This window comes from Lycium barbarum, chromosome 4 (genome assembly GCF_019175385.1).
Source record: "Lycium barbarum isolate Lr01 chromosome 4, ASM1917538v2, whole genome shotgun sequence".
NCBI lineage: Eukaryota > Viridiplantae > Streptophyta > Magnoliopsida > Solanales > Solanaceae > Lycium > Lycium barbarum.
The window spans coordinates 29,071,117-29,143,205 of record NC_083340.1 but is presented as its reverse complement, the minus strand read 5'-3'; the positions used below and the strand labels follow the sequence as shown (position 1 = coordinate 29,143,205).

The 72,089-nt window shown below is 35.0% G+C and overlaps 2 protein-coding genes and 1 non-coding gene across 8 annotated transcripts; all 3 read right to left on the bottom strand.

Annotated features, from left to right (window-relative positions):
* Positions 1-12,716: 12,716 nt before the first annotated feature.
* Positions 12,717-12,789, bottom strand: TRNAF-GAA (transfer RNA phenylalanine (anticodon GAA)). Its single transcript has one exon. It is a non-coding gene; the product is annotated as a tRNA-Phe (tRNA).
* Positions 12,790-17,078: 4,289 nt separating this feature from the next.
* On the bottom strand, positions 17,079-19,935 carry LOC132635741 (3-ketoacyl-CoA synthase 11-like). Its single transcript, XM_060352244.1, has 2 exons — positions 19,718-19,935; positions 17,079-19,047 (listed from the first exon to the last, which is right to left on the bottom strand). The coding sequence occupies exon 2, from the start codon at positions 18,799-18,801 to the stop codon at positions 17,272-17,274; it is 1,530 nt and encodes a 509-aa protein (XP_060208227.1). The 5' UTR covers positions 18,802-19,047; positions 19,718-19,935; the 3' UTR covers positions 17,079-17,271.
* Positions 19,936-41,331: 21,396 nt separating this feature from the next.
* On the bottom strand, positions 41,332-67,110 carry LOC132635740 (carbon catabolite repressor protein 4 homolog 6). 6 transcript variants are annotated; one of them, XM_060352240.1, is made up of 18 exons: positions 67,065-67,107; positions 65,693-65,890; positions 65,017-65,608; positions 60,837-61,003; positions 56,172-56,237; positions 54,036-54,088; positions 52,573-52,654; positions 52,370-52,413; positions 49,301-49,382; positions 46,848-46,940; positions 46,644-46,676; positions 46,427-46,521; positions 45,382-45,620; positions 44,485-45,284; positions 43,672-43,757; positions 43,300-43,384; positions 42,005-42,131; positions 41,332-41,807 (listed from the first exon to the last, which is right to left on the bottom strand). In XM_060352240.1, exons 2-17 carry the CDS (start codon positions 65,777-65,779, stop codon positions 42,042-42,044), a joined length of 2,694 nt encoding a protein of 897 aa, XP_060208223.1. In that variant the 5' UTR covers positions 65,780-65,890; positions 67,065-67,107; the 3' UTR covers positions 41,332-41,807; positions 42,005-42,041. The 6 variants fall into 6 exon arrangements, 5 of the variants coding, with proteins under 5 accessions (XP_060208223.1, XP_060208221.1, XP_060208224.1 ...); XM_060352238.1 differs by having other exon boundaries at positions 43,672-43,763; positions 67,065-67,106; XR_009580728.1 differs by lacking the exons at positions 41,332-41,807; positions 42,005-42,131 and adding an exon at positions 43,852-43,923 and having other exon boundaries at positions 43,349-43,384; positions 43,672-43,763; positions 67,065-67,109.
* Between the last annotated feature and the right edge of the window lie 4,979 nt (positions 67,111-72,089).

Sequence of the window (72,089 nt, the reverse complement as noted above, 5' to 3'; positions counted from 1 at the left end):
ACTTGTCATCAATCCTATTACCTATCACTATCAATTTGTAACAAACAAGTATAAGACAAAATAAAAGATTCAAAGAGAATTCTATGTTATACAAATTTTATACATGTACTCTATGCTATTTACTTGTTTCCAAAGTTTGTCAACTTGGGCTTCTGACCGGTTAACAAGCCCACATCAGCTAAGGCCTAATACTTAATTTTAGTCAAGAAAGAATTGGGTCCGAAGACTTTGCTTTCATTGAGAGCTCATGAGTGCTCGAATTCTATTCATTGTCTTATTCCTCTTCTTCTTTGTGATGTGTCCTTGAACAATTGAGAGATGAAAGAGCTTTGTTTGGAGTCCGCGACTTAAGTAGCACAAAAAAAAAGTTGAATCAAACTAGTACAAAAAAAAAAACACATTCATAGGTTTCACGCACGAATTTCGTGCGTGAAAGGACCAAACTGCAAAAATGCACTTTGGGCCTTTCACGCACGAAATTCGTGCGTAAGGGAGGGGACCATAAAATCGACCCCTCCTTCCCCACCACAGATCCCGACCGTTCACCCCCACCACACCCCCGCCATCAACGACCATTTCAGGTGGTCCCCAACCCCGAAAACGTTATTTTGTTGCTGTTTTTCAATCCAAAACTCAATATTCTTGGTATATTGAAGTGTAGGAAAAAGTTTCTAAGGTTAGATTTTGGAATATAGCGATGCGGAACTCATTTTGAAAACTCAAAAACACCTTCATTCTAGGTATTTTACTACGAATTTTTTATTACATTGCTAAATATATTATTACCTTAGGACGGATCTGTGGTGGATTGCGCATTTCTTTTGCGCGTTGTTGGGCAGTGGGCGCGGGGACTGCCCAGTGGGTGCGGACTGCCCCCTTTAATTTTTTTATTTTTTTAATTTGTTTATCTATTATTAATTAGTTAATTATTTATTCCTTGTTTATTTAGTATTTGTTAATTGCTTGATTAGCGACTTAAGTATTTATTAATTGTTAGACTAGCTATTTCAATTGTTAGACTGGCTAATTATTTATTTAGTTTTTGCTAAGGCAATTGTTTATTTTTTAATAATTTCTTAATTGTTTCATTAGTTAATTAATTGTTTATTTGTTAAATATATGATAATAATTTATTAATTTTTTGATTAGTTACCTAATTGTTTATTTATTAAATATATGATAATAACTTGTTAATTATTTGATTAGTTAGTTAATTGTTTATTTATTAATTATTTATACTAATTGTATGCTAACTAATTGTTAATTATTTGACTTTTTAATTTTTAATCTTTATATTTTAGGATTGAAAACCCTTTGTTTAGGATTCATAACCCGTAGCTTAGGATTGAAAACCCTTAATATAATTTTCGATAAAAGATTACATAACTAATATTACTTGTTAATGATTTATTTAAAATACGTAAAATAGATGGGTCACCACAATCCTAAATAAAATTTTCCATAAAAGATTACATAACTAATATTACTTGTTAATGATTGATTTAAAATACGTAAAACAGATGGGTCACCACAATCCTTAATAAAATTTTTGATAAAAGATTACATAACTAATACTACTTGTTAATGATTGATTTAAAATGCGTAAAACAGATGGATCACCACCCTCTTGATCCGGGGTCCTTCGACAGAGAGTTACTGTATCTTCAACTCGAGCATAGGTCGCAACATATATGGACATCCGACCTGCAGCCTGAGTCTCAGGTCCGTACCCGGTTAGGGGACTCATCATGGGAGATCTTAACTACTCGCCCCCCACATTCTCGTGTCCTGGATATACTACGTCGGGGCGGTATCTACCGGTGCGTCGAAGTTGGTCGGGTACAGCACGATAGGTCTCTAGTGACGGCATTGATTGAGAGGTGGCGACCGGAGACGCACACATTTCATTTCCGCACCGGTGAGGCTACCATTACCTTTCAGGATGTAGAGGGCATTTATGGGCTACAGGTTGATGGACACCCATTGTATATTGAGGAGCCTCCTGTGCTGCCGCCTTACTGGGATGAGTTGACTAGGCTCACCGGTTTCGCGGCTCTGGATGGTCACATTTCCGGCCAGAGTCGGCTTTTGTTGTCGGCCCTTTACGCTCACTTGCGCCTCACAGACATGCAGCATCCGATTGGAGAGGACACGCCTCAGGCTGATGTTGACCGACGCGTGCGTCTATACCTACTCATCATATTTGGGGCCATCCTGTTCCCGAACACTTCGGGTTCGCATTTGAGCTTGAGGTATCTTCGGTATATCGACGATCTCGCCGAGGTAGGATGTTATAGTTGGGGCGCTGCTATGTTGGGCTACATGTATCGAGGATTATGCCGATGTTCTATGGGCACGAGGGTAGAGGTCCCTGCATTTTGCTCGCTCCTTCAGGTAATATATTTAAGTGTGTGTAATTAAACACAAAATATATTTTTTTAAAACGACGATTGATAAAATGTTTTTTAAATGACTATATCAGATATGGGTGTGGACTAGGTTGAGACCTTTTCAGCCCATACCAGCTCACCCTCCCGCTGACTATCTTACTGTGCTGATGCCATACGCACGGATATGGTCGCGAGGCGTTCGCCGACGTGCGGAGACGCATCACAGCCTTCTCCCGTTTAGGGATCAGCTAGACCGCATGACGTCGCAGACAGTATGTTCATATTTTGGATCCACACGCTAGACCACATAGCTACTATTTTAATCTTTTATTGTTAACTAGTTAAATTCTTTTTATAGGATTTTCTATGGACGCCGTATGATCATATTTTGGATGAGCTGTCGGTGTTTTGTAGGGTTGGTCAGCATATGTGGATGTCGCGGTGTCCATTGATACATATGGATATCGTTGAGTATCACGCGCCCGACCGCGTGTTACGATAGTTTGGGTATGTATAGAATATACCCGCGGCTACGCTTTGGGAGTGTGCGGGCGTCGATGATGCATGGCGACTTTATATGCAGCAGCAGGTCCAGAGTTGGGATGTGAGGATGACGAACCTAGCGGTGGTCGGACATGACACTCCGATCCATGTGTACATGGAGTGGTACATGCGGATCACTCGCATCATTATTGGCAACCCCTCTAGGCGTCGTCCAGATGGCCTAGGATATGTAGCTCTCGCAGGAGCGTACGAGGCGCTGGTACGGACCGTTCAGACGATGTGCTATGAGAGCACTACCCGTACGGAGGCCCCCGAGACGGCGGAGTATGCAGCACGGATGATTGAGCTTGCCGAGACTGGTATGAGAAAGGCACATGACTTTGCGCGTCTCCATGAGCGTGTGCTCGCTGCCCCACCTGGGGCAGCAAGTGGTTGTGGTCGCCGAGGAGTTGGTGGCCGTCGTAGAGGTGGTACGGCTGGCAGAGGTGACGAGGCTCCGTCGACTTCAGAGATCCCGCCGAGTTTTTACCAGCCGGCGACTACAGATATCCCATCGACTTCTCATTCCAGGCCGTCGACTTCACAGACGTCTCTGTATACGCCGGACCCTTTTTCAGATTATGTGACCTGGCCTTCATTTCCACATCCAGTAGTTCGTGATCCACAGGGTGAGCGGCCGGTTTGTGATCTACAGGGTGGCCTACATCTGCCCTTCAACGACTCCATGTTTGAGGACTTCGTGTTTGATACGGCACCATCTACATCTCCTACACTGGAGGCCGCTCAGGAGCCCTCTCACCAGGCATCTCAGGAGGCCGTCCACACATAGGTTTGACTTTTACAAAAAAGTAAAATAACTTATTAATTATTTGTTTATTTCAGGTTAAATCTAATCTAAATTGTTTATATATTATTTCAGGTTCATTCCACTGCGCCTGTGGACCCATCTCTTGCACCGGGCCCCACTCAAGAGACCGTTGAGGAGCCAGCTCAGGAGCCCTCTCACCAGACATCTCAGGAGGCCGTCGACACATAGGTTTGATTTTTACACTAAAATAAAATAATTTATTAATTATTTATTTATTTCAGGTTCATTTTAGAATAAATCTAAATTAAATTGTTTATACGTTATTTCAGGTTCATTCCTCTGTGCCTGTGGACCCATCTCCTGATGAGATTGACGAGGAGCCATGTTATGAACCGACCCCACCGCCCACCGTCATTTCCCATAGAAAGCATGTTATGAACCGGGGTCCGGGTCGAAAGAAGGGAAGCAAGGGAAGCAAGGATGATCATGCCATAGAGCATGTACAGATTAAGAGGAGGAAGGGGGATGGAGATGATAGTGGTGGTGGTGGGGTTAGCCTTAGGCTTAGCCGAACTCTAAAGGCTCCCACTTGTGGGACCTGAGATTGTGAATGCTGTAAATAAAATGTACATTTTATGTTATTATTTTCTTAATGATAATTAGTTATCTTAATAATAACTCGTGCGACGGATTGAAAAAAACGTGATTTAGTAGGTTAAAAAAAAGTAACCTATTAAATTTATGCGTGAAAGTGAAAGTGAAAAAACTTAAAGTGTTAGGAAAATTAACCTTTCACGTAGGGAAGGAGGGGTCGGCTTTATGGTCCCCTGCTTCACGCACGAATTTCGTGCGTGAAACCTATTAATGTGTTTTTTTTTTTGTACTAGTTTGGTTCAATTTTTTTTGTGCTACTTAAGTCGCGGATTCGCTTTGTTTGAGACGGATGATTCATATGTTCCAACCCCCCACTCCCCCTCAAGTTGAAGGGTGGTGAAACAATCCTCAAATTGCTGAGAAAAGATCCAGGAACCGGCCCAGAAAGGGGCTTTGTGAAGACATCAGCTAATTGAGCAATTCAAGGTAGATAGTTTAAAGAAATGAGTCCGGTAAGATACTGTTGTCGCAAAAAGTGGCAATCTAAGTCCACGTGTTTGGTATATTAGTGAAAGACGGGATTTTTGGTGGCGGCTTGGCTATCGGAGTGAAGCGGTACCGGAATCGAAGAAGGAACCCCTAAATCATCGAAGAGACGAACTAACCATGTGATTTCAGCCACCACTCATTGCATGGAGCGATATTCTGCTTTTGCATCGGAGAACCTCCGAGAGCAATGTAAAATCCACTGATGGAGCGGCGAGTGTCAGGGCATCATCCCCAATCTGACTCGCAAAATGCTAGTAGATCTAAAGAAGATGAAGAAGAAAGGAAAATGCCCAATACCGGATCAAGTATAAGATATCTGAGACATCGAAATGCAGCATCAAAATGTGGTTGTTGAGAGGACTGCATGAATTGGCTGAGGTGTTGCACGGCAAAGCTTAAATACGGGCTAGTATGGGTGAGAAAATTCAATTTCCCCAACAACATTCTGTAGATGGTGGGATTTGATAATGGTGTTCCTTCATCCATGCGAAGTTTGATGCTCGGATCCAAAGGAGAGGAGACTGACTTTAGATCAATGCAACCAAATTCATTGAGCAGATCTAAGGTGAATTTTCTTTGCCCCAAAATTAAACCCTGTGGTTCCCTTATGATTTTCATTCCTAAAAAGTAATGTGCTGAACCTAAATCCTTAATTTGAAATTCAGAGTTGAGAAATTGTTTGAGGGATTCGAGTTTTGACGGATCATAACCAGTAAGTAAAACATCATCCACATAAACTACTAGGATAGAGACCCTTTGACGAGACCAATGTGCATAGGTATTTTCTGCTCGTACTCTGTCAAATTATAGTAGAGTTTAAGATATCGTTCCACAGAGATTGGAACTACCTAGGCTACAGATTTGTATTATTTTTATTACTATTTGAGGGGATCAAACTGATGAAAAGAGAGTTGTTCAAAAGTATTGAAAATTATAATAATAAAATAAGAAATATCTTTGGATTTTTCTAATAAAAGATAAGAGGTTGGGATATTTTGAATCGGCAAGATAAAATTATTAGAATAAAATCAAAAGCTTATTACTTATTTCTCCGTTTAAAGAATGATTGTTTATTTCTAATACAATCACTCCACGTAACGACAATATGTTAATAGCACCACTCTCGCTTATACTATTAATTTATTGACAATTAATTAGTGACATTAAACAATAATTAATTAATAACACCTCTTTCGATTAGTGTAGTTAACCAATTAAAGTAATGGCTTCAAACAAGAATTATCTTAGTTGAGTGCACCAAGTGAACAAAAGCCTTTTGATTAGCTTTTGCTAAATCAATAAACTTATTTGAGTCAATCCCTCCGTGAGAATTAGGACTGAAAGAAATAAGACAAAGATCCCTTAAATCAATAAACTTATTTGAGTCAATCCCTCCGTGAGAATTAGGACCGAAAGAACTAAGATAAAAATCATTTAAATCAATAACTTATTCGAGTTAATCCCTCCGCGAAAATTAGCACTAAAAGAAATAAGATAAAGATCATTTAAATCAATAAACTTGTTTAAGTCGTTCTCTTCTCCCGAATAAGAAATAAAATAACAAGATAAAGATTTTTGTAAAGAGATATAATTATATCCAATAATAGATATAATTAATATCAAATACCTTGGTGTATAAAGATGATAAAGAGAAAATCTCAACATAAGAAGATAATAAAATAAAGATATTTATTATAATAGTTTCATCAAGCTTCATCTAGTATCTCAACCAAGGAAACGTACACCATTATGGAGTAGAAAACTAAATACAAATAAAGACTAAGAGAATATTTATTTTTCTACAAGAAAGAGCCAAGAGAGACACCAAGACTAGTTCTTGTGTCCTCTTCACTCTTGGATGCAAATAAGATGAAAGATGGGTTCCCTTTTCTTCTACAAAACATATGCCTATTTATAGAAAAATTCCTAGAAGTCTTGGAGAGACATTGCAAGAGAAATTCAATATAATAATATTTTCTTGATGAGAAATTGGCATGGCAAATTATCATGCGATCTTGAGAAATTGGCATGGCAAATTATCATGCAATCTTGAGAAATTGGCATGGCAATTTATCATGAAATTTTGGTGAGAATTTGTCATAACTTTGTTTCTCTTGACTTTGTGTAGTCTTTGGTAAAGTTGTCACGAATGCATCCTCCTTTCTTTGCTTTTAGTTCTTGCTTCTTCTCTTTTTTCATGTATTCTTTTCCTGCAAGATTTGTTAGAAAAGTGCGAAAATATGATATAAATTATTCATGTTTTATTTTTAAAATATTATATTTTTATATTGAAATTACATGAATAATTTATACCCATCACCCTTCCCTTATCCCTTTTAAAAAAGAGTGAATAGTCATTGAGAGAGTGTGAGTAACCTTGAAGCTTGGAGCTGCAGTGAGTCGAGCATACCACTGTCTAGAAGCTTGATGTAGACCATATAAAGATTCCTTGAGTTTGCAAACATGTAGAGGTGATGGAGCAGTCATTCTAATAGGAAATTTCATGTATACCTCTTCCTGCAAATCACGATGCGGGAAGGCATTATTCACATCTAATTGTGAAATATCCCAATTTCTTTTAACTGCTACTGCTAGTAGGCACCTAATTGTGGTCATCTTGACAACATGAGAGTATGTTTCTGTAAAATCAATGCCCTCTCTTTGTATATCTCCTCTCACAACCAACCTTGCTTTGAACCTCTCAACAGTACCATCTTGTTTGTACTTGATTTTATAAACCCATTTGCAAGTCAAGGCTTTCTTGCCTTTAGGTAAAGGAACCACATCCCAAGTCTTGTTGTGTTCAAGAGCTTCAAACTCCTTGGCCATTGCTTCCTGCCAACCAGGATGTAAAACGGCTTGGGAATAACTTGAAGATTCAGAAATGTAAAAAACATAATTTAGTAGTGATTGATTTGAATGAGACAATGCAAAAATAGGTATAGTAATAGGAGAGACAGATGAAGAAAAACAATGCTGAGTGAGATCAGTAAGAATGATTAAGTTGCAAATATAATCATTCAGATATTTAGGTGGTTGATGTACCCCCTAGAGGACTATCTGGTACGATGAGGAATAGTTTCAATAGGTGCAACTCCAGGTTACTGAAAATGATCAGGAGAAGAAGGTGCAGAAGAGGGTTGGAAAGAAGGAGAAATAGAGTGTGAAGGTGAAGAAATTGGAGTAGGATTGAGAATAGGAAGATTTGAGTTAGAAACAGAAGGTGAGGACGGTGGTGTAGAGTTAGAATCATGAGGGTTTGAGGTGGAAACAGAAGAGTGAGTAACAGGATTGCTAGATTATGGAAATTTTCTGTGTATTCCATTTGTGCACTGTTCAATGGAGTTTCTATAATTACAACGTCATCGGGATATTTCATGACTATTTTATCACGGTAATCTAATTCAAAGACTTGTAATTCACCAGTTTTACAAAAAACATGAAGTGGTCCATATTTCATCGTCACTATTTTATCACGGTAATCTAATTCAAAGACTTGTAATTCACCATTTTTACAAAAACATAAGGTGGTCCATATTTAATCGTGTAGTAAGTATGCGTAAATACCTTTTCATAATTTTCAGGTGGCACATATATTATCAACCCCTTTTTTACTTTTTGTTTTAGCATACCACTTTTTATATCCATCTTCTGACTCAACGGAATGGTCAGTTTTGTTGCGAATATTAGAGAGTTTGTTTCTTTCGACATATGCTGATATGCATCTTCATTAATTGTGAGTCACAATTATTGTGACCAAACATCGTATTTTTTACTCGTCAAGGATAATTCCTGCATTACGAACAGTCGAACGCCTTTAGATTATTCGTCCTTAAAAACAACTTCAAAATTTGTTCACAGCAACAGATATCACATCTCATTTGGTTGAGAAGCTATATCAATATCATTATTCAGTGCAGAGTCCGGAGCCTAAAGGGCACAAAAATACACGGTATAAATCAAAAGGGAGGCTGCCTTCCACTATATATCAAAAGGGTATAAACGTCGAGGGGCCAACGTTATACCCCAATTTTTTTTTTCAATTGTCAGACCAAAAAAATAAATAAATTAATAGTATAACGTGGACTGATCCACGTTATACAAATAATTTTGTATAACGTGGATCAGTCCACGTTTTACAATATATGTTGTAAAATGTGGACTGATCCACGTTATACAAAATTATTTGTATAACGTGGATCAGTCCACGTTATACAATATATATTGTAAAGAGTCCGGAACCAAAATGCCCCCAAAATTTTTTGAATATACGCGGTTTTTTGCGCTCGGACGTCCGATTTTACGCGATTTTTTTTTTTTTTGCAACATATTCGAAAGAAAGTTACGCATTAAAAAATAACACACTTAAGGAACTTAGTGTTTTTTTCCATAAAAAGATCGCAACACTTAGTGTGTTTTTTCATACTTTGACCAACGAGCACTAAAAAAAAAAAAGCGAGCACTAAAAAAAAAAAATTGGCAAACTTTTTTTTTGCAACACTTAGTTTGTTTTTTCATACTTTGACCAACGATTAGTCGTGTGTCAAGATTCCGAAACGTCAATATTTTATATAGAACCTGATATTTTTTTCTGCGTACAATAATGTAGGCTCAATACATCAAAGATACGTATATGATCAGATCGTCATTTTAGGGGTTGAAAAGGTGGCCGAAGTAAGTTTTGTTTGAAAAAACTTAGTGTTTGACTGTAAAGTTATTTTAGTCAACTTTATATGTCGAGAAAATTAGTTAGCTTTATTTTCAAAAATTGAAACCGCAGAAGTGAAATTGACATTCACAGCTACATTACCCGGGATTTTTACGTTGAAATCTATTGCGTATCATCATCTTATAAGTAAATAAAACTGAAAATTTCACGCCAATTTGGGAAAAAATTGAAATTGAATGGGATAAAAGGTGTTTTTTAAAAACAAAATCGGCTCGGCCAAACCGCCTTGCGGCAGTTTGTCCGCATAGATCTCGAAAAAATACGCAAGTTCAAAAAAAAATGCGTAAAACGGACGTCCGAGCGCAAAGTTATGACCATCTAAAGTTTGACCACTTTACAACTAATTTTTCTTCCTATATTTTTTAGAATTATATTGATATTCAAAATAAAATTATGTCGTGATTAAAAAATAACACGCTTAAATCAAAACCTTAAAAAATAGAACACTTAAACCTTAAACAAAACTTACTTCGGGTACCTTTTCAACCCCTAAAACGACGATCCGAACGTTTACGTATCCTTGATTTATTGAGCCTACATTATAGTACGCAGAAAAAAATATCAGGTTCTATATAAAATATTGATGTTTCGGAGTTTTGACACACGACTAATCGTTGGTCAAAGTATGGAAAAAACACTAAGTGCTGCAAAGAAAAGATTTATTAAAATAAGATGTTGCGATCTTTTTATGAAAAAAAAACTCTAAGTTCCTTAAGTGTGTTATTTTTAATGCGTAACTTTCTTTCGAATATGTTGCAAAAAAAAAAAAATCGGACGTTCGAGCGCAAAAAACCGCTTATATTCAAAACAATTTGGGGGCATTTTGGTTCCGGACTCTTTACAATATATATTGTATAACATGGACTGATCCACCTTATACAAATAATTTTGTATAACGTGGATCAGTCCACGTTATACTATTAATTTTTTATTTTATTTTTGTCTGACAATTGGAAAAAAAAATTGGGGTATAACGTTGGCCCCTCCACGTTATACCCCTTTTGGTATATAGTGGAAGGCAACCTCTTTTTGGTTTATACCGTATATTTTTGTACCCTTTAGACTCCGGACTCATTTAGTGCAGGTAACTGCTTTGCTTGTGGGGGTGGTGGGGGAGGGGGGAGGCGCAGTTGCAACTCGCAACTCATGTAATGTTGGTTTGATTAACTGCACATTATCTAAATTAATTAGAAAAGTTGCAATTTGATAACAAAACAAATTAACAACTAAATATCTGTAATAGACCCAAAAAAAAAAAACACACACACACACCCCCTCAATGATCCTTGTTGGAATGTATTGATCGATCCACAGTAAGCAAGATTTAAAAAGTAGGAATTGAACTTGCTAGGCAAGGGGATCGGTAAATTTATCTCGATATTGCTGGCCTCTGTAAGCATCTGATCATCAATATAAATTATCTTCTCATTCAAACATGGAAATTTAAATTAACTCTGTGTCCCAAAAGAAATTTATCTACATACGAGCTCTTCTCTTCCCATTCAAACATGAGATATTATTGTACCAAAAAAAGGAGATATATTATACGTAAATTTAGTGGGCAAATTAAATTAATGGATGTCCCTTAAAAATAAAACCAGTGTATGATATAAGAAAATTTAGAAGAATAACACATAATATTTGTAAAATTAAAAGTAAAAATTAAATTCCAATATTCTTATTATTAAATAACTACGAACGTACACTGAAGATTAACAACAAAATATAAAAGTTATGTGCTTTAAGCCTTTAACCAACAAAACAGATGATGTTCTTAAGTAGGAAAGAGTGAGAAAAGATTTTAATATATTGATGGAAGAGATAATGTTTTAGCTAAAAAAGTGGGATTGTCAAAATTTTGAAAGTAAATAAAGAAAATATTTATTATTCTAATCATGGTTAGAATCTTGCTTTAGTTAATGAAATCTTAGCCATTAATTTTAACCTATGCCATGTGTCCCTAATCTAAGCTAGAACTTGGGGAAAATGGAGAGAAGAGAAATGGAGAGAAGCCGAATCCAATATTTTGATACCTTGAATTTATTATTTATCTGGTGTATATTTAAATTACTTTTTATCCTAGTTATTCACTTAAACTTGGTACTTTGATAGTTTTCATTGCTTCGACATTTACGTGATAATTGATAAAGATCGAGCATGGATTAAAAAATTTAGGTTCGTGAGGTTGCCGAAAAACAGACAAATCAATTTTCAAGTAAAATATTTTTCAATCTTTAATTGTCATATAATTATATACAATTGTTTATTTATTTCAATTTGGGGCGTTCATGTTAGTGGTGTGGCCAGAATTTCACTAAGGTGCTCAAACTTTGAAGAGGTATTTATATAAATAAAAAATCAGGGTGCACCAAAAAGGTCGGTCAAACTAGTAATGTTTAGTTAAATCATAAAAACATTTATTATATATTAACAATAGTACAAATCAAAACTAAGGTAAAAGTTGACAAAAGAAATTCTTCTAGTAAAAACATAATTGAATGTATTATTCAAATCTTACAGGGAGGTTTCATCCCTTAAAATACTCTTATAATAGCTCATTAGAACCAATGTTGGATACCTGTATTTTATTAGCCACTACGATATTACCCAGGAGAATCATTTTAATAAAAAGAACAAAGGTAGAGAAAATAGTATTGCCAATGGTAAAAAAGAAAAATTGGTAAAATAATTTTTGGTAGAACGTCCGCAATTCCCAGAACTCCATTAGTTTTATACAATTAACTTTTTTTTGGTCAAAATAATAAATCAGTTTTTAGACTATATTTTTTTTCCCTCTGAATATGTAAATACAAAAGTTGGGTGAAACCCAATTATGTGTATCCAAATAAACAAATTTAACCTAAATAATGCAGTTTATCCCTACATTTTTTTTTTATAAGTTTGACCTAAATATATGATTCAAAAAATTAGTAAATTTAAAAATATAAAAAGATACATTAAAAGGGAGCACGTAGCAGAGAGTGCATCACTCCTCTTTGAGGAAAGATCGTGCATATGGTGAAAATTATCAAATTGCCAAGTATAGGGATTAATTAAAATTGAAGATTATTATTTAGTAAATGTGCACTGAATATAAAACAAACAAGTGTCTCAAGTTGAATAGAATCCAAAAATATTATTATGCGGTGAACGTGGATCGAACACGTGACCTTCAGATCTTCAGTCTGACGCTCTCCCAACTGAGCTATCCCCGCTTGTTGTTTGTAAAGAATTATAAACTAAAATATATCTCTAGATGGGGAACTGAAAAGTTAATTTGGGAACTTAACCATATCAATTTTCGGAAATTTAAAAACCATTTCCATTCAAGCTTTAAGGACTGCCATTATTAAAATCCAAAAATACTCCCTTTTCCTATAATACAACGTCTCTATGAAATTTAAAGTTACTATGATAGCTCCAAATACATTATTCGCTTTCTGTGGATGCATTTTTGGACATTTAAAAATCTTACCAATATGTAGGTTGATCAAGAGTTGGCTAGAGGAGTGAATGTGACTGTATAATATGCAAGTATGATCCTTCCCCAAGTCAAGTCTATGCAATCTTTCTTCATAGATTTTAAAATGGACCCTCTTTGTTGCATTTTGTTTTCACATGGTAAAAGTGAAATTTAAGAAGAAATTACATACTTCTAATTGTTCAAAAATATCATTTATAGGTTGCTAACTTATTTTCAATATTCTGATATTTTCGTATTTATTTGATTTGAAAAATGGGTGCTTGCAGGTTAATATTACTTGTGCAATCCAGGGAACAAGAACGTCGGTTGATAAGCTAAAGTAAGAAATAGTTTTCTAACTATTTTATTTTACAAAAACATACATTTATGTCATCCTCGTGTTTATGATAAAGCCACGTAAATGAAAGAAAAAAATAATTAACATAGATAAAGAAAGAAAGCCTTTGAGGCATGAAAAATCGACGGTCTAAGTGCACAAAGTATGAACACGTGCAAGTGCAACCATATAGAACTTTCTTTACCACCATGTTCGTCCATTTTTTGGTTGAATCATTACTCCATTTCCATGTGTTATAATGGTCATTTTCTCTTTCAAGATATCCACTATGGTAGGTGGAGTCTGGAGAGGGCTGGAGCCTGGAAGCTTTCTTGAACATAAAAGGAAAAGTCCAATCATGATCTATTGTGAGGGTGACAAAAGTAGAAAGGCATTTCACCAATTCTTACAAGGACTTGCACTTCCATATTGTCACTGTCAATTAATCTTTCTATAGATGCGTGTTTAGTGCAATCGTATGTACAATCATACATAATTTTGGTCTACAAAGGTGACGTGATATATGCCTCGACCAAGATGTCTATTTATTCATAGGTCAAACTCATCGACAAATATCTGTGATCGTCCATATCTTTCACTTGAGTATCTAAAGTGACTCTTGTTCCATTTAGACACTTCAGGTAAGGTTTGACTGTGTCATTTAGATACTTTTTGCTGATCTGGCAACTTGGGTGAATTGCACACCAAATAGCGCGCGCGTGAAGAGCTCCAAAAAAAAAAACAAATTTTTTTTTCTTCTTCTTCATTCTTTTTCTCTACCATCACCAAGCTTACTCCTTTAATGAAGGTCGAATTTTCTGACTCAAATCTGTTACCATCGCTATTGCTGCCATTTCCACCACCACAACTGCTACACCTAATAATTAATCTACCAAAATTCCATTTCAACATTTGGATTCTTAAAAAAAAAAAAAACAAATGGATAATTGATTTTGTTCTTAATATTCACCAAAATAGGAGAAAACTCTTCTAATTTCAGCAACTTTTGGAAAACGTATCAATGGAAAACACAATATCAGATAATAATTCCCAAAAGAAAAGGGGTCGGATTTGTACGGAGAAAAAGATGGGTCATTGGAGCAATGAAAAAATGATGTTTATGGTGGGCAGAGGGGTGGGTACGGCGAGGAAGACGATCAGATCTTTTGGGGGGGGGGGGGGGGGAGGGGGGGCGCAAAAACAACGATGGAAATGGGGGTCCACGGAGGAGAAGACGACTATGGGGCGTGGGGGTGGGCGGGGGGCTGTTGGGTGGGATAAGGTATTTTTTTGTTTTTTGAAATATTATTTTTTTCTCAAAATTTATTTTAATATTATTATTTGATCAAACGCCACATGTCCTAACTTAATTTGTCATTTTGCCACGTCATCAGCGAGTGTGTTACACACATTCCACATATTTGGCTGATTGTGCAAAAAGTGTCTAAATGACACCGTCGAACCTTACCTGAAGTGTCTAAATGGAACAAAGACCACTTTAGGTACTCAAGTGAAAGAAGTGGATGACCACAAGTGTCTGTCGATGGGTTTGGCCTTATTCATAATATACTTTTCATCCATTTAAGTTTTGGTAGACAAAATTATTCAATATCTATGCTGGTAGAAGGTTGTAAATAACCCGTAAATTTAATCGAGATCCGTACAAGCTGAGCTGAACATTATAATTACAAAATATATATATATATATATATCCCCTTTTCTCGTCTCTTATGTTTCAGACGTTTAAATTATTTGAAGAACATCTCAATAATGCTTTCTATGATAGTCTCTAAAGCTTTTTTTTCCCTCTTCATTCTCAGTGCCTAATAAGATTTATTTGTTTTATAGGCAAGTCGATAATATAGATTCAAAAGAGAAAAAGATATAAAAATTTAGAAGTAAAAAAAGATAAAAATTGATGGGGGGAAATGATTTTCACCCTTTCTTTACATGTCAAAAATAAATATAAAAAATCGGATTGCCTATACAAATTATACAAAATCAAGTATATCTAGATGACTAAAAACTGTTAGTAATAAAAAAATTAGAGAAAAGTGTAAAATTAAATGCTAACAATAATATGGATTAAAACTTGAAATATAATATATTTGAATTAGAAAATTAAAACTAATCTTTAACAATATTTCAATATTGAAAAAAAATATTATTTTGTATAGTATTTAATACGACATTTCACGTCCTAGCTAAGCGCGAATATATTCACCTCTATAATTATGGTTTAGAAACTGTACCAGTAAATAATACTTACTACTCTCTCGGTTTCAATTCATGTATCACACTTTTTTTTTAGTTTGCACCAAAAAGAATGTCTCATTTCTATATTTAAAAATAATTTAATTTTATGAGATGATTTATTAAGACTTGTTTTTAATTTTAAAAGTCTTCATTTCTTTCTTACATTTCGTGCCTAGTCAAACGATGCCACATAAATTGAGACATAAGAATGAGATAAAAAGGGCTTAATTCTTCTCCTGCATAGTGCATTTATTGAACCAAAGCTCTCGAGATCCATCTATACTAAGGGATGGTTTGGTAGCAGTTTAGAGTTATCAAGGTAGTAGTAATATATGGAATACTTATGAAATCTTTTCATATATTATCGTATGTAGGGATTAGTTATGCAGAGATTAGTTATTTATGTATCACTTATTCCACCTTCTATCATGCATAAAATAATACATAGATTCCTTCATAACTGATAGTATTAGTTATGAGAGTTTTTAAATTGCAAACCAAACACCGTATTATTTTTATATATGAAAAACTTACCTCCTAACCAGCTACCAAATGTGGTATACTCCTCCCGTTTCAATTTATTTGTTTTGTTTTGACTTGACACGAAGTTTAAGAAAGTAAAGAAGATTTTTCCATCTTGTGATTTTAAATTAAAGATATGTAGAATATATTAAAATACCCTTTAATCTTGTGATCTTAAACATGCAATGTAGAAAGTTGAAACTAAAGAGTTGTCAAAAAGAAAAGATACATTTTTTATTAAACGGACATAAAAGAAAAATAAGACAATCAAATTGAAACGGGAAGAATATTACTTATGCAGAATTTAATAGGTGGGGGCCGAGGAGAGTTGACATTTGGCTTGTCGGCAACTACTTATGTTCAGAATAATACTTTTTGACATATTTCATTGTTGCTTTTAGGAAGTGAATAGAGCCTAAAACTCTCTTTCCCATCTTCACTTCCAACTTTCATACGGAAAGCACTTCCCCTTTTCTTCCCCTGCACACCTACTTGTTTGGAAACATGGGAAACGCAAACTTTTCAATTGGTTTATATAAAAAAGGAAGTGAGAAAGAAAATTCTTTTCTTGGTATTTGACGACAATATCATATTGCATGTCCTCAAACAATTAGAATCCTTTTCTCTATTTTTCCTATTGGAGATTCTTTTTTGTGGGGTAGGATGAGTTTAATGTTTAATGGAAAAAAACCATTATGAAAGCAATCATACGAAAGCAGCTATTCTCCAACATAAACACGTTGATGAAATAATTCAACAAAATAATGAACATTACAAATGAATCCCATTAACATGGGCCCAGTTCTTCAATCCAGGATAACAATGATGAATAAGAAATTTTCATGAATATCAATTAACAGATATTGAACAAACACCACTGTCCCTAAAGTAATGAGAAGTATGCTTACTTAGATACTCGTAAAATATTGAAAACAATTACTCCAGTATTCATAAATATTTTAGAAACTCAAAAACAAATTGGATAAGCTAAGGACTATCTTTGGAGGCAACAAAACGACTACTCTAAACGTGCCTCCTATAACCATAGTACTACTAATGAATTCAACTTTACACATTTAAGAAACACTTAACTAAATGTAAGTTCCATTGAGTTGTTAACTAGATTCTAGCAACCTTTGGAACATCAACAGGGAACTGGTGAATTTCGTCCATCCAGGGATTCTTTTCCTTGGCTGGATTTATACTTCTCAAAGCCTTCCAAACTGCACTGTTACACTTAAATCCTGAACCAAATGCTATCTGCCACGTTCGGTCTCCCTTCCTGATCCTTCCTTTGGCTTCCGAGTAGGCCAATTCGTACCAAAGGGAGCTGCTTGAAGTGTTCCCGAATCGGTTAAGTGTCATTCTTGAAGGCTCCATGTGCCAATCTGAAAGCTGTAGGTTTTTCTCTAGTTCATCCAGTACAGCTCTTCCACCAGCATGAATGCAGAAATGCTCGAATGCCAACTTAAAATCAGGTATGTAAGGCCTAATCTTCGTCTTCAATAGCTTCCTCCCCACCAAAGTGGCAAAGAAAAGAAACTGCTCGGACATAGGAAGCACGAGCGGACCCAACGTAGTGATATTGGTTTTCAAAGCATCGCCAGCTACTGCCATCAGCTCCTTTGACAGCGAAACTCCAACTTTTCCATCAGAATCTTCCATTTGGTAAACACATGTAAAACACTTATCGTCAGCACCCTTGTGGGTTCTGACGGTATGGACAAGCTGGTACTTTGATCTTCTTCGATCGGATCTTTTGTTTGAAAGCAACACAGCAGCACCTCCCATACGGAACAAGCAATTCGGAAGGAGCATGGATTTCTCATTACCAAAATACCAGTTCAAAGTGATGTTTTCCATGCTAAGCACCAAGGCATAAGTGTTGGGATGGACTTGAAGAAGATCTTTCGCAAGATCGATAGAGATCAAACCAGCACTACAACCCATTCCACCGAGATTGTAGCTAACAATGTTCCCGCGAAGTTTGTAATGGTTGACAACCATTGCAGACAACGAAGGGGTCGGGTTAAACAAGCTACAATTCACTACCAAAATTCCAATATCCTTAGGTTTAATTCCGGTTTTAGCAAGAAGCTCGTCAATGGCTCCAAACATTACAGCCTCGGCTTCTTTTCTTGCTTCCGCCATACAAGGATTTGGCGGTACTCTAGTCACCGCTTCGGGGAGGTAAGTTGAATCACCAAGACCAGACCTCTCAACAATTTTCCTTTGAAACTCAAGGTTTCCATCCGAAAATGTTCCAACGGATTTAGACATTTCCAAGAAACTCTCCCTTGGGCACTTCCTTGCATCTTCCGGTTTATAGCACGAGAAATTGACGAGGTAGACGGGGCGAGGACGGGTAATGAAATACGCAGTAGATAAGAAGACTAAAAGGGTGGAGCAAATGACAACAGAAATGAGATTGAACCTAAGCTGATCCCAAAGGACATAAAGGTCATTGGGTGAAAATGTAGAGAGTTGAGCAACAAGGATAACAACTAGAGGTGATAAAACCAGGTACATTCCATGTGTAATAAGGTAATGGTATCCAAGTTTAACATACTTCAATTTCACAGATTGTTTGAAATCAGGAAGCTTTCTTGAAGGTGGATTAACTGGTGTTTCTGCCTTAGATTCATTCATCTTGATGAAATTCTGACAACCCAAAATCAACAATTCAAGGGTCTATAAACAAGATTGGATGGTTACCTAATAAAGTTGACTTTTCCCAAAAATTCAGTTTTGTATGAGCTGTCAAGATTGAATTTTTACAATATCCTAAGGTTGTTCAACAACAAAGGGGCAAGAACAGTCAAGAACAAGTAGGAGTGTTTCACATGAATATCTCACCAGAAACTCAGGAAAAGCAACAGAAAATCAAACAACCTCCTGCAGAAAAAAAACAATAAACTTTAATCAATCTGACTACACGTACAACAGCTAAAGTTACACTCAATCTTAACATTTACTCCCTCTCTCATAATTTATGTGGCACTTTTCACTTTCGAGATTCAAGCTATATTTTTTTACCAACATTTTAATTTTAAATGTATTTTTTATAGTATTGACATGAGAAAAAGTACAAGTCTAATTTTTGAATATTTAAATTTTTGTTGATTAGTCAAATTGACTGTATTGAAACAAAAAGTGTCAGTAAATCACATGCAAACAAATTTCAAAATTTTAAACTGGGAGAAAAAGAAGGAAAAACCCATCTCAAAACAACCATTTATGGAACTAAAAGAGGCTAAGAATATTTCTTGAGCCGAAGATTTATCTGAAACGGCCTCAAGACCTCACCAGACCCCACTTATGGGATCACACTAAGGGCTCGTTTGGCTGGAAACAGCTTATCCCGGAATAACTAAACCCCAGATTAGTTATCCTGAGTTTTTTTTTTCAACCAAACGTGAGATAACGCGGTACTAATTTTTATCCCAGGACTATTTTTCTCAATCCATCCTACCAAACGAGCCCTAAGCATGTTGTTGTGGTTGTTGCAGTTGAAAAAAGCTAAGAAAGTACAATTTAAGACAGAGTAAAGATAAGGAAAACAAACCTTAACCAGTGCAGAATACACAACTTCACTATGCTTGAGAGAGATGGAGTGAGTGAGGAAATGGTATTCAAATTGTGAGGAAATGGTATTCAAATTGGTACAGTGATCACACTATTTATAAGTAAAGAGTGCTACACTCTGCAAATTGGGATTGCATTTAAAAGGATTAAAATGTTGGGATTCTATAGTTGTACGAGAGGTGGCAATTTCGGCCAATATTTAGAAAATTAACCCATTAACTCACATTTTAATGAGTCGGGTCACTCATATTTCTACCGGTTAAATATGGGTTTCAATTCTCTTTTTAACCCATAAAAATACGAGCAAATATGATAAAATATAGATACTCATATATGAACTCATTAGACTCAATCACTCTCATTTTTCTCAAAATATGAGAAAATATTTGCCTTAAAAATTTAAGGAAAAATATTTTTTCCGAATCGATTAAAAACACACCACCGCACCCCACCCTCCACCACGTACACCTACCCACCCTACTCCCCCTCACCCCACACCCACCCCACTACCACCACTCCCTCTCCCCTCGCGAATTTTCTATTTCATATATTTTATTTCTTTTTTCTTACCTCCAACTTCGACCTTACCCCACCACCCTCTACCCCCAACCCCCACCCTTCACGCACATTTTCTATAATATATATTATCTTACTTTTATAAAAAAAAATTATAAAAAGTGAGAATTTTTTTTCTTACACCACTACCCACTACCCCGTCTGCCCTCCTCCCCGCCAAAATTTTCTATTTCATATATTTTATCTTACTTTTATAAAAAAAAAAAAAAAAAAAAAAGTGAGAATTTTTTTTAACCCCACCACCCTCCCCCCGCCCCCCAAAACCCCTACTCCCGAATTTTCGATTTCATAATATTTAATTATAAATATATGAAAAAATTATAAACATTACATTTAAAATAATATTGCACTTATATAATACGGGCTAAACCATAACCAACCCACACATTTATCACCCAACTCATATTTTTCGCACATGAAATATGGACGGATTGAAAATACAAATCATTTTCAACCCGCTCAAATCCAAACAAACCCCACCCATTTGGCACCCCTAGTTATACTCCACATGTAGCTGTGGGGTCCTTGTTTTGAGCCGTCAGTTTTGGACCTTTTTAGTGCAATGAAAATCACGTTTCATCAAAATATATACTCCCTCCATCACAAAAATATTATTTTAATTTGACTTGACATGAAATTTAAAAAATAAAGGAAGAATTTTAAAATGTGTGATTCAAAACAAATCTTAGATATTTATGCGACGGTAAATCATCTCATAAAGTTAAATTATTACTAAATATAGAAATGTGTCAATATTTTTGAAATAAACTAATAAGAAAAATAAAATAATCTTTTTGAGCCAGATAGATTTTTTTTTTTTGAGAGATTTGGTTAGCAAAAACTATGAGTTTTTATCATATACTCCCTCTGTTTCAATTTGTTTGAACCTATTTCCTTTTTAATCCGTGTCAAAATAAATGACCTCTTTCCTAATTTGGAAACAAATTCACTTTATTAAATGATTTACGGCCACACAAATTTTTAAGGCTTATTTTGAACCACAAGTTTCAAAAGTCTTCCCTCTTTCTTAAATGTTGTGCCCAGTCAAATGGGTTCATATAAATTGAAACGGATGAAATACTATTTTTTTTACTACTTTGTTTAGAAATTTGTTATTGGGTTAGCAAGCACACACGGTTATAACCTACTCATAATCTTAACGTATATCAAACTCTTTTTTGACTTATCGTTATTATCCATAATAAATAAGTACTCCCTCCGGTCTAAAACAATTAAAAATTTAATTTCTAAAATTTAATTCAAAATAATTGAGGTGGTAGTCTATCAAAAAGGTATTCTATTGTTTTTTCAAATTTACCTTTGACACATTCTTAATTCAATAAACAAATTTAATACTTATTATAGTTTCAAAATCTCTCTTAATTACAAGTATTTTAATAAATTCACCTCTTAATTTTTAGAAATAAGTTAATTTCTTAATTTCTAAAACTTCAATTATTTTGAACGGGAGAGAGTAATATTTACTAGTGGACCGACTCATGTGACTACAGTGGTATGGCTTGGAAAAGAAAAACGAATAGAAAATAATACGGAAAGGGGAAATTGGACATTAGCACTTCCGTAGGGATCTAGTAGCTCAGTTGGTTGACTACTTAAATTTTTATTTTATTGATGAGGGTTCGAATCCTCATATTATAATGTCCTCCCCATTTCCTTTTCCCTACCCCATGTAATAAAAATAATTTATTTTAACAAAAAAAAAAAAGACGTTAGCACTTCCGTAAGGATTGCAAATTGGTTGGTAGGTACTTCCAAACGTGAATAAATGTGTTGGTGGGGAAGGGGCAGCTAGGCCATTAATTGACTTCTAGATTTTTCTTTCTTTTTTGTTTGATATTTATTTGGAAATTCAATTAATTTGAATATATCGAAAATCTCATTTTGTAGGTTAAAGTGCTTCTATTAAAGGCGATTACATTCCGTTAGGGGTATTAAAATTTAAATCAAATAAAAAATCGAGTCAAAACAAGGAAAAGGCGATATTAATTTTTAATTGATTTGATTTTTAATTTTAAAATTGATGAATTTTAAGAAAAAAATAAACGATAATATTCGAGCCAAACCGACTGTATAAATACCTATTTAAAACTTTAAATTACACATCTATATGTATATTATTATCTAATTTATTTTGAAATCTTATAGTACAATTAAGGGTGTCAAATGGGCGGGTTGAGCTGAATATGGGTGGGACAAAATGGGTTGAGTTAATAAATAGACGGGTTATTGACCGCCCAGAAGTTACTTGGGCTGAAATGGGTATGACTAAAATGGGCTAAAAGCAGGTCATAACCTAACCCGTCCAATTCTTATTAAATTTTAATTTCTTTATTTGTTCTTTTTATAAATTTTTAGTACCTAATAAAATTATTTTTTTCTTTATTATGACTATATATAATCTATCAAATAATTTTTTTTTAACTTAGACATGATTTCTCGTGGTTCAAATGCTTTCATGGGCTGATTGTGCCATCCCTAAGTACAATTGATCATTTGCACTCTTGGTTTGTAGTTTACTTATTTGCCTTTACACTAATTTAGTTCTTTACATTTACATTCTAGATATATAATCTTTATTTTGATAAGTTCAAACATTTATTTCATGTTAAAAATAACTTATTTTTATTGAGTTCTTAATTATTCATTATTTTCTTATTGAATTATCATTAAGATATCTTAGTGAATAACAGCCTTTCCTAAAGAGTACTCTCTCCGTTCACTTTTACTTGTCCACTTTGAATTTTTTACGTTGTTTAAAAAATAATAAATGAAGTGCATAATTTACCAATGTACCCACATTAATTGGTGCATATTTTTATTGGATTTGAAAAATGATTTGAAGTGAGTATTTAATACTATGGGTAAAATAGGAAAAAATAAATTGTCTTTTCTTGATACGTTAAAAGTGACAAGTAAAAGTGAAAATCTATTTTTAGAATATTGGACAAGTAAAAATGAACAGAGGTAGGGACTTAGTAGCTCAATTGGTTGGCTGCCTGAACTTTCACTTTATTGGTGAGGGTTCGAATCCCCACATTATAATTCCCTCCCTCATTTCCCCTTCCCCTTCCCCTATGTAATAAAAACAAATTTAAAAAAAAAAAAAAAAAAAGTGAACAGAGGAAATAGTTGATTTAGTAGTGTTTATGATGGAATATAATAGTTCCTATTTGGAAGATGAGTTTGCTAGTGTATGTCACATATAGTTTTTAGGAAATGACAAACTCGCCAAAATTGAAGGGATGAAAGACCGACTTATTAATTGGTTTGGTTTCTTTCGAGGAAAAACCAAACCATGAATAGCCTTATATTATGTGATTCAAATATGAGACTTTGATTAATAGTGAAAATGTACTTACTGCTCCACTATGTTTTTTTTGTGATTCTTTTATTGACTCATAGAATCTAGAAGAAAATAGACTAGAAGAAACTATATTTTTTAATACGCTTTCCTTTACTCTCCAACTCTCCCTTGATGGATCATTTCTGTGTTTTACTCTTCCTTTCTGCGTGTACGTAATTCAAATTTAAAATGAATTGATAAAGGTAATCTTGGTTTAAAGTGGGATGAATGTATAAGATATCTCGTAGAAGAAATTTAGAGGAATAAAATCTGGTGAGAGATGGTGATAGCAATTAATTCTGTGAGTGAAATCACTTGGTATGTCACACGTGTATGACGGGTTTAAAGGTGACAATTTAAATTATGTTGAAGTGTTTACTAGTAATAGATACCGACTTTAATTGAAGTGTAAACATAGAAGTTGAAGCCAAATTTAAGTGGTCATTTATGTAGTTGGCCAATAATCAAGACTTTATCGCTTTAAATGCGCCATGCATATAGTGAGTTTTTTTTTTCAATTTCGTTTCTTTTTATCTAGTTTTCTTGTAAAGTCTTTACAAATTGGTTTTAAGTACTTTTCAGTTGATTAATTTTTAAGAAAACATGTTTAGATGTTCCCATTATTTTCAAATAGGTCTCATACACCGTGCCGGCTCAAGGGCCAAGTGGATGAAGAGACCGCTTTAGCCCCTTAAATTTTATAGGCTCCATTTTATTTTTATTTTTGTGCGGATTGGCCTTCAAAGGCACTGGTCTTTAATTTTTGCCCCTCAAATTGGTAACCCCGAGGTTCAGGGTTCGAACCTCAGCTTCATAAAAAAAAAAATAGAAATTTCGCAAGGTAGAGTTTTGCATTTGAAATTCTGCCTTGCGATTTAATTTTTTTTACTGAAACGGAATTCGAACCCCGAACCTCATGATATTAAGCGAAGGGTAAAAATTAAAGACCACCAATTAGAGGGCCAAAATTAAAGACCAGTGCCGCAGGGTAATCGTGCAAATGATTATAGGCTCCATTTATTATGAAAAATAGGTCTTATGAGATATATATTTTGTCAGGGTATTAAAAAACTATATGATCTATTGGCCTATTAGTTGTGTCATAGAAAGTGAATGTATAGTCCGATGTCTCTATAAAAGCTAAATTTTTTCGGAATTAATTTTATATTATATTTTACTTTTTTATAACAAAAAATTTTCTATAACAGCAATAACCAACTTTATAACAGTACACTATTTGTAAAATTACCTCCCATATAACAAGTATCTTTTTTTTTTTGGGTAATATAATATTCATCTCTATACAATTAGAATATCTATGAATACAAGTGTAGATATTTTGACCTAATATTTAATTTGATACTTTAATATACTAGCTAATGGAAAGAAATGCGTAAGAAATAACAGATTTGCGATAGAAGTCGAATACGATGTTGTAACTAGGGGCAAGATACAGACTTTAGAGCATCAAGTCATACACAAACCGGAGTGACTTCACTACCTGAAGAAAGAAAGCTGCTTCGGGTCGGTCGAAGAAGACGTGAATACATATTTGTAATCTAAAAATATCATTGTCTTCTATTTTTAGTTATAAACAATTTCAAAATGGAAAACAAGTGTTATCACCACTAAAAGATTGGAATTTACGAAACAAGCTACGATTATAAATTTCTTTCATCAATCTTGAAAGAATTTAATTTTCAAGTAGATTTAAAATGTGGGCCTCAGAGCTTAATAACCCATTTGGCCAAGCTTCTAAAATCAGCTTATTTTGAAAAGTGTTTTTTTCAAAATACTTTTGGCTAAAATAGTTTGGGTTTGACCGATTAATTTAAAAAGCACTTTTGAGCAACAATTACTGTTTGACCAAGATTTTAAAAAGTGCTTTTGAGTGTATTTTTCTCAAAAGTGCTTTCCAAAAAATTGCTTTTGGACAAAAGCTATTTTTTAGCTTTTGAAAAACTGATTTTGCTACTTCCCAGAAGCACTTATTTTCTCTCAAAAACTTAGTCAAACACTTCTCTTTTTTTAAATAAGCACTTTTGGGATTGGCCAAACAGGCTATAAAACTTTATACATTCAGTTATGAATTTATTAAAATTGTATTAACTTTCTTTAATGTATAGTTAGTGAACTATGCATATCTTTGAGATTTAAAATTTAAATATTTTATTATTTTTTATAACATTAAAAAAAATGCTTTTATGCATCTTTTTTGCCTATAACAATCAACTATTATTTAAATGTCTAATGATGTTATAAGTGTATAACATCAATTCTCTATAACAACCAAAATATTTTGAACCCAACGATAATGTTATAGAGAGGTTCGTCTGTATATTCATTCAGGGTAATCTTATGTTTCAAATTATTCCTTTTCTTTTGTCATATCTCTTAAGAAAACTTGTATTTAATATTCTATTTTCGTCTCCTTACTGACTGTCTCTTAGGCCTGTGCACGAATCGGTTCGGTTCGATTTTGGCCATCATCGAGTTGAAATTCTGAATTTCGACTTTCTAAAATTTCAACCAAACTCGATCCGTTCTAGGTTCAATTCGATTCGTTTTTTATTATTTCGGTTCGGTTACACAAATCGATTTGTTCGGTTTATTTGAAATTTAAACAAGTAACTATTTCATTTTCGTTTTAGAGTAAATATAACAAAAAATAATGAGATCCTAAATTTGCAGTCTTATAACCAAGACATTAACCAAGAAAATATCATAAACTTGCAAGCATAATAGCATATAAACAGCAAAACAAGAGCTTGTCAGCTTGTGCAAGCATACAAATCCGCCAACACCACATTACATATATCAAATTAATAATCCGGCATCTTGCAACTTGCAAGCAGACCAGCATAATAACTCAGTTTGCATCCTCGAAAAAAAAAACAATATAATTTGTACATGCTAAAGTCAAAGAATAAACAAAGCCTTGGGTGGACTGTGGAGGCAATGGCCAAAACGCAAAGATGGCTCGTGAGAAGAACATTCAAAAGATGAAAGACTAAAAAGGAAGTCAGCTTGAGGCCAGACATTCATTTGCACCACTTCTGAAGTTAAATAAATATTACTTCACTATTAAGTATTAAGCGTATATATAGTTAGACTATTAGTCATATTAGTCACTAGTGGTGTATAAATTCGGTTTGTTCGGATCGATTCAGTTGATAATTGAAGTCAACTGTATCTGAACCGTTAAACCGTAATATTTTACAATTGCATTTGTAAATCGAAATCGAATTGTATTATCTAAATTATTTCGAATCGGTTCGGAAATTCGGATTGAACCGATTTGTGCACAGGCCTACTGTCTCTCCTTTTTTTTTTTTTTTTGTATGAATCATTTAAACAGGTGGCAATTTGGATGATCCAAAAAACGAATTAAGTTTCCAAACAAAATTGATCAGTCTCAAACAAGTAAAATAAATTACAATAGCATGATATATCTTTGTCATTCCCCTTTCTGCCCATTGCTTTCATTGCAAACTTTCAGATCTCCTTGATGGCTGTGGGGGCTGCCTTCTTAAATGTGCCTCCATGTATAACAAAGATCAGAGCCTTCAAAGAAATTCGGAGCAGATTCAAGGACCTACACGAATTACAAATTTAAGTCAGAATCAAATGCAATACTACTCTAGCTTCAATTTGTAATTCTTTAAGGTCCTTGCATCTATTGGAACAAATTATTCAATTAATTTTGAAATAATAAATTTGATAAGACTTTTCAGAATGAATGTGAATACACATGTTTCACTTCATTTGATTTTTTACGTTTTAGGTTCTTTAGGAAGATACATTTTCATTTCAAAATTCATGAACCTATTATAAATTTTATTTAAAGAAAGCTCTTATGTTATTAAGGGGCGTGTAAAAGAAATGTGCGATAAATATTTTAGACGGAGGGAGTACCTAATACTATATAAATACTAAAATAATCACAAAACTATGTTTCCGAAACCTAAAGTAAGTTATTATTAGTTTGTCTTTCAAAAAATGATCTAAAATAGTTTATAATTTTAATATGTATTTTGGAACCGAAAAACAATGGCCACTAAATTACATGTCCATTAATATTTCAAGTGAAAGAAAAATGCAAAAATCAGAACTCCATGATTGCTCCTATAGTTTAATGATGTCAATCAGGGGTGTACATGGACCGGGTTGGTTCGGATTTTTTAAACACTAAACCAAACCAATTGCGTCGGGTTTTTAAATTTATACACCAAACCAAACCAATAAAATTCGGGTTTTTCAACCTCGGGTTTTCTCGGGTTATTTGGTTTTCTCGGATTTTTTGGGTTTTTTTTCTTTTCGGAATAGTCTTGATACAATACATATAACTTTTACTTCAAATATTTCTATCCTAGTAAGATACAACTATATAATTAAGGTGTTTCTTAATAAAATAACACAAAATGTGAGAAGAGTGATAACATTGTATTAAAATATTCAACAAAAACTAATAAAATCGGTTAAAATAAATATTGCTAATTAACAAGCCATAATGACCATAATCTAAAATACTAAGTCATTCTAAAATAAGCACAGCTAATAAGTATTAGTTACATGAAAAAGAAAAAAAAAACTTAAGTTATGTATTTTCACTCTCTAAACTAATTATGCAAAACTAAAGAATAGATATCCAACATTATTGTCATTCCTAGTGGTAAATTGAATTTCTTTTGTTAGCGTTAGTGTTGAGCTAGTTTTGGTTTGAACTTTATTTGAGTTACAAATATCCATAGGATATAAAACTTATTGACATTCAAAATTCTAAGTTCAAGCTTGAATAATATGACAATAGATTAAAAACTACGAAAAAATAAAAGAAATATCTATAAATTCCATTAAAATAAATATTTTTATGTATAAAATATTTTAAAAATTGAATACATGTAATGTCGGGTTAGTTTGGTTCGGTTTGACTTTTTTTAGTTAAAACCAAATCAAACCAATTATGATCGGATTTTTTTTCTCAACACCAAACCAAGTCAAACCAAACCACTAGTCGGGTTTTTTTCTTGGTTTGACTCGGTTTATCAGTTTGGTGCGATTTGTCGGTTTACTCTGTACACCCCTAATGTCAACAATCTTGATTCCTTTACGACTCGCTTCAAAACTACCAATCAGTCTTGTTGCTTTGCATCTCGTTATTTTGTACTTTTTTTTGCATCCAAAATAATTTACAAGATGGTATAATTTTCACGGTTCTCAAGTCATGAGCTAATATCGAGCAGAAGACAAGAGTCAACAAAAGGTAACAATTGAATTTTCAGTTAAACTATAATAGAAGTTCATATACTAAAAGTAAGAAAGATATAATAAAGAAACTATCACCTCAGCATTTCTTTTTTTCTAAGTTTTCGTTCTACCATATGCTTTTGGTTCTTATTCATTGCATATACTATGAATTGTATTCGATTGATGATTATATTATTGGATGTAATAATGAAGATAAATCTTTTAAAATGATCCATAGAAAATTCAATATTTATGAAAGACCATACGAATAACCATCCACGAAGGCAATATTTTTTTATTGAGGGCCAAAGCAATTATTAAGTAGAGCAATTCATGCGACAAGATAATAACAAGAAGAAAATTAGAGGTATGACTTAGTGTGAGATTTCAATCTTTGTTGAAAATCTCAATCGCCTGATTGTTGTCTATATAAATTTTCGCCTTGTTTATTAGGATTCGATTCCCTTATAATCCCTCTCCCCCATATATAATATAAAATAAGAAAGATTTCAGTCTTTATCAAGTATCAACCAAAAAAGAAAAGATGTGACTAAAACATAGAATACTACATATATAATTTTCGTTTGCTACACAAAATCTTGGAGAGCCTAAATAAGTAGAGCGATTGGGTAAAATTAATGTAAGTTTTCTTTTATTTTTGGTTTCTCAGAAGAAATCTAATCAAGAAAACTATGCATTGTAAAAGAAATTTAAAAATAAATAAATAATAAGAGTACAAAAAAAATTCTGAATTTGGAGAGTGCATATAATTACCTTAGATGCATCCATCGTTGAGATAGATAATACCGACTGTACTAGGCTCCTCGATGCAGCGGGCATAACACAAATCACCAAAATTTAGTAAATACAAATTATAAAATTATGAGACGCAAAAGTGTATACTTTTCAGCCAACAGTACTTGGCTAACCTTTCCTCTAAAGAAAGGTACATTTGAAGTTGCTCGGAACATAGCACATAGAAATAAGCTCAACCAAAATAAAATATCCATTAACACATGAGTCTCACAAAATATATTGTTACTATACAAAGTTAAAAAAAAAAAAAAAAAAAAAAGTAAAGTGAACCTCATGATGGAGAATTTCCTAATGCACCTTTGGAGCTACAATGGATGAATCATAAATGAATAGCAGTCTTACGAGCTACAATGCGTATAATCCTCAAGAATATACAATTAAATTAGCAAAATTTTCCGCAGATACATCAAAGTCGCAAAGTAAACAACTACTTATTGTGGTAGCTTCCTACAAAAATTCAAGGAATTCTTCGTATGGAAAAAAGAATCACAAACATGCATTCATAACTTTACATCCAAAGAAAGAGCGAGGTTACTTGAAAAAAATATGCATAGATAATTAGTTCTAGTCCTTTTATCTCATATCTTTAACACATTAATATAAAGATTAATTAGAGGGAAGTGGGAAGGACCATTTTTTAATCTCATATCCGCTGCACATTACAATACATGAATACAAATTAATTAGAGGGAAGGGGAAAGAACATTATATTTAGGGAATTTAATAGAGACATTTAGGTTTTTTAACATAAGTTAAATTAAAATTAATAGGATGGAGGGGAGGGAAAAAAGGAGAAAAAAGATAAATATGAATGGTGGTAGAAGTGTCACATCACCGTGTCTATGCCTAAGTTTATATATATACTAGTAAACTTGTCCGCGCTTCGCGCAACTACCAAAGATCAATGATGAAAAAGGTTTCAATTCCTTTTTTACAACAGTTAAATATCTAGATTAGATCTCAGGCTAATATAAGAAAATAAAGTAAATTGTATGGTTTGGCTACTTAACCTTTTGAAGAAATAATTTCATTTGCTCCCACTAATGGGTTGATACTCATGTGGCAATAGATCCACCATTATTGATTTAATGGGGATACTTTGGGAACTACATGAATATTTTTTGATTTTTTAATATGAGGTGTACGTTTTTTTTTTTTTTTGACATTGCTTGTTTTTTTAATATGGGATCTACTTTTTTTTTTTTACATGAGTTTGGAGATGGTGGGTCCACTTTTTTTCCTTTTTTTTTTTAATATTGTTTGGTGTTTTTAGTATGGGGTCCGCCTTATTTTTTTTTTAGAGGTGACTGACGATGACGACGAAGCATGGGTAAAAACCCATGCTTCTATATAGTATGCTATATAAACTTTATACTACCACTACAAGAAAGAAAACATTTGCCAGCAATTTTTTTTTTATTGCCATAAATAGATTATTATTGCAAAAAGTATTTTTGGCAATAGCATTTTTTTTTTATTGTTGCATAAACTTTTCCCAACTGCTGTTATCGTAACAACGTGCAACAACTTTTTTGTTGTTGGTAGAATTACTTTTTACAACAATAGTCAATACTATGGCAACAAAATTAAATTGTTTGGCAACAAAAATGTTAATTTTTAAAAGATTTATCATATATGTCAACAACAAAACTAAGTTGTTGTCAAATATTGAACGGAAAAGGACCAAAATTACCCCTGAACTTTGGGAAATAGTTCATTCATACCCTTCGTTATAATTTAGGGCCAATTATACCCTTACCGTTATACTATGGAGTCAATTATACTCTTATGTCTAACAGCTGCCACGTGGCATCATCCTAGCCCTTCAAAATTATTTTCCCCTCAAATAATTTTTTACCCACTAAAATAACCCAACCCGATTTTTTTTTCTTTCCAGCCAAGGGGTATTGGGTTGGGTCCGTATCAGTTTGGCTGGAAAAAAAAAAATCGGGTCAGGTTGGGTTATTTTAGTGGGTAAAAAATTATTTGAGGGGAAAATAATTTTGAAGGGCTGGGATGATGCCACGTGGCAGCTATTAGACATAAGGGTATAATTGACCCCATAATATAACGGTAAGGGTATAATTGGCCCTAAAGTATAACGAAGGGTATGGATGAACTATTTTCCAAAGTTTAGGGGTAATTTTGGCCCTTTTCCGAATATTGAATTTTGCCAACTATATTATTTTTGTTGTCAAAAAAGTTGTTGCCATTTCTATACTCTTTGGTAGTGTACCAAAGATGCGTATTTAAGTTTTTTCTAATTAATTATGACTTGTTGTTTCCTTAAATATTAAAATAAAATATTAGCTTTTCTTCAATTTAAATAAAAAGTCATGAAAACGAAAAGTAATGTAACAACAAACAGGAAGGTAATTAAAGAAGGAAAAAAGAGAAAATAAGAGGCAATGCAAGAATACCGGTACAATCTTATCTAAATAACGCCTTTGAGTGAAGAATTTGTTATCCGCTAAAGGAGATTGATACAAAAGACCAAAAAGCCAAAAATATACAAGACTTACCGAATTATAAAGTACATTCATTAAATTATGTGTTACGTGTAATTTTTCTTATCATAGATCCTTGTGATCCGATCTTTTTTCGTACTCCGCGCATAGCGGAACTTAGTGCGCCGATCAGCTTCTTTTTTATCTCATTCTTGGGAGACCACAATTCTTCAATAGTCTAGTATATATACTGAATAACTTGCGTTGTAATACTGAATAACTTTGATACAAGAACGGATACGCGGAAACGAGAAATTAAAAAGATAAACAAAAGGAAAAGAAAAGATAGATAGATTGACACAAAAATAGGCACAATTAGGCAACCAAGGTTCTTCAATGTCGAAGACCTCTTAATTACACTCTAGCTAGCACCAACCTCTTAGGATGACCTCAAGGGAATTGAATTCCCAAACAATCAATCCTCTCAACAAACAATAATCAACAAGAGCCTACCAAAGGCCTCTCAAAAGTTTCTCTCTCTAGAGACAACTCTCAAAATCACTCATAAATTTATCAAATTCATCAAAATCTAAAGTCATGAAATAAAAGACTAGCTATTTATACTAAGCTAGTAGAAGAAGACCCTATTGTTACATAAATGCCATTAATGAGGCAAGGATCTTGTTTGGCTAGTCTTGTGGAGATGGAAATCTTGAATTTGCGAATGTGGCCTCTTGCAAACCTAGCCTTCCTTGCTCGTTTGACCATTTCAATGCTCTTCCATCTCCAATCCGTCCTCTCCGTGCTATCATCCAAACTTTGGCTCTACGGGACGGTCCTTGAAGTTTCCTCGAGGCGACTCGGCTTGCATCATTCTCCCCTTCTTGAAAAGGATTCGTCCTCAAATCTAAACCTTGCAAAACCATAGGAGAGAAAAACAACAACCAACTCCTCAAAAGATGAGGGTTAGTGTTAGGGTGGACAAGTCTACCACCATGCCAAGTAAGCAGGAACTTGTGATATAGCCAAGTATCAACCATGTTCAAGAAAAATAAGCTCTCAAGTGGAGCACTATGGGCTTGGCTATCCCAAAGATCAAGAAATGAGGATATTCTAAAGGGACCAATGGTTTAAAGAAACCAAGTTGGTACAACACACAAATGATGCAAAATGATACCATTCACACAAAGTTAGGGCTACACCGGGGTCAAAAGGGCTTTTATGAATAATGGAAGAAGGAAGTACCCCAATAGGTCCCCGCCCCTCATCAAAGGCACTCCCAACAAAAGAATGACTCTCATGAATGCCATCATATGCAAAAAGATAGTAAAGAAAGGTGTCACGCAAAATAACTTCATCTAGGGTGTCCTCAAATGTAGTTTCACTATTATACTCAAGAGCATGGTCAATCATGCTACCACTATTCGGAACTCCCAAGGAAGAATTAGCAATTTGCAGACAAGTTTCACCTACATTTTGAACACTCCCCCCCCCCCCCCCCCCCCCCCCCCCCTCTCAATAAGTGGATCACAATTCCTTAAGGAAGGATCTCGATCATAGGGAAGAGTGTTATCATCCCATAGTGGACTTTCAAATATCATGTAGCCACCAAAAGTGGCCACACTTTCAACATTACAAAACATCCCACTAGGTACTTCACTCTCAATAGTCATGACATCCTCAAATAAAACATTATCCTTTACAAGAGAGTAATCCATGAACAATGAGGAGTCAAAGCATGCCATTTCACTCTTAAAAGAACCAATTTCATCTTGCAATGCATTTTTATTCACATGACTAGAGATATGACACATATCACCACTACAAATTTGAGTCTTATCACATGACACTGAAACAAGATCAAGAGACTCATTTTGACATGAAACAAACAAAGGTGAGATGTCATATTCTTTCAATTGACCAACTACATCAATATCATCACTAACTAGAGTTACATTAAGCACATCACAAGGATCCTCAAGTAGTGAAATATCACGACAAACAAGTTGATCAATACAAATTTCAATACTAGTTGGTAGCATGTCAAGCTCACAAGATTTACTAACATAATTACCACATGACAATGTACTACCATGAAATTCACAAGTGTCAACACTAAGTGGACACAAATCGATCTTGCAAGAAGAATCAATTTGGTCATCAAAAGGATCAACTAGTGTTTGAGCACCTTCAATTGATAATGCTAGTCCATTCAAATCACAAGTGTCAACACTAGGTGGACACAAATCGACCTTGCAAGAAGGATCAATTCGGTCATCAATAGGATCAACTAGTGTAGGGACACTTTCAACAATGACATTATCAAGACATGACAAAGAATTATCAAGCTCAATGCAAGGCAAACTAACTCTCATACTTGAATTGACATCAAAATAACTCAAAGAAGTAAGAGTATTAGGATAAGTTATTTTACGTTGCTTCCTCTCTTTTGGCTTCTTCTTTTGGGAAGTGGTTTTTCTCCTATACTCCTTTTGATGTGATTCGGGATAATGGCATCTCAATTCCCTCTTCAATGCATGTCAAGTATTGCTTCCCATCTTGTATGCCCAATAGTGTGCAAGCTTCTTCTCAAAAGTTCGAATAGCCAATTTCATCTTCTTTTCTTGTGGATAGTTGCAACTAGCAAAAATTTCATCCATCGTCAATTCCCATTTCTCATATTCTTCTCCACAAGCTTCCATAGTCAAGGTAGGCCATTTCACATTGGTTTCTTGCGCCTTTACACTTGGATTCTTTCTAGGAAGTATGCGTGAAAAGAGAAGTTTCTGCCTTTTATCCACAACATACCGATGCCAATCTTACTCATACGGGATCCCATGTACTTCAAACCAAGCAAATCCCAAGCACAAGTCACATGTATCCATAGGAAGCACTTCACACCATACTTCTTCTTGATAATCCCCAAAAGAGAAGAATACCTTCACCATCTTCTCAACCCAATATCCCTTTGTATCACGGTAAGGGTCTCTTTTCCTAACACAAGACAATCCTAGCCATATGACCGCTTGAGGGGTAATGTAACAATCACGAAAGTAATTATCAATTTCAAGGAAAACTCCCTCATATTCTGACACATTCACTAACATTGAGTGAAATCTTCTATTAGGCTCACCTTTCATCTTGGCCTTAGGTTATGCTCTACTCGCAACACTTTGACTGTCACATGAATCGAAATCCATGGAGAAGTACCTGCAAATAACTCTTAGCAAACACGTTAGTAGTAAAGAAACCTCACAACACTCGTGTTTACACTCTTTGTGCTTGGCTAGCACCACTCAAATTAACTCACACTCTTTTGCCTTTTACCACTCAATTGGATCGGATGTTGTTGATTATTGATTGGATTCGATTGCTTGCAAGGTGCACAATTACTACTCTAGATCGGAATGGATTCTTGTTAGACTCGAAGTAAAAAAAGGATGACTCAATTAAAACAAACGCACTTGAATCAAGAAATTAACGATGAATTTGTAAAACGAGAAAAGAACGAAAAGAATTAGGTTGAAAGAAAGGACTCAAGAACTAATTAACAACCAAGTAAGAATCAATTACTAATTGTTAATTAGCTGGGAGAATCAAAGAAAAGAGAAGGAGATGTGAACAAATCCTGGCCAACACTTAGACAAATTTTGGAAGTTTTTGGCCAACACATAGAAAATTCGGAACTGCTTGCATCATGTTTTTATAATGCCCATAAATTTTTCTGCAGACCTCTGATTGATGAACGGCTTGTTGATTCGGAAAGTAGACTCGCTGAACTTGAATTTACGTATATTATGGGTTCCGTAACTCCTTATACACACAAAGATATGCCCCCTCAAAGTTGGACCAAAATCTGCCAACACTTAGAACATTTTTCTAAGTGTTGGAAACTCCTACTCTCTGAATTTGGGTTCCACGCGTCTGTAAGAGGATCGTCAGACATCTGATGTCATCGCTGACGTGGAGGCTGACGTGGCAGATGACATGGCATCTTTTTTTTTTTTTGAAAAATCAAAAATTTAGACAAGTATTTCTGATTTTTTTTTTTACTTACTTGGGCCCACAAACACTTTTTCACAACTTTATTGACAACTTTTGGATCAAATGACCCTTTGGGGAGTTTTCTTCTTTATGAAGATTTGAAGGTCTTCAAAAACACAAGAACAATTCAAAAATTCAACTACCCTCAAACCAACTCCAAATTAGCTCAAATTTCGGATTTAAATTCTCTTTGATGTAGAGAACAAAACCCAATAGGTTTCAACCTTCAATTTCAACCGAATCACAAGACACACTTTTCAATTTCTTGAGTTCTTCAAAGCTTCAAACTTCAACAATGGTAGATCCTTTCAAATTACTTCAAATTTTGGATTCTTAACCTTCTTCACTAGGAGAACACAATCTAATGACTTTCAAGCTCTAATTTCTACTTCTTCTTCAAAACCCATTTTCAAGCTCCAACAATGGTGCATGACTCAATATGACTCCAAATAACTTGAAACTCAAGATCTAGACTCAAAAAACACTAGGGAACTCAAATCTAGTGTCAAAAACAACAAACAAGGACAGATCAAACACAAGTTTGAATTTTCGAATTTCAGATTTTTTTTTTAATTTTTTTTTTGTAGGATCTCCCAAGCTAAATTTGTTAAAACAAACCTAATTTAGGCTCTGATACCAATTGATACAAGAACGGATACGCGGAAACGAGAAATTAAAAAGATAAACAAAAGGAAAAGAAAAGATAGATAGATTGACACAAAAATAGACACAATTAGACAACCAAGGTTCTTCAATAACCAAGATCTCCTAATTACACTCTAGATAGCACCAACCTCTTAGGATGACCTCAAGGGAATTGAATTCCCAAGCAACCAATCCTCTCAACAAATAATAATCAACAAGAGTCTACCAAAGGCCTCTCAAAAGTTTCTCTCTCTAGAGACAACTCTCAATATCACTCATAAATTTATCAAATTCATCAAAATTTAAAGTCATGAAATAAAAGACTAGCTATTTATATTAAGCTAGTAGAAGAAGACCCTATTATTACATAAATGTCATTAATGAGGCAAGGGCGCTGTTTGGCTAGTCTTGTGGAGATGGAAATCTGAATGTGCGAATGTGGCCTCTTGCAAACCTAGCCTTCCTTGCTCATTTGACCACTTTCTCTTCCATCTCCAATCAGTCCTCTCCATGCTATCATCCAAACTTTGGCTCCACGGGACGGTCCTTGAAGTGTCCTCGAGGCAACTCGTCTTGCATCAAACTTGCATTATGTCGATTGTGTAAAAATTCAATCATTTCTTGCACCTACAAAAAACAGTAGTTATAATTTTCGTAGAAGCAAATGGAAAGATCTATATTTGTGTAGTGTAATATGGCTGAAAACAAAAGGAGAGAGATTTACTTACAGTTGTACGTTGAACTAACCTAAAGAACTAAATTTATGTATATTGCATTCAAATTCTCTATGCTGGAGCATAAGTGCAAGTGTGTGCATATAAATGGTGTTTTACCCCTTTCACTTCCATTATTAATTACGTGATGGAGTTACTATCCAATTTTTTCAGTTTTCAAATTAATTGAAAGTTACCGTCAACTTCTCCCATATTGATTATTGTGGTTGGGCAGTTTCTCATCATGTGCAAAACATCACAACTTTTGAGATTCTAGCATTATTACATAGAACATTATAATAAAGAAAGAATAGAGAGGAAAAATGCAAAATAATAGGTAAAAAGTAAATGTCAATGCTCACTTAAACGTGTCACATCAACGGACAATGGTAATGAATATGAGCCGATTGTTTTTTTTTTTTTTTTTACAGATGAACATTGAGTATTTAATTGTAATAAGTAATCTTTTTATGCTTGCATTGAATGAAGTTTTTTTCTATGAAAATATTCAATTTTTAATCAGAAAAATGAGGTTAAATGTCAAAACAATGATAAAAAAGATAAATAGCAATGCTGGTCATTGAACACGTCACCTCTTCTATGCATACCTTTATGCTATTTATAGATATAGATTGTTTACCATCAGAATAGGAAAAGATGGAGGAATAGTTAACGGAGGCTATATATTTATGTTGTGCTGCTCCGTGGGCTGCTCAGACAAACATTAATTTGGGTGTTATTGCAAATTGTTATGTGCTAAATTAGTATACTAATGGAGCAATTAAGAGGTATGAGTTATGGAGATGATTTTTTAAAATAAAATAAGTAAAAGAAATGAGTGAAAAAGCCAAAAAAAAGGAGAAAAAAGATAAATGTCAATGGAGGCCAAAGAGAGGTGCCACATAGGATTGTCTATGCCTAACTTTATATTATATATAGATATAGATTTGCTGGCAATAGTCGGTTACTAATTTGTTACATCCTAATTTTCAGCTTTCATTTATTTTCTTCCCTTTTTAACACTCCCACCGTAAATATCAAGGGCGGAGCCAGCCTTTTGGGTGTGGGTTCGGCCGAACCCAGTAGCTTTTGTCCGAACCATATATTTGTATTAAAATTTTTGTCAAATATGTATAAATTATTAATTAAGAAACCAGTAACTTTAAAAAATTAGAACCTCGAACCCACAAACTTCGAATCCTGACTCCGCCTTCGTAATTCCCTCTTTTGCTGTCTTTCCACCTTTTAACTCTTGGGATCTCGTTTGATCTTTAGTTTTACAGTATCAGTTCTAACACAAGCTTAGGCCTCATTTGTTTACACTTAATGGAAGTCTGAATCTGAATGGTTCAGACCTTCGGTCATTAAGTGCATTTGTTTAAATTAAGATCTAAGCACTTATTAGGTCTGAATAGGTCTTAATTATTAAGATCTTAAATCAAGTCTTAATATCATTAAGAGGTATTTTTGTATGGATAATTTTTACCACCAGGCCCACCCCTACTCTCCACCCAACCATCCATCCCCACCCCCACCACCAACCCTAACCCCAACCCACACCCACCCCCACCCCCACCCCCACGCCACCCCAGCTCTAACCCCACCCACTACCCATTCATCCCCACCCCATCCCCAACCTACCCCACACCCCAAGCCTCAACCATATCCTCCACCCCCACCCCAAAACTACTCACCTAGCCTTACCCACCACCACTACAAAGCATCTCCACCATTGCTAGCGCAAATAAATTTTTCATTTTTTATCAAATAATATTTTATTTTATTAAATTTGTTTTTATTTTCTAATATTTAGTTACTTTTTTATTTGGATTATATATTTAATATGCTTAAATATATACGTTATGCACATTCAGATGTTGAAAAACAAACAGTCTTAATCATTCAGTGTTCAGAACTAGAGACAACATCTTAACCATTCAGATGTGCATTCAGATTCAGACGTCTTAATCTTAATGAAAACAAATGAGGCCTTAGTCAGATTTGAACTCTTTTGTGTATCATTATTTTTTTTTATTTGAGCAAAGTCATATCATTGAAATCATTTGGAGCTTGGTTAGAATGCTCATGTCTGGTACTGGATTTTGGTTATAATTTGATATTGAACCATCCTTGGATTGAAGCATTTTGTCAAGTTCTATGTGTGTACAGTTAAACATATATAAAGAGTATCCTTTTCCAATATATATTTCTTTCTATGCTGATTGATGTACACTGCAATTATTCAGTAAAAGATGTCTACTATGTTTCAATTAGTCAGCTTTAATCTTGTTTCCGATCTCACCCTCTTTAGACATTGTTATGTTTTTGCTTAAACGGAAAAGGGTCATATTTGCCCCAGTACTCTCATAAAAGAGCTATATTTGCCTCTCGCTATACTTTTTTGATATATTTGCCCTTCCCATCCAACAAGGGACTAACGATTCAGGGGCAAAGTTGGCCCTGAAATTGGATGGAAAGAGCAAATATATCAAAAAAGTATAACGAAAGGCAAATATAGCTCTTTTCTGGGAGTACAGGAGCAAATATGCGCCTTTTCCGTTACTTAAAGTACATAGAATAATCATAAAATACTTAATTCAGCATGACATATGGTATTGGTTATAATGCTATAACTTCTCTTTAACATATACTGATGTGAGACAATGAGAATTAAAGCAATGATGACGAAAAAGAAGAACAAACAATTTTACGTGAAACCCGATGTTTTTTTAAGATACATAATTATGCGAAAAGCCATGTATATATAGACTGCAAAAGACCCTAAACTCAGTAGTAATCGGATGTCCTCCAAGCTATTTTTCAAGTAGGAAATGAACCATAAACACTTGCTTCGTCCTTTGCAGGGGGCTATCACCCCGTGCAACCCCCGCGTCTATCAGGCCCACAAACATATTAATTCTTCCACTTGGTATTGATCCATGTTCCGCATCAATCATCATAGAGTTGGTGACTTTAGCTAACTCCCAATTAGCTAGGCCAAGAGAAGCCGAGCATGATCTCGGCTAACTCCTCGTTAGCATATGAACAAGTCGCTAATCGAAGTTGATTGTAAGAGCATATACAAGAAGGAATAATAAGAAATTTCCATCTAAAAAAAATTAAGAAATATCGATTTCAAATAATGTATAATTTTTTAATAAAAACGCTTAAAACGTCTTCGTAAAGGTTTGCTTTAGGCTACCGATTAAATTGAGCTCACCTGCCCACACAGTGAATATTTTCAAATGGCTCGTCCGCAATCTCAAAATGGTACCATGTGAATTGTTATTGTAGCTATTAATTTGTGCTCATATAGAGAATAGTTAGAACTCTCTACTCTAATGAATTATATATTTTCCAATTTGCTAAAGCTCTATCAGAATTTTATTATCTTGACAATATAGGACAATCTGAAAAACTTTATTACTGGTGAAGATGAAAATGAAAGAAGAGGAGGGCGGTACGGGAGATTGAGGGGGTTGGGTGGTGTTTGGTAGTCATCGAGAGATGAAGAATGTGGGACCTATAAAAGCCATTTAGGAACTAAAGACTACCCCTCACACAAGTATGACTTGGCATATCTCCGACAAAGTAAAGATTTTCATATAGACAAGCATATAAACATGCTCTTTTATCACCCAAATCCTCATAATATAATTACTCTTACCTAATAACCTCTAAATTTACCAAAGGATTTTGTCTAAGTGTTTACTTTCAAAGAAAAGTGATAATAGTTTAAAGGTGGAGGAAAATCCTGCCATTCGAAGAAGAGTGAAACATTTTCTAAATGTAATTCTTTGTAAAAGATAACCCTAACAACTTCTGCAGTTAATTAAGTGAACAATGACAATAGTTCATCTTTCCTGATGCATAAAAAGAAAACAAAAGAGGAATAAAACAAGCTAGCAAACAAAAAGACTTCAAAATTAAAGCATAAACACTCAGATGATCCCAATACACGTTGCAGAACGATCTAGACAGCAATTGATGTTGATACAGTTTGCTTCCTTAACACAATTTGTAGAACCCCTAGAATTCACTTCTTCCCCCCACTGCTAGTGAAAGGGATAAAGCACATACTACCCTTAAAGCAGAACTCGTGTATCAATTAACTTATTGAGGCACTAGCATCTTCATTACTTAGTACCCTCAAGCCCCTTCATCTTTTCTTCATATCCTGGTTGAAGCTCTTCGACAATGAATATCACCCCTCATCCCCTATAAGAACAAAAATTTTACATACTGCAAAGGATGAAGCTATAAAATGGATCGACAGCTTATAACTTGTAGAAATTCCTCCAATTGAAGGATATGAAACTCCAAATTCAAGAGAAAAGACAGTATTAACCAATTTATGTAGAAAATCAGAGGAAACACTCCTCTATGGACTGCAAATAAAAGGTTCAACTTCTAACCTGAAAATTCATATAGTCCTTTGGTGTGCACAGAATTTTACTGCTTTTGGCCGCTAGTATCCTGAGCGGATAAATCATTTGTGAAAGCGAATTCCGAAACCAGAGCAATATGATCACTTCCCCACTTCTGGATAGTCGGAAAACAAACAAAGAAAGAAAAAAAAAATGTTCAATACATTAAGTACATGGCTAGAAGACAAGTCGCTAATGAAAAGTGCATCTAGATAAATGTAAGAGTTGTAACAGAACGAGCTAATTCAATACATCACGTCTATCTATTAATGTAAAGTTTGTAAGAATATCCGGCTCAATAAAAGAGGATGGGGCATTTGCAGATGTCATTCATGTTATAACTGAAACTACTGGGAACCCATATCCTTAGAAGATGCATGTCTACCATGAACCTGCATGGTTCATAGCAAACTGAACTGAGTCCAATATTACTTTTTTCCCAACAAACAATCGAGTCATATGCCACGTGCTCAAGCTTGCCAAGAGCTACATAAACAGCTTTTAGATCATGTGTTTTCATTCCCACTCTGTATCTCATATTATATCCCATAGCTACCATTGTAAACAAGGTTGGCGCTTCAACCCAGAAATGTTTGGTGTATTGACTATGCATTTTTTTCAATTGCTTTGTTGGTTGCTTGATAGCTCTTATGGTTTTCAAAAGAGCGAACAAAAGATGACCACCAACAATCATTAGAAGATCTAAAAACGACAGCTTTTGCAGGATGTGCAGAAAATACTTACCAATGCAATAATCAGTTCTTAGATGACTATGCACCACTTTACAATTTAGAAAGAGGAGATATAAAAAAATGCTTCCTATAATACTTCAAAGGAGGTGAATAAAGCTTTTACTGACTATGGGGATGAACACATCTCCAGACATTTCATCTCAGACATTATTACTGGCTGCTACGATTCTTCTTATGCTTTAAGTGACACATGCTTTAAGGCAATGTGTCATTAACAAAGGTGAAACTATCTTGACCTGGAAACTGTCACTGAACTTCTCTTAAGTATGACAGTAAGCCGATGCAGATGATTTAATGTTCAGAAGGCAGCAGGTACACAAGTCATTTAGAATTTCAGGAAGTTAAGTCGCATTTCATCCCTATTGCAAATTAAAATCTAAATGTGGTATCCGTAGCACTAAGACCACTATATGAAAGGAGATCAAACAAATATTCCACCATGCATGACAAAACCAAATTTCTGCACAGCAAAGATGAATCAGAACAGTTGTTCTGTAAAGAAACTACTCGTAGTTTCTTTTACCAACATACCTTAGTAGGGAAACCTCTCACAAATTGCATGGCGTTTTTTGGAATCGGAGCTAGCACCCTTGCAGTTTGAAGCCCTTCAGAACGCCTGAGTGTAATTTGAACAATTAGCTTTTCATGTTATTCTTGAGTTCTAACTGATGGAATACCAAAACCATCAACCACAGAGATGCATATGCATCTGACATATATAAAAATAAAAATAAAACACCACGGTCAGGTTCTTTAGGAACCCTAATATCAAGAGCATTTCAAATAAGTCGTGAATAACTATGGTAGTGTTATAAATCAATCTGGGATCTTATATTTGTTCAACAATGTTTGAATTAAACAAAAAAGGAAGCAGAAGCTAAGGGAGAATTTAAAGATGCTCACCATATATAATCAACTGTACCCATGAAAAGCCTGTGATAGCTGGTCACTTCAGGTTCTCCTGTTGAATCTCTTGTTCCAGAAAAATCCTGCAACTGCCAATATGTGAATTGCAGTGTTAAAAAATGAGCAAGTAGCCAGCCAGATTACCAGCCAAGTGAAGAATATATCGTAAATACTTACAATATGATTGGGAATTGGGAAAAGCACATAGAGACTAAAAGCCTAGTATAATAAGAGCTACCTCTACTGGCCCTGGAAACGCATATGGAAAGTTAAAATTCCATACAAAGTGGCATGTTTTGTGTGGTTAGTAGTGAAAGAAGCATGTCTAACAGAAGATAAACTAATATAGAGAGGCATACAATTGTGCTCTAGATGTCATCTTTGTGGCAAGACAGCAGAGACTAACAAGCATTTATTTGTGAAGTAACTAGACAAATATGGACATCCTTCTGTGTATGCGAGGTATCAGTTGGGCAATGCCAAAAAGCTCCTTAGAATTGTTGAAATGCTGGAACAGGGGGCATCTGGTGGACTGTTTGGAGGGAGAGAAATCTGAGATGCTTGGAAGGAAAAGGCAGTTCAATCCAGAATATTAAAATGAACTCTCTTTTGTTATTTCATTTTTGGTGTAAAGAAGAACCTCTTGTGAATAGTGGTCACTCAACTATGAGCCATAAGGATATTTTTCCTGAGTGAAGTTGCCATAAGGATATTTTTCCTGTAAACTCTCTTTTTGTATATATGGCTTGTGCTTAGCCATAGTGCATTTATATATAAATATGTTACCAATTTCAACAAAATAAGAGCTACCTCTACTTCCCTATATGCACTTGTCAACTTCAGATTATGTTCCATCACTGTGCAATCTGCATAGCCTGTAGCAGTTTCTATATCCATCGGAGTCCATGCTGATGGATCATAACTAAACCTCTCCCCGTCAACAACCTCAGTTTCCAAATCAGGAGCATCATCTGCAATCGCCTCACTTAAAGGGCGCAACTCTAAGGAACCGTCATACTTCTTTAATGACTCATCCATTTCCTCAAGAGCAGTAGTTTGAAATTGGTTAGAGTCTGATGGAAAGGAACCAGCTTCACCATGTAACTGGGACAAAAATGTGTCACGATTTTCGCCTAAAAGTTCATCTTCTTTTGTGCCTTCAGAGACCACATTAAGTGACAAGTTGTCCATCTTTTCATCCAACAAAACGCCAAAACAAGACTCTGTGTATGAGTTTTTAAGTTCAAGTGATGCTTTAGGGGAACTCTCTTTACCAATTGACAACACACTTCCAGAGCTTTCCAGAAGAGAAACTTCATGTGCATTTGAAGAATCAGAAAATTGCCCCGTCGATGACACATCTGAACAATGGGCTATTGTAGGTCTCTGAATGCTCACCACATTTTCAGAACCAAAATCACCTACTTTAGACTGTCCATCCTTTTCTCCATATGAGTCGGTTCTTGTACGCACTTCTGCTTCAAAATTCTGGTGAGAAGAGCTGGATGTAGCATTAGGGCTGGCATTGTTATATCCACTCTCAGAGTCCTTATCATATTCATCTTCTTGACAAGATTCTAATGAACTGGCTTCATCACTCGTACCTTCAACTGGAGAAAATGAGCTTTCACCATTAGAACTACTTGAACTTTCTCTAAAGACACCAACAGACAGAAAGAGTTCGACTGAAACTGTCAGATACATTACCATGGATTTCTCTAGGTAAATCATTTGTACTGTCGGAGCATGAGGTAACCATACAAGAACTTCCTGGCTTATATACAACAGAACTCTGAGGCTGAGACAAGGTACATGCAGAAGATCCAGTTCCTGAATCTTTTTCTGGAGTATCGAGCTTCTGTACATCTAATGCCATCTTGCTGTCTTTCACCCCTCTCTCACTAGCCACTGTGGAACTTCGAGAAGAGTTAACTGCATCCTGGTGTCTGTGGTATCAAAAGAGAATTCTAGTTTTAGAAACATCAAGAGTGGATCCAGAAAGCAATCAAGGGTCTGAAGTAAATGTGATTTCAGCTTCCTTCACATTTACTGAAAGAACACAAGATTCTTAATTAAAAAAATAGAAACCCAATTGCAATTTTGAATAGACTTGTGGCTCAAAATCAATATGTGATCAACAAATCCAAAGAAATGATAGATCCGTAATGATCTTGCATTTTATTATCTTTTTTACTGCAATTCCTACAAGCCAAATCAAATCCTCAGAAACAATGGGCACCACATTTAGTCAGATATTTATTAATAGACAAGATTGGAATGATTAGATCAGACAGAGAAGTAAATGTGATTTCAGCTTCCTTCAAATCCAAATTAGCAATACCAACTATTGGGATTAATGCCTAGTTGTTGTTACACTTATACCAAGTATAGTGTTTGTCAAGAGTCTTTCTAGTTTGATTAGAAACTCGTATGCCAGAGTAGCGATAAGCATGAATTTTAAAGAACCTCTAGTTTTAGAAAGCCACAGATTTACCTTAAAAGATACATTTATAGACAAGTATTGGAATGTACTGAACCCTAATAAAATGGAATGCTATACAGGATGTATTAACCCACCCCAACTAGCTTGGAATTGGGGTCTAGTTGAGCGATGATACTGAAGTAGAAAACTTATAGGATTATACATAAGCTGTTTCAAGGAAATCAGAAGCAAAGGCCGAGGAGGAACCACTGTACTACAAAGTCTCCGTGAACTTACCGTAATTTATTTTAGTAAGGTAAGAATCAATACCTAGCACTAGCATTGAGGCTACTACGCTTCACTGTATTAATTGTAGCTGATTCCTGTCCTGACACTTTATCCCGAGGCACTTCTGATAAGTCCAGCTGCAAGAAAAAGTGCCCAAAATGCATCCCAAAGCACAGAATCATCATATCCTCAATAATAGGCACAGAAGAAAAAAGGGTGGGGCGCAGAAGCAAGAAACAAAATATCGTTTAAAGCTTACTCTTTCCTCGGCAATATAGTTGTATAATGGACTCTGGAAAAGGAGAAAAATAATAAGGAATTATTGCATGGATTCTGGTAAAGAGTAAAAAGGTGAACATATTATTGCACTACAACATAACATTCTCACGAGAAAGTAAGAGTAAAAAATATGCACTGTTGGAAAACATGGCATAAGCGCTTCAATGGGAATTAGTGAACCCACCTTTGGTGTACTGTTAAAATCTCCACAAATCACAATAGGAGCATTGTCCCAAAGTTTTGAAACACCATAAGCCTTATCCAGAAGCACCCTAACCTGGTTGCAGAAAAATTTACTTACACTAGACAGAATAAGAGTTGAATCCAATCAAGTGGAATCTTCTCTGCATCTACAAATGCTAAACTGAAAAAGGGGCATTAATCATGAAGTGAAAGACTAAAAGCAAACCAAATTTATGAGTAAACAAGCAAGACAGATCTGCCAAGTATGCTAATTCTAAAGGAGGGAAGTAGGGATGGAAACGGGACGGGACGGGGAGGGGGCGGGGCAGGTTAAGCCTTAACCCCCAAGTATTTTACCCGCATAAATTCACCTTTTTTCTCTTTTTCTTCTACTTTGTTATTTACATGTTTCAGTAAAATCTGTACCTATAATCCTTCTTTGACCTCAGAAGTACCCTTGAATACTTTCAGGTTTTGCATCAGTCCTGTAAAAATTTACAACACAGTACTCACCGTGTTCTAATGGACCTTCATTATTCAATTTATAAGTGTTGCCTGGCCAAATTAAAGAATTTGGATGTTTAAGTTATTAAGTACCTACTAGGTTGAAGATGGAGTAACGCAATTGCTTGAGATTGGCGTCTCCAAGTTTCAGACTTAGTTGCCCAGCCAGCAATGTCAAACACCAGATTTTTAAAAAAAAAAAAAAAAAAAATGAACTAACAAACCAAATGAAATGGTAATTCTTGAAAAAATAACCACTAAATACTGTCACGCAACACATTTTTAAATTTAAATAGCATTCAAATGCAGCAAGTACACCCAGTAGCTCTTCATCCGCAAAGAACCCGCCCCTCCACCTTCTAATTTTCAGATTGTTTTAACCCACACCCCGCATAAAATCTTCCCACCGGCCCACCCCATTGCCATCTCTTTACGGGAACAACCAACTTTATGAGTAACAAGAAGACAGTTCTACCAAATATATCTTAGAGGATAACAATGTATGAGCATCAGCAAACAGATTTAGTGGAAAGAGAAGGGAATTTTACCAATCCCTATAGCAATTGTTTAAATGTTGTCTTTGGGATAAATATAGTTTTGTTTTTGCTGTTGGATATTTGCAGAATTTGGAGACATTTACAAAAACAACTCCTTCTGAAGCTTTGAAGTAAGGAACGGATCAAGTAAAACAGTTTAGGTGCAGTGCTAATGCTTTTCTTGATAAATGTCTGCTTCTTCCCAAGATGGAAACCCTTTTTGAGGAAAATAGGTCCTCATATCAGAATACTCAAATCCTTCCAGCTTATATTTCCCCATCAAGTTTGGGGGACACAGCTATTTCTATGCCTTTCTAAGCATCAACTGATTTCCCTAGATTGGAGCTGTTTAATGTTTTATCTCTGCACGAAATATTAACTTATCCAACTTTCAGGTTAAGAAAGTTCTATATTTTTATAGGTTAAGCTGGAAGAGTGTAGGGAAGATTGGTGGAGAAGAAGACTGATGGCAGATAATCCCAGCTAGTGTTTGGTGGACAATATGACAGGAAAGGAACGCTAGAATTTTTGAGAACACTAGAAGCTCTATCCAGAAAGTTAGGATGAATTGTCTAAATCTCTTCTATTTTTGGAGTAAGCAAAATTTGTGGGGGGAGATAGGAGACCTAGGAGATTTAATAGGAAAAGTGTAAGTGTAAGTTTTTGTTGGGTGCTCCTTATACTTTTGCTCTAAAGATTACAATTCAGCATCAATTGAAGCTGAATTTTACTGTGAATACAAGTCGTTACCAATTTCAAAAGAAAATCTATATTTTTTATTTATAAACATAAAAGATAAAGAAAAAGTCAAACATGGAAGCCCTCATGTCCTCATATAAAAGAATGACGGGGAAGCAAAATTAAGATAAAGCAGTTGAGAGACACCATAACTCAAGAATACAAAATACACTTCAGAACTTCGTGTTTAACCTTACCATGCCATTACAGAGAGAACAGCATAAAAAATACAACGATAGGATGCTATAAAAAACTTCAGTGAATTAACAAGTTAACAACTTAAAATATAGCACGAGCGAAGAAAGAACAACAGCCTTGGGCATTCATTTTCTAAATTCATGTCAATTTATTCTATTTAGCACTTCCCAGTTCCCTCTGATAAACACAGAGGGTTGTATTCACTTAATCACAGAAACATGACGAATACTAGTTTCTCTTTACTACTACCTTCTCTGTAAATGGATTTTAGTACAGAACGAACAAGCGGGGACAAGCAGTAAGGATACATACATGAGCATTGACTACAATCTAGCAGGTCGCTAATGTGTGAAGTAGAGTAACGTATGACTAGATAACTGCCAAGTATAGGATATAAAAATACTGGATAGCTGATCTCCAAATAAATTCATGCACACATCAATCGGGTGAAAAGACAGTATTTATTGACAATAAGTACCTGTCCGAGCTTAATCTCTCCCCTTCTAGGATTGAAAAGCACATGAGTATTACAAATTACAACCTTATTGGAGTCACCGGGGCTGCAAGTGTAAGATACATCAACTTAGCAAATAAAGAATAATGACAACAAGTTTGGCTCATACTAGGAACTCAAGAGAAATGCTCCAAATAGCATCTGAACTTGTAAAATCATAGCAACAATGAATATCAAACACACAATCAACTGCTATCATTGGCTAATCTATGTAGAAACATCTGATTGAAAGGGCCTCGAAAAACAATTATAAGAATACACTCTCTAAACCAGCTTCTTTTGCAGTTACCAAAAGAAAAAAAAAATTGGAAAACACAGTTGTAAATGATATAACACTGGTTCTGACAAAAAATAACATATGTACCCCATCAAAAACGACGAGATTTAGAGTTCTTGAACAATCCACATCTTTACATTCAGAAACTACAATTGGGCACCTTCTCTTTAGACAAAGTGCAATTACGTGAAGGAACATTCACATGAAAGCCATCACCTTCCATGTACTCGAGAGAGAGAGAGAGAGACTTCTTGAATGCTGCTGAAGAGAAAGAAGAATATGATAGACAATCCTGAATCTCATTACTTCACAAGCAGTTTAGTGATGAAGAACAGAGAAACAGAATTATAGTTTACCTATCCATAGCCAGAAGCGTAACAGAAATATTTTATCATAGTGACACTAAGGAAGTGTTGTAAAAACCGTACACATGAGCCAAAATAGAAGTATATCCCTTTCTTGTCCTTTAGGGATTCTAAGAGGTCAAGTACTAATCATTAACCATTTACAAAATCCTCAACACCAAAAAGAAAATAAAACAATATGATTAAACTCGATTTTTTAAATAGAATTGGCTGTCTTCACAACACCTCAAAAATCCTGGTTGATGTTTCTGTATGCCATTCATCTTCCCCTTGTCTATAAATCTTTGAATTTATTGGCTAGATCCTTCAAACTAGAGTTGAACGAAATCTCCGGCAGATAGCTACAGTTCTTCTTTCTCCTTGTATTGCTACAATGCTGAGATACAATGCCATAGTTGAATAGATAATTCTCAAACTAGTGGAGAAGCATGTTTGTTTCGGCGAATTATAGTGGGGTGTGTTCAACCTTGTACCAAGTGAAAAGAACCTCAATGAGCCAATATATGCATTTCTTCTCGATTTTCTTTTCTCTCACACACACAGAGTAAGGGGGAGAAAGCGTTAGAAAAGAAAACTATTTGTAGAGCTTAACTTTGTTTCTTAAAGGCCTTTTAATTTAATCATTATCTGATTCAGAACTTTGTTTTTCGATCTCACACTGCTCATTAGTTAATAATCCTACTACATTGGTTTCTGTATTTAGTTTGAAAGGAAATAAGATATTCAAACAAATAATTCAAGAGCAAATGCACATCACCTAATGTATTATCACGCAAATATGGGACAAGGAAATTCTACAAAGAGAAGGTTGTTTAATTCTGTGTTGTTTACGAATGAGTTTGAATTAAAAAAACAAAATAAAAACAAGTCAATGATTACAAAATTTTAGAATCATTATACTACTTTTGGTCTCAATGAGCATTTTAGTTCTAGACTAAGGGTATAGCCTCATAAATCACAATTGTGGTTTGTCATACTAAGTATCTAATCTGAAAGAACCAGCATTTCCACTCATACAGAAAGCTTTTGCGACTCAAGGTTCAATGTTCTGGCATGCTCTTTCCCCATTCCTATTCATATATGTTCTCAACTTGCAATACTGTGCAACTGCCCTAATAGTTGAATACTTCCTATATAATATTCTCATCTTTGTATTTATTAATCTTTCTGGTCATTTTCTGATTCCGTATCATGACAATTCTCAGTAGCAGCAGTGGAGACATTTTGAATTCTGAATCTCATATAGACGAACTGTGAGCAAAACTTTCCCCTGCTTAATTTTCCTCATCTATCAAAATGTTTCGCAGCTGAAGCGAAGCTCTAAAAGCGCTGCCATTACTTGGGAGTAGGGAGCAGAGCAGAATCTTTCCATCCTATTAAATGATGTCTAACTAATACTGGTATTTCACAACCATCTCATTGAACTCTATCTTGCTGAAATCATCAAAATCTTTTCATCTCAAAGATCATAGTTTGCATCAAATGGATACATCTAATATCACTTGTAATTACTTCTTCCGTCTAACAGGTTTGTGGTTGAAGCATGAATTTCACGAAGATTATTTCTCATTATCTGGGAGACATAGCAGGCTTTTGCCTTGCATAGTGTAAGTCAAACTAACATTTGTAAGTCCTCGCTATCTCATTTGACTTTTTTAATAGTTTAAATCAGCAAAAAATACTGTGTACTCAAAGATTACAGTTTGCAATTAAAACTAAAAAAGAGTTAACAACTGAAGATGTATAATTCCAAAGAAAAAGAAAAAACAATATCAGAAGAAAAGGAAAGATACAAAGTGGCCACTTTAAGGAAAAAAATGAGAAACAGGTATCAACACGACCAAGTGATCACAGGGATACTTTTTACCCTTGCATTCCTGGTTTGAAACTATTTCATTAAGGTTTGCGCTGTTTCACAAAACTTCCTCTTTTAAATTCAAAAATAACTATAAACACATCTAACACAGACAATGTAACCAGTGGATAGATTAAATTGATTAGGATCCTCAATTGGACAAAAAAAAATTTAATTTCAATAATGATATGCTGAAGGTTTCTCACTCCCCAGGGCTTTACTCTTTGATAAATTCCTTCAACCTTTTCTTATCAGTTTAATAATCTCATGCCAAATAATTGAAAGAAGTGAAAAAGAAAAAATAACTTTCTTTTGATGTATACATTGACAGAAGAAATCACCCAAGTTGCATAATATTTAGTTGGGGATAAGGAAAAAAATAAAAAAATAAATGAGAAAAAGGCCGAGGATGCAGGAATTTCCAGCAGAAATGAGGCCTCAACAGATATTTGATCTAAAAGGTACGAATCAAACTTTCAAGAGATTAGTTGTTTTACAGTGCAATTGTCAAAACAAAGAAGACCCTAGTACCCTACCTTGCTGAGGGAGCTGGTGAACTCTTACTTTGCTGACCTAGAGACTGATAGAAAGAGATAAACACAATATCAGAAAGAAAGTTTTGCACTTGAAGATTCACACTAAAGCAATGGAAATAATACTTCAGAAGAATTTACACAGTTTTACACTTGAAGATTCACACTAAAGCAATGGAAATGATACTTTAGAAGAATTTACGCACCTCAAATACACATATCTGGGCAACATTATCCCGAAGCCCAAACTTTTTAAATTCAATAAATTCTTCATGCACCAACTTGAATCTAACATAAAAAATTTAAATAAAATTCAAACAAGATAATATCATGGACTAGTAGTTTAGATGCCATTACACGTACTGCATTTGCCAAAAATAAACACAACAAGGTTAATATTAAGATGATAAAGCAAATCATTGAATAGTGCATTAATTAAGGAGCTGAGACTAGTCAAGCAAAAGTAAGACTTAATACCGCGGAACCGCGAATCTCTAAAAATACACTCAGATTATATTTGGCAACAGTCTGAAAACGACTACCAGCCTGCTTAAAAGACCTCGAGCATATCTAGCAAGTTCCAAACTTAGCTGGAGTACAGCATCCTGACACATAGACATGCACATTTCCAATGATACTATAAAGTTGGCAAAGACGTGATATAAGACTGGATTCTATGACACCAATGTTAAATTAAACAGACACGTAGTTACTAATCACTGAGCTACTAAGCACATCAAATTACCTCTTACTGTACACAACAGTACAATAAATTCTACACATCAGTACAACAAATTCAATAGCTTATATACAAGCTTTTGGAAAAGCTGAAATCAGTGACTGTGTGTTTACTGAAAGAGATATACAGACCCAGCAGTTGCGATAACAAAACAACCATATCCGGCAATGAAGTACAATAAGAGTTTAACATTTATCAATATAATTTTAGGTTCAAAACTGCCAAAAGATACAAATCTGTGGAAATCAGGAAGCAAAAGTAGTAACATTATAAGAAACATAGGGACAAAATTTTAATATCCGTGGGAGTTCAAACGAAGATGATCATACCATGCGGCAAGTAAAATCTGACTAGCTCATCAAGGAAGCAATATGCACTAAAATGTGATAGACTGATTGGTTGATTATGTTTGCCAGTGCGAAACGAATTAAGTTGATCATAGCATTAGGGAGTTAAATGTGACTAGCTAATCAAGGAAACAACACACACTAAAACATGATAGACTGGTTGGCTGATTATGTTTGCCAGTGCAGAAAGAAGTATTATGCTGTTAACACTTCTCCATAAAGAACACTTTTTATCAACTAATTCATTTATTATATGTGCAAACAAGTGCTATTGGATTGCCAAAGAAGAAGTAAAACAAATTTAGAGGACTAACTACTAGAAATCACAGCTGCATAGAGCCTGTAAGAACAATGTAAAATCCAGAAAGACAAGCTAAATATAAAAGCCACCTAAAAATACACATAACAGCTAAAAGTATCAAAGATCTGCAAAGGCATGAGTAGATCAAATGTACAAAAAAATGGATCTACAACAAAAAGCATTTTAAAAAAAAAATTGTTTCCTCTTGCGACAAATAAGTAACAGCATTGTCTATTTAGTCTATCCTTCTGATTTGGGGGTGCAAAGACTATAAAATCTTGCCTTGATGTATTCCAAAATATTGCACATCCATCAGCTGGATCTCCGGTACGCCTCTACATCAAATATAAATCATGTTAATCTATTCCACATGGCACAAGAAAGTATTACTACAAACTATGCATTTGTTCTTGTGGCTCAAGAGTAATAAGGTTCTCAGAGCCAGTTATGGGCACAACTATGTATATGCAAGTACCAGATATGGATGATTCAAATGGTGATCTGTGTATGTGAAGGATACTTATAAAGTAGAATTTACATTCAATGCGGTTAGAACATTAGCACTTCATGGCAGAATGAAAGGTCTAGGTGATATAGGTTCACTAAGAAGCTAGCACCAACAGATCTATCTAATAAGGAGAATTTTTCTTTTTTATTTATTTGTCATCGAGAAAAGTCAGTTTTATAGCGCTATCTTCTTTCTTATCAGGCTCCACATTTCCCTTTTATTAAGCGCTGAAAAACATGACACTAGCTGCAACTTCATATAACTACAACACTCCGTGATCCATTGATCCACACAATTCAAGAAAAGATATCCAGACCACCAAGCAGCACTTAGCTTTTACTAGCTAATGAAGAAACTTGAAATAAAGTTCTCCAACAAGAAAATCTTATGACAAAGTCCAACTGGGAATTTATTATTTTTGGAACAGATCTCTCTGATATTCTACTTCTTTTAGTGCAGGTACTCCTTTCCTAATACTAGAATAGACTAGGTAAGCAAAAGAGGGAAGAAAATACGGAATGGCAAAGAACCAGGCAAGGTGGCAATGACAACTGCAATAAGCAACACCAGACTGATTTGGAGTGCATGACCTCCAGATTACGAAGTTATATATAGTTATTTACTTTTCTCCTCCAGAAATCTAAGCTTACAAGTACAATGGTCATGTAGCACAGTGGAATATCTGAAAATTCAATTTATGAGGTAACATACAAACTAAATAATGAAAGGTTTCAATTCACTCGTGTGAAATGAGAAGAAATTCTTCACAGTAGTATATGTGAACTGACTGTTCAGTCAAAAAAACAGGATTAAACATATATTTCCTCTTTGCCTCGAGTTCGTGAAATGAGAACTCCAAAAAATAATTTTTAGTTAAGAAGCTCACCACCAGAGAAATCTCGTCTTGTCCAAACCACCAAAGGGGTCTAACTCCAACTTTCCTTCTTGCTTACTCTTTTAGAATGCCTTAGGAAATCTAGGGTGTACGTACAAGATGAACAGAAGGGAGAAAAATAAAAATTTCCTCCAACCAAACCTGGTGTTTCCGAACATTGCCCAACAATTCTTGGACATCTCTCTCATGCAAAGTTCCAGTGACAATTAAGACAACATTATCAATCATGTGACCATATCTGAACCATATCCATTTTGATTCTTGCAAAACAAAGTCTCGATTATTGTTAGGAGGTAGAGAGGAAGGATATTATATTATAAAGTTGGGCTCTGGGCCAAAAAAAGTGAGTCCCAGGGTTTATGGGTAAGGAGGCTTTGCGGGTATCAATGGAGGAAATGAAGAAATAAGGAAAAATGTAAATGGGAAGAAGGGGATTCTTTAGAGTGAATGGATGAAAAAATTGAGAGAATTGTCCTCTTTAAATCCAAGGACTTGGAATTTATCGAAGAAAAGATATAATGGTTTCGATTTACTGAATTAGCAAATGAAATTATATACCCCTCCTTGTTTTGAAACATATAGAGGATTATTTGGCATTCCAAAATCAAGTAAAAAAGCCTCCCTCCAAGATCTTTTGCTAAATTTATCACGAAGCAATCGTCCCTACCGTCGTAAAATAAGAGCACCTGGCTTTGCCCATTCACAAGGACTCGATTCTATGTCCAAACATCACATGCCAGCAGATGTGGGGTCCTCATCTCGACTTTACAGATTTTATATGGCAGGGGGAGGGGGTGAAGCTTCAAATTTAACCATATTTACACATTGCACTTCACAAGAAAATGTTGATTCGTGATGCATATTTCAATGTATGAAAATTGGGATGCTACAGATATATTCCTCTTGGGTTCGGTTGGGCAGCCCTCCCTCTGGCACTTCCTCACAACATATTAATCAACATAAGTCACCAACAAATAATTTGACATGTGATAAATAGCATGAAAGCATCAAAAACCTTCCAGATGCCACTGTATCCACGCAACTTCAATTCTGCCTCCAACTCCTGGAATCTGTCAACCTCCTGAAATGAGGAAACATCATAAGCCATACCAAGAATTGTTTCTACTAGAAATGATATAAAATATAAATAAAACAACAAAACACAGACAAAGAGATTACGAATGATGATTAGGGTTAGAACATATGGTGACTCACATTAATTTTCAAAGGAACTTTACTTTTCCGGAAAGATGATGATTGATTATATTAAGCTTTGGAGGGAAAATAAAATATATGCACACACACATATATATGAAAGATAGATCATATAAATAGATTAGGCTTACATACACCATATAAAAGTGTCTGTAAGTGTTTCACATAAAAAATGTAGCAATATATTTTTACGAATGTGAACATAACCTTCTGTCAATCCTTTCTCTAATGTCTCTTCTTTCACGTGGTACCAGAGCTACAGCAAGAAGTTATGGATTAACCAACTACTTAGAGAGAGAAATCTCATCGCTTTATAGTGACTGTGAGTGCTCGTTGAGTCATTCGTAGTATCTGTGAGTGTTTTGCAGTACCACCACGACTTTGATACTTCCAACTAACAAAACCCGACAATTGGTCTACTGACCAAAGAGGATGCACGCCCACACCCACCATTCAGATCAGAGCTTGGTGAAGATCCAGGTCAAGCCCAGCTCCGGTCATACAATATTTTATGACTTCCTGGTGAATATCCCTGCAATTTTCTAGGTAAACCTCTCCAATTTGATCTCTTGATTGTGTATGTTCAATTTTCTCTAACAGCTTTTAGGTTATTAGGTCATTCTCTTTTTCTTGATAAGGAAAAAACAAGATTGACCTAATAACATCAAAGCTGTTAGGTCAATCTCTTATATTTGTTGTTGAACTCACATGTCCTTCGAATTGACATTATTGGTTCTAAGAACATGCGGTTTGATAATTCGAATCGCCTGATCATCACAAAACCCTTGACATATAGTGCTAACCATTTATCCTAGTTTTCTTGATTCAATTATGTGCAAAGGACAAGATGTGCAACGTCACTTTATCAAGCAACCTACAAATATTGATATGATGGGCTAGGTAGTAGGTCAATAAGAAGTTGAACAGAAGTGAAGACTGAAGCCGCTTTATCAAATACACGAGCGCTCAGAAACAAAAGTTCAGGAGCATGATAGCTCAACCAACAGTAGAGGGGTGAAGCTGTAAATGAACAGATTAACCTAAGAAGGGCATTGATCCAGAACTTGATCTGTGGCTTGACCACGACCCAGAATGATCTACTTCTAGATACCGCAATCTAGTCGGAGTAAAAAGACTATTTTATGATGATCGGGGCATGAGAAGACCGTTCAGTATACAAATGCAGATTGGGAAGGGTCACCTCTAAGTTCTAACCCACGATGTACTTTTGGATACTGCAATTTAGTTGGAGGCAATTAAGTATCTTGGAAGAAAAAGACAGAAAGTGTAGTTGCAAGATCCAGTGCAAAAACAAAACATTGGACCGTGAGAATGGTGACTAGTTGACTCATATGGGATCAAGCAACTATCAAAGAATTGAAACCTGGATAGATGGGTCATATATTTACATAGAGCTTATGAATGATGATCAAGCAGTACATATTGCGTCACTCTTCACTTCTTCTTTTTTTAAAATTAAATCAGGTAAACGTATTTTCATTCATTAACATGGCCAAAAAGCTAGTAGATAGTATCGTTTATCCAGTCATATTAGTAGTCGCATTATCGCGATATAAGTTCTTGTGCTTTGATTTCTGCTATTATCTGTTATTTTCTGTACTTTGATTATCTTATTTTATCTGTGATAGCTACTGCCCCTTTGCAAACTGCTTCATCATGGGTTAGTCGCTTTTGTCATTTTCATTTCCATATCGCTTTGAATTTTTTGGCCTTATCTGACCTCTTTTTACGCTTTCTATTGATCCAAGGGTCTTTCGGAAACAGCCGTCCTATCTTGGTAGGAGTAAGGTCTGCGTGCACTCTACCCTCCCCAGACCCCATGTTGTGGGATTTCACTGGGTTGTTGTTGTAACATGGCCAAAAAGCTGGTCGTATACTGCACCACTCTTCATTTATCAAAGAGAAACTCTTAGGAAACATTGCCACAGTTTATATGATCGAATGACTAGTTTGTACAAGCAAGGAATTTGGCGAATATATAGAAGTTGCATGCACCAAATTGAAGAGAAGTGTTAGATATGTTGTGTAAATAGACTAGGATTACATGAAACTTATAAGTTTAATGTCGCCTATTGAGAAATGCAACAATATATATTGAAGAGTGTGAACATAAATGAACTCAAGCATAAGACTTGTCTTCATGCATTCTCTCAATTGACAGTTATTTGTACACACTCCCCAATTCTTTATTTTGTTTTTCTCTCTGTCTCTCTCTACACATACACATATAGATAAAGATTAAATGGAGGAAAATAAACAATCTCTTTAGTCAGCCATGCTTTTCAAATTTGCTTTGGGAGCCCATAGACATACATTTACAAACTAGAGTTACCAATTCATTGATAGTACTGAACCTTTCATACCAACCTGGAAGGAAGGACAGGTACCTATATTAGAATTTAGAATAATTTCCATACATCCTGAATCATACCACATCAGTCTATGCCTATTCCTCAACATCACTATTAATTGGATTAAATGCTGCATATCCAATGTGAAGATTTCTGTCCTAATCAATGGAAGTCCAGAGGGTTTTTTTCAATCCAGAAGGGTTTGAGACAGGGGGATCCACTTTCCCCTTTCTTATTCCTATTGGCTATGGAGGGGTTAAATTACATGATCAGAAAAGCCAAAACAAATGGATGGATAAGGAGCTTTGGAGCACAAAATAATAGGGGTGAAGGTATGGAAATAACACATTTATTGTATGCTGACGACTCCTTGGTGTTCTGTGAGGCAGAGGTTAATCAGATCAGACATCTAAGGACTATTTTGACCATCTTTGAAGCCATTTCTGGTCTTCACGTCAATTGGAATAAAAGTTGTTTATATCCGGTGAATCAGGTGAATGACTTACAATTGCTAGCAGGTAATTTGGGGTGTCAAACTGATTCATTGCCCACAAAATATCTGGGAATGCCTCTGGGTGCTAATCATAAGGCACAGGAGGTATGGATGATGTGCTAGAAAGATGTGAAAATAAATTGTCAAGATGGAAAAGTCAATATCTTTCCCTTGGAGGCAGATTGATATTGATAAATTCAGTCTTGGATGCTTTGCCTACTTACATGATGTCTCTATTCCCTATCCCTAGGGGTATAGAGAAGAAGTTGAACAGAATCAGAAGGGAATTTTTGTGGCAAGGCAACAAAGAAAGCAAAGGCTACAACTTGGTGGAGTGGGAGATTGTGACCCTCAACAAGCAACATGGCGGCTTGGGGATTAAGAATCTCAGATTACACAACCAGAGTTTGCTCCAGAAGTGGTTGTGGAGGTTTTGCAAGGAAGACAGGTCTCTTTGGAAGAATTACATAGCTCATAAGTATGGGTTGATGAACCAATGGGCAACAAATGAAGTGAATACTACCTATGGATGTAGTGTTTGGAAGACTATTAGAAGAATGTGGCATGAATGCAGGGAGAATATGAGCATAAAGGTGGGGAATGGGACAAAAACTTCTTTTTGGGAAGATCATTGGATTGGTCATTGTAATCTCAGGACTCTGTTCCAAGATTTACACATCATCAATCTCCAAAAGAATGAAAAAATATCTCAAATGTGGACAGAACAAGGATGGAATCTTGTGTTTAGAAGGGCATTGAATGACTGGGAAATAGGGAGAGTATCAGATCTGCTTTTGTTACTGAATTCCTTCACCGGTACCACAGATACCCCAGACAACCCAGTCTGGAAATTATGCAACAAAGGGAATTTCTCTGTCAAGACACTATACTGGGAGAAAAACAAGGTTGGGAACCCATCACTGATTTGGCCATGGAAACTTGAAAGTTAAAATTCCATATAAGGTTTCTGCTTTTGTTTGGTTAGTTTTGAGGAGGGCTTGTCCTACACAAGAGGCTTTACAAAGAAGAGGTCTACAGATATGCTCAAGATGCCTATTTTGCGGGAAAAATGCAGAAACAAATGAGCATTTATTCCTTCATTGTCAGACAACGGCACATCTGTGGCACATGTTCTTTTGTATACTTGGGGTGAATTGGGTGTTACCAAGATCAACTTTAGAACTTCTATGCAACTGGGAAGCAATTGGAAGAAGAAACGCACAGGAAGACTGGTGGCAAGCCATTCCAGCTTGTATTTGGTGGACAATCTGGAAGGAGAGAAACTCAAGACAATTTGATGATAAAGCTAATTCTATACAGATAGTTAAAATGAAATGTCTTAGTCTCTTATACTTTTGGTGTAAACAAGATATAGTGGGGGAGGCAGGAGATTTGGTAGATTTTCTAGGCAATATGTAAATTGTAACTAGTTCTTTTTCCCCCAGGCCACTGCTTGTGGTTTTACTTGTAAAGTGCCTCAGCAGCAGTCCATATGCTGACATTTTTGGATGAAATACAAATGTTACCTTATTCAAAAAAAAAAAAAGAACCACAATTCGGCGTATAGAAGGCGAACATTAATTGAGTCAAGAATCATAACCTGAAGACACAATATATCAGCTGACCACCATCCAAGCTCAGAAAGGATACTTCTTTTACGCCATTCCCAGTCCAAAATATGTTGTGGTATGTGAAAGTAAAGTTTTCTCTGATGATCAATAGCAAGGTAATCAGCTAGTATGTTGTATGATAAGACTGTAAACTGTTCTGCAAAATATAATAGCAAGTAAAACATTCATCAGTTTGGTCAAGACCTATCTTAGTAGGGCTAAGACCAAAAATTATGACCTATAGGCTATACACCCAGAAATTGAAAGTAGACAAATTATCTCAAAGATGAACAGCATAAGTCAAAAATATTTGGCACGCAACAATCTTAAAATCCTGACCACAGTTCAGCTGACTTAGATGAATAAGTTGGTAATATATTAAGGGAATGCTCCAATAGTGGTATAAAGGGAGCAAAAAAATGATTTGAACAAGTTTTTTTTCTTTTCTAAGAAGCAACCAAAAGGGGCTCGAAAGGATGTATTCCATACTTCCAAGCAACAGGAACTTTTTAACGCAAAGCGAACGCTCCTGGTTCCCGTCCTACTCATGTGTCCACAATAGGTGGTTAGTTGTCCCCAAAGTCTTGAAAGGCAAAATGGAACTCGCAAGAGCAAGCCTCAAGGCAAGGCAGCCTCTAAACAATCCGAGGTGACCATAGAGACTAAAAACACATTGATAGGTGAAGCGTTTGCCTCATATACACTCTAAGCCTTAGACTAACGCCTTGTGCACACTTTATAGTTTAAATAGTTCGCCTTGTATTTGATACTTTTTATGCTTCTTTAAGCATTTGATACTGTTTTATGCTTCTTCTTTTTTTGACAAGGTAACATAATGTATTAATAAATCATCAGCATAAAGTGCTGGAGTCCAAAAATTTACATCTTTAAATCTACATCCGAAAGAGTAAAAACAAGACTATCTCTGAATCCTCTTTCATCTTACAAGGATTCTAGGATGTCTACTATAGAAACAAGGTCATCTATATACTCTGAACTGCACCAATAACAAAACTTATAATGCAATTGATTTTTTTTTTTTTTAATCTTTTTGCAAGGAGCTACTATTGCCTTCGAAACACCTAGAATTTCTCTCCTTCCATATAGTCCACCAAATTACTATTAGGACAATTCTCCATCTGTCTTTGTTTGTACAGCCATCTCACTCAGTCTTCCAGCTAAATAGAGCCTCTCTTGTTCTTCCAGGCATAGTCCACCTAATACCTCTGAAACTAGTGAAGAGATTTCACAGCTAACTAGCCACTTTACAGTGAAGAAACAGATGGTTAATTGTCTCTGCCTTTTGCTCACCAAAAAAAAAAAAAACATCTTGAACACATATGAATGCCCCTTTTCATGAGATTCTCCTAGATAAGAACAGCTTCTTTCACTACCAGCCAAGTGAAAACAGTCACTTTGTAAGAGATTTTGATTTTACAGATAAGCTTCCCAGGCAAAAAACTGATCTGAGATCCCATCTGATTCAAATCCTTATAGGCAGAACTTATTGTAAATATAACTTTTCTGTGACATTTCCATCTCAAGGTATCTTCTCCTTCCTGCAGCCCTTTACATTGATCTAAAGTGTGCTTTATGCTATTTTATGATAGCTAGACATGATGCTTGTCTCACACAACCAAATCTCCAGAGGAGAGTTGTGGCAAACTGTAGATGTTAGTATGTTACATATGCAACAGGGAGGAAAGTAGCAGCCACTTTTTCCTACACTTCCAAATTGCAAGACGGACATACTTCTTTAACCTCTTCGGAGTCTCTTTTGTTATGCCTTATACACTGACGGAGCTACTGATGATTTAGATTCTTTTTTTCTTTTCTTTTTTTTTTGACAAGTTATTTCATATTTAAGTACGTGATACTGTTTTATCGTATTCTACAATTAAGAATTTGATGATTTATAAACTTTTACAAGGGTAATCATAAAGGTGTTAGACACAGCATCAAGCAGATGCCCTATCTAAGCAAAAGATCCAGACTCCCTATTAGAAGCCAGCAGACAAGGGAGCTCATAAAGTTCATAGTATCCTCTACATCATTCAATATATCCCATCTATACCAATGGGCTAAAAGATCTATACTAACTTTCAAAGATGTACACGAGTAACCCTTTTCTCGAAGCATCACTGCTTCCTTTCTCTCCAAATGCTCCAATAGATGCACCACAGTAATAGTGATCCATCTTCATGGGCCTTTGAAAGACCTATATCCTGACATCTATAATCTGACTTTACTGCCTGAAGCAAATGAGTAGATGTATGCAGACAGCAAACTTTAGAAGATTGTTGAATGACTGAGAAATTGAGAGAACTATTGATTTTTTTAGGAGCTTGGACGGAGCAGTTTCAAGGCATCAGAGATAGTGAAGATTCACTGTTATGGAAAGGAAACAGCAAAGAGACCTTTACAGTCAAATCTGCCTATCATCTTTCTTTTTGAGATTATAACATAGAAGTGAAATCATCTTTTCATAAAACAATGGTAAGATCAACATTATGATGTGAGAAAAAATGTTGTGCCTTCATTTGTGAGATCACAATTTTATATCAAAGAGAATGTTGGACCACTAAGGCCTCCACAGGATGAATGTCACCGAAATTATGTGTTAAGATGGATATATGGCCATACAAGATTAGAAATGATCACATCAAACAGGTGATATAAATAGCTCGCGTAGAGGAAAAAATGATAGATGGTCACCTGAGATGATTTTTGCCGATATTTAGTTTGGAGATGTTCAAAGTTTCTAACTATTTCAATTAAGATTTTTATCCTCATCCTCTCCAATTTCGAACTTGATGCCCCTAGGGCTTAGGCTACACCATGCAAACTAAGCCTGGTCTTGAAGTAGAGAAGGGTAGAGGGGCGGGGCACATTATAATATCACCGTGTTCCAAAGGCTATGGTTGGTCCTAAGGGTTGGCCTCAAACAGAGTTCTTGATCATAAGAAAAGTCCACTTCCCCTAAGCTAGAGTTTTCAAGATTTCATTCAGCTTCCAAAATCACTACCCAAACTAAAAGTTTTACCATTACCATCAACCTCCCTGACTCACAACACGGTAGACTTAACTAAGGTGGTTGTTGCAAAGTTAGACCTCCTTTTTATCTCTATCAATGGCAGTATTTAGTTCCTCCTTATTATTCAGATCATTAAATTCCTTAACTAAATGAACTATCATTAACCATGAAGTTTGGATACCTAATCCATGCGAGTACATCAGAGTCAGGTAATTTAAAATAATGCACATATTTTTTTGGACGAACCAACTGGGCGTGCTACTTCCTCTTCTTTTCTTTCTTTTTTTTTTTTTTTTTTTTTTTTACCTCCCCTTCTCTTAGGGTTTAGGGTTTAGGGTTTCCTATAGTCAAAATGGAAGTTTCATATTGGTTAGCATCACTGGAACTCTTCTCCACACCATCTGCATATCAACACTTAATATGAAACAAGTCCTATTTTGTTGCATTTTTCAAAGAATAATCAACCTAGTCTACATAGAGATATCCTCTTATATTCTGCTTTGCATTTCTCAAAACATACTGTTGTCCCATAAGTCGAAGGAACATTTCTACATTGACCATATTTTATGACTACAAACTCATATTACAAACATAATACACCATTCATATAACGATTTGGATACATGAATTCTTAACTTTACGTATATCCTTCCATCTAAGCAACAAAAATCCACAACCACAACAATGCCTCAATCTCAAACACGATGATTCATCATCAAATTGACTAACTTTAAGCTGGTTGTCAACCTACCACATACACCTTCCTTTTATCCTAGCTTGGGATTGTACCAACAGTTGAATGTACCTATATTGGAGTAAATGCAACATCGAAACAACAACAACATACCCAGTGTAATCCCACAGGTAGAGTGTTCGCAGACCTTACCCCTACCTCGTAAAGGTAGAGAGGCTGTTTCTGAAAGACCCTCAGCTCATGTAACACATATCAAAGCAACTTTTTTTTTTTTTTGCATATCAAAGCAATTAGAAAAGGAAAACACAGAATTAAAGTGGACATAGCAAATAATAGGGAGAGCATTACATAGCCGAAGAGAGCAGTAACAACAGCCGCATAATGCGATAACCGAAGCCCAAGAAACAACTAAATGCAACATAGAAAAAAGATGCAAATTTACCGCAATGAGGTGGAGGTCCGGGTCTAGCATACTCCCAATTCCGAAAATTCAACGCCTTGGGAGGCAATGGCCGTGGCCTGAACTGCTGATTCCCATGAAAATTCGGTCTATTAAACTGCTGATTCTCATAAACATTCGGTCTATTAAACTGCTGATTATCATAAAAGTTCGGTCTATTGAACTGCTGATTCTCATAATCCGGTCGATTAAACTGCTGATTGCCATAATTCGGTCTATTGAACTGCTGATTGTCATAATAATTGGGTCGATTAAACTGGTGATTCCTCAAATATTGTGGTGCTCTATTGAACTGTTGATTCTGATAGAGACCTGGTGGTGGTGCCACTGCTCTATAGGATTGTTGATTGTGGTTAAAAGGTTGAGGAGGCGGCAATTGTCCATATATTTGTTGATTAGGACGGATATTCGGCATTGGTGCCCTAGGCCGGAAATTTCGATTGGTTTGACGAACAGAATTGAAGTGAGAGTCTCCAGTTACAATGTCTTGTTCATTTCCTTCGCCGGAAGGATGGTCGGAAAAGTTTCTCCGGCCACGGCCACGGCCACGGCCACGGCTACGGCCGCCTCGGAACTGTAAGGGAATAAGGAGAGTTTTGTTTAACAGTTAACTGTGAAATAAGGAAAAGGAAGTTAATGCGAATTTCGTAATTCTTACCGGTTGAGAAGATGACATGGCGGCGGTGGTGTTGGCGAAAGTAGTGGCGGCAAGGAGGTGCAGGGAAGGAGCAGAGTGCTTCTTCATCAATGTTTGACTAATAACATTTCAATTGTTGACTACTCAACAACTGTAAATTCCAATGTTTCTGCAATACGGCACCGTTTTGACTCCCCTCGTAACTGATGATGGCTTTGGGAGAAAAGGACCAAAATCATCCATAATGTTTGGGTTTGGATCAAAATCATACATATTCTTTCACATGGTGCACTAATAGTACATTATGTTTGCATAAGTGGTGCACTTTTAGTCACAATCCCAAATAAATTTAACGGAAAAGAACAAAAATGCCCCTGAACTTTTAGAAAAGGTATAAAAATACCCTTTATTCATCTATTTTGCTAAAACTACCCCTCAATTCAACTTTTTGGCTCATTTATTCCCCTTGACTAACGGACAACACTAATTTTTATTTTTATTTTAAAAATAAATAAATTGCACATGACATTTTATTACTGAAAAATTGATTTATTCTTTTAAAAAGAAATCTGAAACCTTGGAATTTTTTTAAATTTGAAAAACTTTTTTTTAACGAGTAAAACCTTGACTAACGGACAACACTAATTTTTTTTCTTTTCAACATGTGAAAAATTGGATTTTTATAAAAATCTGAAAAAATTAAATTTTTTATGGAAAAAATGTGTTTAAAAAAAAACCAGAAAACTATCTTTTTTTAAATCTAGAAGAAAATTATGGAGTACTAGTTTTGCACATTTTACTTAAAAAAACAATCAGTTTTTCAGATTTAAAAATTGAATTTTCTAAAAAAAAAATGGGGTTTCCACCCGTTAAATTTTTTTTTCCAAACTTAAAAAAATTCCACATGTTTTAATGAAAATCCAATTCTGTTATATATATATATATATATATATAAAAGGCTTACTACATTTGTTTTTTTAAAGAAATGGATGTTGAAAAATTATTTTTCCTTATTCTACAAATAACGATTTTTCAGATTTCTTTTTAAAAGAATAAATCAATTTTTCAGTAATAAAATGTCATGTGCAATTTAATTTTTTTTTAAAAAAAATAAAAATTAGTGTTGTCCGTTAGTCAAGGGGAATAAATGAGCCAAAAAGTTGAATTGAGGGTAGTTTTAGCAAAATAGATGAATAAAGGGTATTTTTATACCTTTTCTAAAAGTTCAGGGGCATTTTTGTTCTTTTCCGTTAAATTTATTTGGGATTGTGACTAAAAGTGCACCACTTATGCAAACATAATGTACTATTAATGCACCATGTGAAAGAATATGCATGATTTTGATCCAAACCCAAACATTATGGATGATTTTGGTCCTTTTCTCTGGCTTTGGAGTCCGGAACCTATGTGACCCAAAAAAACAAAAAAAATGTGATATTGCATTGTTGTTGCTTTATTGTGTAACACACTTTTTTTATGCGCTTGCAAAGCTAAACTCCCACTGTTCCCCACCCCTTCTCTGACACTCTCCTTACCACCACCACCACCCCCCCCCCCCCGCCTTTTCCCCTTTCGCTTAACTAATTTTCTAAATTTTCTAGAGCCACTTCTTAGCGGGCGTTTGGACATGAGGTTTGAAACCAGGCGCTTTTAATTATAGGTGACTCTAAGTTTTTTTTTAATGGAGGTGACTCAAGTTTTAATTATTGAGTGGGGGTGATGAGTTTTGATTAGTGATTAAGCGGTTTTGAACTTACCCTCAATTTTTATTTTGACACTTTGACCCTCAATTTTATTTTTAACACTTTTTCCTCAAGTTTTATTTTTAACACTTTGACCCACTCCCGCTCCCGCCCCCGACCCCCCGCGCCCCCCTCCCAGCCCTCCCGCCACCACCCCCCGCCCCCTCCCCGCAAAAAAAAATAATTTTCTTTATTTATTTTTTCACCCCACCTTTTCCTCCTCCCCCAATCCCCCCACCCCTCCTCCTCGCAGCCCTCCCCCCACCCTCACCCAAAAAAAATGTTTTTTTCTTATCAGCCTCCACTCCCCCTCCCACCCCTCCCCGCCAAAAAAAGTCTTGAAAAGTTTTTGTTTTTGTATTTTCCCCCCCCCCCAACACACACATACACTCCAAAAAAATCTTGAAAAGAAGTTGGGGGTTTAGGAAAAGTTTGGATAAAATTCATGTTGTTGTTGGTGTGTGCTTGTGTAGGGGTGGACGTTCGGTTTTTCGGTTCGGTTTTTTCAAAGTTCGGTTTGGTTTTTCGGTTTTTTGAAAGTGGACACCGAACACCGCACCGAATTAGTTCGGTTCGGTTCCATTTTTTTAAGTTCAGTTCGGTTTGGTTTCGATTTTTCTAATTCGATTTTTTTCAACACCGAATTAGTAGACCATATTCTTGTATGCTTTATTTTATCTTCCTCTTAAAGGTATTATTTGTCTAATAATCATTTATATACATTCAGCTAATTAGTTTGATCAAGATGGTATAAAAACCAATCCCAGATTGGAAAAAATAATTTAATATAGGCCACGAGTATTATTGAAGGCAAATTTATTTATCCAATTTAAACCTATAGATGTTCTAAATAGTACATCTCATGTCCAAATTTTAATATGATGAACCAAACATCCGACAATAAACAAAATCTTTTTGTGATTATTATCAATTGTCTTCTATTTTGCATTATAATCTCTGAATAATTTGTTCCATTCTTGTAGGCCCTTTTGATTTTTGAATGAAAAATTTTCCAGTTGAATCTTTAATGGCTTCTGGAATTTAGCAGCTTCTTTATTAATCATATACATTAATTTGGGCTTGAGAGAGTGGACTGAGTGTTGTAAACAAAATTGTATTCATGTAGTAAATCTTCAAAAAAAAAAAACTTTCGGTTAAATCGAAATACAGAACAACCGTTGATCCGAAACCGAACACCAAACCGAAACACCGAATTTGTCATAAAAAAAATCGAAATCGAACCGAAATATCGAAAAACCAAATTAATTCGGTTCGGTCCGATTTTTCGGTTTTCGGTGTTTATGCCCACCCCGAGTTTGTAGTGAAATAGATGGTTCTTTTATTATTTTCCTCGTATGGTTCAGGGTTTAGGAAAAGATATCCAACTGATGGTTTTTTTTGTCCTTGTCCTGGTATTTATTTGATTTTGTTTGTACAAGATAACCAACAGATTTGTAGTTGTTGTAACAAGTTCTACACTTTTTGCAACAAGTAAACAATTTGTTGCAACGACTCATTCATATGTTGGACATAGCTTCAATTATTTGGTTCTGTTTGTAGAAGATATCCAACAGATTTGTAGTTGTTGTCCAAGCTGAAATGCTCCATAGTTGTTAATTGCACCGTGTTGTAATAATAGTTATCTGTTAGAACTTTATGACATTTTAATGTTGTTCTTTTTTAGAATGGTAATTTATGTTCTTGGTGCTTGTGAACTTGGTTTATATGATATGTTGATCGTGTCCAATCATAAATGTGTATATTGTTGTTAATAAATTGTTGAACAATTTCCAACAAGTAGTGAATCTGTTGCAACAGCTCTGTAACTTGTTGGGTTTTATCTAACAAGTAACAGGACTTGTTGCAACAACTAGTAACTTGTGTTTTATCCAACTTCTAAAAGATTTCCAACAAGTAAGCAATTTGTTGCAACAACTGACAGGCCTTGTTGCAGCAACTAAGTTACATGTTGGGGGTTTTTCCAACAAGTAGAGTGACTTGTTGCAGAAACTGGGTAACTTGTTGTGTTTTATCCAACAAGAGTAAGGACCTGTTCAACAACTATGTCATTTGCTGCAACAGATAGTACACTTGTTGCAACAGATAGTACACTTGTTGCAGCAGATACTACTTGATCCACCCATATTTAGTGATCAACAAAAGGAATCAATGATATTTAGTTATAAACAAAGGAAATCAACGATAAGTAGTGATCAATATATAATACTTAATCAATTTAATGGTATTTTATGTCAGGAAAGATGATCGTCTAAGTCAGTATACACTAAATCCAATGATCATTAGAGTGAATTGATGTGAACTACTTTATTCACCTATATTTAGTGATAAACAAATGACATCAACGATATTTAGTGATAAACAAATGAAATCAACTATATTTAGTGATCCATATATAATACTTAATCAATTTGATAGTAGTTTGAGTCAGGAAAGATGATCTACTAAGTCAGTAGGCACTAAATCGAGTGATCATTAGAGTGATTTGATGCGAACTACTTGATTCACCCATATTTAGTGATAAACAAAGGAAATCAACGATATTTAGTGATCAATGTATAATACTTAATAAATTTGATATATTTTGAGTCAGGAAAGATGATCTACTACTCAGTATGGATTAAATTGAGTGATCATTAGAGTGATTTGATGCGAACTACTTGATTCACCCAAATTTAGTGTTAAACAAAGAAAATCAACGATTTTTAGTGATGAATATATATATCTACTAACATCCTTAACGGATTAGATAGTAATTTCATGGATTAGATGAGCAATTATAAGTGTATGCCTCCTAAATCGAATGATCATTAGAGTGATTTGATGTGAAGTACTTAATTCAACCATATTTAGTGATAAATAATGAATTCAATGTTATTCAGTATAAACAAAGGAGTTCAATGTGATCAATATCGTGAATATGTTGCAACAATGGAGGAGTTGTTACAACATATGAGATATCTGCTGCAACATATGAATAAGTTGTTGCAGCATATGAGATACCTGCCGCAATATATGAGTAAGTTATTGCAGCATATGAGATACTTGCTGCAACATATGAGTAAGTTGTTGCAATAATTCAAACAAAGTGATTAATCTATTGCAACAACTAAGCAACTTGCTTAAACATCTGATCCATCTGTTGAAACAGATTAGTAACTTGTTTCAACCTCTTCAACAAGTGTATGATTTGTTGCAACAATTAACTCATCTGTTGCGACATATATTTTTTTTTTCAATAATTTAAGCAATTGTTTGATTTTTTTTTTCCAACAGGGTGAGTAATTTGTTGCAACAACTAAACAACTTGTTTAAAAAGATAAGTAACTTGTTAAAACAAATTAGTAACTAGTTGAAACAAATTAGTAACTTGTTGCAACTTCTTAAACAGTGTAGACATCTGTTGCATACAACCACCTTAGCTCCAAATACCACAACTATAAATAAGTTCATAAACATCATTCACAAATAACATAAAGGACAAAAAAAAAAAACAGAAATTGTTCAACAGCAACCTTGGCTCCAAATACTAAAACTTAAGTAATAATTTGTTCAGCAACTGTCTTCTGGGGTGTAGCAGATTTCCTTGATCTAATCCATCTCCATCATCAGTTTCTTCATCTTCTAGTTCTTCTTCACTTTCTTCATTTGTATCTACTACTTCTCGGCTCTGTTCTTCATCTCTTTCTGAGGATTGATTGTCAGTTTGGCTGTCAATTTAGCTATATCTTTCCTCAACATTTGTTGATTCATAAATAGATTGTCTACTTGTTGCAACAAGTGTAGAACTTGTTGCAACAACTACAAATCTGTTGGATATCTTCTACAAACAGAACCAAATAACTGAAGCTATGTCCAACAGATTTGTAGTTGTTGCAACAGATTGTCTACTTGTTGCAACAAATGTAGAACTTGTTGCAACAACTATAAATCCGTTGGATATCTTCTACAAACAGAACCAAATAATTGAAGCTATATCCAACGGATTTGTAGTTGTTGCAATAGATTGTCTACTTATTGCAACAAGTGAAGAACTTATTGCAACAACTACAAATCTGTTGGATATTTTCTACAAACAGAACCAAATAACTGAAGCTATGTCCAACAGATTTGTAATTGTTGCAACAGATTGTCTACTTGTTGCAACAATTACAAATCTGTAGGATACCTTCTACAAACAAAAACAAATAACTGAAGCTATGTCCAACAGATTTGTAGTTGTTGCAATAGATTGTCTACTTGTTACAACAAGTTTAGAACTTGTTGCAACAACTACAAATCTATTAGATATCTTCTACAAACAGAAGCAAATAACTTAAGCCATGTCCAACAAATTAGTGAGTCGTTGCAACAGATTGTCTACTTGTTGCAAAAAGTGTAGAACTTGTTGCAATAACTACAAATCTGTTGGTTATCTTCTAGAACCAAATAAATACCAGAACAAGAACAAAAAAACTATCTGTTGGATATATTTTTATAAACCCTGAACCATACCAGGACAGCAGCAGAAAAACCATTTATTTCACTACAAACACACAACAACAATAACAACAACTTGGATTTTATCCAAACTTTTCCTAAACCCCAAAAAAAATAATCAAAACTTCCCTTCAAGATTTTTTTTTGGCTTGTGGAGGGGGGGGGGGGGGGGGTGGTTA

What these genes read in the sequence shown, in the direction of transcription:
- LOC132635741 (XM_060352244.1), bottom strand. Translation starts at nt 18,801, where the DNA reads ATGAATGAATCTAAGGCAGAAACACCAGTTAATCCACCTTCAAGAAAG.
- LOC132635740 (XM_060352238.1), bottom strand. Translation starts at nt 65,779, where the DNA reads ATGAAGAAGCACTCTGCTCCTTCCCTGCACCTCCTTGCCGCCACTACT. An exon ending in CTGATATATTGTGTCTTCAG is followed by an intron (nt 56,238 to 60,836) that starts GTTATGATTCTT and finishes TCCTCATTTCAG; the next exon opens with GAGGTTGACAGATTCCAGGA. An exon ending in GATACAGTGGCATCTGGAAG is followed by an intron (nt 54,089 to 56,171) that starts GTTTTTGATGCT and finishes TATTTGATGTAG; the next exon opens with AGGCGTACCGGAGATCCAGC.